This window comes from Pezoporus flaviventris, unplaced genomic scaffold, assembly GCF_033815535.1.
Source record: "Pezoporus flaviventris isolate CSIRO_AGI_PZ_B2104156 unplaced genomic scaffold, CSIRO_AGI_Pfla_v1 ptg000488l, whole genome shotgun sequence".
Lineage (NCBI taxonomy): Eukaryota > Metazoa > Chordata > Aves > Psittaciformes > Psittacidae > Pezoporus > Pezoporus flaviventris.
In genome coordinates, this window is record NW_026893035.1 from 1 (window position 1) to 72,089 (window position 72,089).

The 72,089-nt window shown below is 53.9% G+C and overlaps 2 protein-coding genes and 2 pseudogenes across 2 annotated transcripts; 1 reads left to right on the top strand and 3 right to left on the bottom strand.

Moving 5' to 3' along the window:
- Positions 1-1,316: 1,316 nt before the first annotated feature.
- Positions 1,317-43,007, bottom strand: LOC133263844 (protein-glutamine gamma-glutamyltransferase K-like; the record flags this gene model as incomplete). Its single annotated transcript, XM_061443708.1, has 13 exons — positions 42,791-43,007; positions 38,081-38,260; positions 35,545-35,817; positions 32,596-32,714; positions 21,184-21,358; positions 18,659-18,797; positions 17,498-17,601; positions 16,548-16,636; positions 13,537-13,789; positions 12,295-12,594; positions 8,894-9,054; positions 5,129-5,223; positions 1,317-1,446 (listed from the first exon to the last, which is right to left on the bottom strand). Coding segments are annotated over exons 1-13 (2,235 nt in total), but the record flags the coding sequence as incomplete, so codon positions are not given.
- An 86-nt stretch (positions 43,008-43,093) lies between these two features.
- LOC133263838 (shematrin-like protein 2) lies at positions 43,094-45,485 on the top strand (annotated as a pseudogene).
- Positions 45,486-54,272: 8,787 nt separating this feature from the next.
- LOC133263842 (shematrin-like protein 1) lies at positions 54,273-55,990 on the bottom strand (annotated as a pseudogene).
- A 71-nt stretch (positions 55,991-56,061) lies between these two features.
- LOC133263839 (geranylgeranyl transferase type-2 subunit alpha-like) lies at positions 56,062-64,927 on the bottom strand. The gene is made up of 7 exons (XM_061443706.1): positions 64,738-64,927; positions 63,621-63,672; positions 63,435-63,523; positions 58,943-59,031; positions 57,757-57,873; positions 56,125-56,238; positions 56,062-56,067 (listed from the first exon to the last, which is right to left on the bottom strand). Exons 1-7 carry the CDS (start codon positions 64,925-64,927, stop codon positions 56,062-56,064), a joined length of 657 nt encoding a protein of 218 aa, XP_061299690.1.
- Positions 64,928-72,089: the final 7,162 nt, after the last annotated feature.

Sequence of the window (72,089 nt, forward strand, 5' to 3'; positions counted from 1 at the left end):
TCCCCCCCGCCTTTATGTGACGTCAACGCGCGGCTCCGCGAAGCCACGCCCCCTCCTCGCCCCCGCCCCTCCCTCGTTTTCCCGCCCTCTGCCGGGGTGACGTCAGCGCCGCCACGCCCCCCCCTTTCCTCCCGCCTTTCTTTCCCCGCCCTTTTGTGACGTCATCGCTCGACCCGGCCTTTTTCCCCGCCCGGATTTTCCCCGCGCGCGGTGACGTCAGCGAGGCCGCGCCCCCCCTTTTCCCCGCCCTCCCGTAGTGACGTCACTTCCCCCCGCCCCACCCCTCCCGTTGGCTCGCCGGCGGGCGGGTGACGTCACGCGGGTGTCGCTTTCATCACAGAGCTTTAATGGATGACGTCACGAGAACGTTCCCACGGGGGGGGTGGGGGAATGGGATTAAAAACACAGAGGGGGAGGGGTTGACAGCGGCCCCATTGATCCCTATGGGACCGTGACCCAGTGACCCCCATCGCCCCCCATCACCCCCCAGTGACCCCATTGATCCCATTGACCCCCATTGACCCCCATTAACACCCCATGACCCCCATTGATTACATTAACCCCCATTGACTCCCATTGAGCCCCATTGACCCCCATTGAGCCGCCATTGACTCCATTGCCCCCCATTAACCCCCATTAACCCCCATTGACTCCCATTGATTCCATTGACCCCCATTGACTCCCATTGGTTCCATTGACCCCCATTGACTCCCATTGGTTCCACTGCCCCCCATTGACTCCCATTGACCCCCATTGACCCCCATTGACTCCCATTGGTTCCATTGACCCCCATTGACTCCCATTGGTTCCATTGACCCCCATTGACTCCCATTGGTTCCACTGCCCCCCATTGACTCCCATTGGACCCCCATTGACCCCCATTGACTCCCATTGTTCCATTGACCCCATTGACCCCCATTGATTCCCACTGCCCCCATTGACTCCCATTGATTCCATGACCCCCATTGACTCCCATTGGTTCCATTGACCCCCATTGACTCCCATTGGTTCCATTGACCCCATTGACCCCCATTGACCCCCCATTGATTCTATTAACCCCCACTGACCCCCCATTGACTCCCATTGGTTCCATTGACTCCCATTGACCCCCATTGATCCCCATTGATTCCATTGACCCCCATTGATTCCCATTGACCCCCATTGCCCCCCATTGCCCCCCATTGCCCCCCATCCCCCCCTCACCCCCCCGTACTCCCCTCCCCCTCCCCCCCTCCCCCTCCTCCCCCTCCTCCCCTCCTCCCCCCCCCTCCCCCTCCCCCTCCCCCCTCCGAAGCCCCGCCCCCCGCCTCGCGCACGTCCAATGGGAGCCTCCCGTGCAGCGGCGCCAGCTCCGCGCTCTCCAACGTGGCCACGAGGAGGCGGGGCCCGGCGCGGAGCGGGAGCACGGCCTGGGTAAGGCGGACCGACTGCCCCGCCCCCACCGTCCTATGGGGGGATGGGAGCCGTGGGGCAGCCTATGGGGGGTCTATGGGGTCTCTATGGGGGTCTATGGGGGGATATGGGGGGGATATGGGGGGTCTATGGGGTCTATGGGGTCTATGGGGGGATATGGGGGGTCTATGGGGGTCTATGGGGGTCTATGGGGGGTCTATGGGGGTCTATGGGGTGTCTATGGGGGTCTATGGGGGTCTATGGGGTGTCTATGGGGGTCTATGGGGGGATATGGGGGTCTATGGGGCTCTATGGGGTGTCTATGGGGCTCTATGGGGGGATATGGGGGTCTATGGGGGCTCTATGGGGGTCTATGGGGGGTCTATGGGTGTCTCTGGGGGTCTATGGGGGGTCTATGGGGGTCTATGGGGGTCTATGGGGGGTCTATGGGGGTCTATGGGGGGCTATGGGGTCTCTATGGGGGTCTATGGGGGTCTATGGGGGGTCTATGGGTGTCTCTGGGGGTCTATGGGGGGTCTATGGGTGTCTCTGGGGGTCTATGGGGGTCTATGGGGGGTCTATGGGGGTCTATGGGGGCTATGGGGTCTCTATGGGGGTCTATGGGGGGATATGGGGGTCTATGGGGTGTCTATGGGGTCTCTATGGGGTCTCTATGGGGGTCTATGGGGGTCTATGGGGGGTCTATGGGGGGTCTATGGGGGTCTATGGGGGGATATTGGGGGGGATATGGGGGTCTATGGGGGTCTATGGGGGTCTATGGGGGTCTATGGGGGGTCTATGGGGGTCTATGGGGTCTCTATAGGGCTCTATGGGGCTCCATGGGGTCTCTATGGGGGGCTATGGGGCGTCTATGGGGTCTCTATGGCGTGTCTATGGGGGGTCTATGGGGGGATAGGGGGGTCTATGGGGGGTCTATGGGGGGTCTATGGGGTCTCTATGGGGGTCTATGGGGCTCTATGGGGTCTCTATGGGGGTCTATGGGGGGGATATGGGGTCCTATGGGGGGATATGGGGGGTCTATGGGGGGTCTATGGGGGTCTATGGGGGTCTATGGGGGCTCTATGGGGGTCTATGGGGTCTCTATGGGGGTCTATGGGGGGTCTGTGGGGGTCTATGGGGGTCTATGGGGGGTCTATGGGGGTCTATGGGGGTCTATGGGGTTTCTATGGGGGTCTATGGGGGGCTATGGGGGTCTATGGGGTGTCTATGGGGGTCTATGGGGGGATATGGGGGTCTATGGGGCTCTATGGGGTGTCTATGGGGTGTCTATGGGGGTCTATGGGGGGATATGGGGGTCTATGGGGCTCTATGGGGGGATATGGGGGTCTATGGGGTCTCTATGGGGGTCTATGGGGGGATATGGGGGGTCTATGGGGGTCTATGGGGGTCTATGGGGGTCTATGGGGGGTCTATGGGGGTCTATGGGGGTCTATGGGGGGGCTATGGGGGGTCTATGGGGGTCTATGGGGGGTCTATGGGGGGTCTATGGGGCTCTATGGGGGTCTATGGGGGGGATATGGGGGCTCTATGGGGGGTCTATGGGGGTCTATGGGGGTCTATGGGGGCTCTATGGGGGTCTATGGGGTCTCTATGGGGGTCTATGGGGGGATATGGGGGGTCTATGGGGGTCTATGGGGGGTCTATGGGGTCTCTATGGGGGTCTATGGGGGTCTATGGGGGGTCTATGGGGGTCTATGGGGTCTCTATGGGGGTCTATGGGGGTCTATGGGGGGTCTATGGGGGGTCTATGGGGCTCTATGGGGGTCTATGGGGGGGATATGGGGGCTCTATGGGGGGTCTATGGGGGTCTATGGGGGTCTATGGGGGCTCTATGGGGTCTATGGGGTCTCTATGGGGGTCTATGGGGGGTCTATGGGGGGTCTATGGGGGTCTATGGGGGTCTATGGGGGTCTATGGGGTCTCTATGGGGTCTATGGGGTCTATGGGGGTCTATGGGGTCTTATGGGGGTCTATGGGGTCTATGGGGGGTCTATGGGGGTCCTATGGGGTCTATGGGGGTCTATGGGGAGTCTATGGGGGGTCTATGGGGGTCTATGGGGCTCTATGGGGTCTATGGGGGGGCTATGGGGCTCTATGGGGTGTCTATGGGGCTCTATGGGGTGTCTATGGGGTCTCTATGGGGTCTCTATGGGGGTCTATGGGGCTCTATGGGGGGTCTATGGGGTGTCTATGGGGGTCTATGGGTCTCTATGGGGGTCTATGGGTCTCTATGGGGGTCTAAGGGGTCTCTATGGGGGTCTATGGAGGCTCTCTATGGGGCTATGGAGCCCTCTCTATGGGGCTCTATGGGGTGTCTATGGGGGTCTATGAGGTGTCTATGGGGGTCTATGGGGGGTCTATGGGGTGTCTATTGGGCTCTATGGGGTCTCTATGGGGTCTATGGGGGGATATGGGCGTCTATGGGGGGTATGGGGGGTCTCTGGGTTCTCTATGGGGTGTCTATGGGGTCTCTGTGGGGGTCTATGGGGGTCTCTATGGGTGTCTATGAAGACTCTATGGGGATCTATGGGGCTATATAGGGCGCTATGGGGCACTATGGGGTGTCTCTAGGGCGCTATGGGGTCTCTATAGGGCAGTATGGGGTCCCATAGAGCCAGAATCACTCCCCCCCCCCCCCATTCCCAACCCAATCCCCATAGCTCCCCCCATAGATCCGCCCCCATCTCTGCCCCATAGCTCCCCCCCATAGATCCCCCCATACCTCCCCCCTTACATCCCCCCTATATCTCCTGCCCCATAGCTCCCCCCCCATGGCTCCCCTCTTAGCTCCCCATAGCTCCCCCCCCATAGCTCCGCCCCATAGCTCCCCCCAGCCCCATAGCGATCCGCTCCATAGCTCTGCCCCATAGCTCCCCCCCAGCCCCATAGCTCCCCCCCATAGCTCCCCCCCATAGCTCCCCCACAGGCCCATAGCGCTCCACCCCATAGCTGTGCCCCATAGCTCCCCCCCATAGCTCCGCCCCATAGCTCCCCCCCATAGCTCCGCCCCATAGCGCCCCCCAGGCCCCATAGCGCTCCGCCCCATAGCTCCGCCCCATAGCTCCGCCCCATAGCTCCACCCCATAGCCCCCCCCATAGATCCCCCATAGCTCCGCCCCATAGCTCCGCCCATGCTCCCCCCCATAGCTCCCCCTCATCTCCAGCCCCATAGCTCCCCCCCATAGCTCCGCCCCATAGCGGCCCCCCAGCCCCATAGCGCTCCGCCCCATAGCCCCCCCCAGCCCCATAGCGCTCCGCCCCATAGCTCCCCCCCAGCCCCATAGCTCCCCCCATAGCTCCCCCCCATAGCTCCCCCCCAGCCCATAGCGCTCCGCCCCATAGCTCCACCCTAGCTCCGCCCCATAGCTCCACCCCATAGCTCCGCCCATAGCTCCGCCCCATAGCTCCGCCCCATAGCTCCCCCCAGCCCCCATAGCTCCGCCCATAGCTCCCCCCCTAGCTCCGCCCCATAGCTCCCCCCCCCATAGCTCCGCCCATAGCTCCGCCCCATAGCTCCGCCCCACTAGCTCCCCCCCAGCCCCATAGCTCCGCCCATAGCTCCCCCCCATAGCCCCCCCCATAGCTCCGCCCCATAGCTCCGCCCCATAGCGCCCCCCAGCCCCATAGCGCTCCGCCCCATAGCTCCCCCCCAGCCCCATAGCTCCCCCCCATAGCTCCCCCCAGCCCCATAGCTCCGCCCCATAGCCCCCCTCACCCCAGCTGCAGCGGTTTGGGGCACGCCAGCCCCGCCCCCTCCATGCGCAGCGCGGTTCCCGTCAGCGCCCGCGGCAGCGGGTTCCGGAAAAGGGCCTGGACCGGAGCCTCCCTGACCCACAACGGCCTCGGCCAGGAGCTGGGGTCAGGGGTCAGGGGTCAGGGGTCAGGGGGAATCAGGGGGAGGGGAGAGGGGAGGGGGAGAGGGGGGAGGGGGTCAGGGGAGGGGGAGGGGGGAGGGGAGAGGGGGAGGGGGAGGGGATCAGAGGGGGAGGGAGGGGGAGGGGGAGGGGGAGAGGGGGAGGGGGTGGGAGGAGGGGAGAGGGGGGGGAAGGGATCAGGGGGAAGGGGGGGAGGGGGAGGGGTCAGAGGGGAGGGGGGGGAGGGGGGGAGAGAGAGGTCAGGGGGGAGGGGAGAGGGGTCAAGGGGGGGAGGGGAGGGGAGAGGGGTCAAGGGGGGAAGGGATCAGAGGGGGAGCGAGGGGGAGGGGAGGGGGGGAGAGGGGTCAGGGGGGGAGGGGAGGAGGGGGAGGGGTCAGTGGAGGGGGGGAGGGGATCAGAGGGGAGAGGGGAGGGGTCGGGGGGGGGAGGGGGAGGGGAAAGAGGTCAGGGGGGGAGGGGAGGGTGGAGAGGGGTCAGGGGAGGGGGAGGGGTCAGGGGGGAGGGGGAGGGAGGGGGAGAGGGGGGGAGAGGGGGGAGCGGGGAGGGGATCAGAGGGGGAGGGGTCAGGGGGGAGGGGAGGGGGGAGGGAGGGGTCAAAGGGTGGAGGGGAGAGGGGAGGGGTCAGAGGGGGGGGAGGGGGAGGGGAGAGAGGTCGGGGGGGGAGGGAATCGGGGGTGGAGGGGGGAGGGGAGAGGGGTCAAGGGGGGGAGGGGAGGGGGGAGGGGTCAAGGGATGGGGGGGAGGGGAGGGGTCAGGGGGGAGGGGAAAGAGGGAAGGGGGGGAGGGGAGAGGGGGCAGAGGGGTCAGCGGGAGGGGGGGAGGGGGAGTGGGGAGGGGATCGGGGGGGAGGGGGAGGGGTCGGGGGGAGGGGAGGGATCAGGGGAGGTGGGGGAGGGGAGGGGGGAGGGGTCGGGGGGGGAGGGGATCAGGGAAGAGGGGAGCCACAGCAGGGGGGGTGGGAGCTGTGGGGGGTGGGACCCATAGGGAATGGGGGGGGATGGGAAATGGGACCCATAGGGAGTGGGGGGGGAGCCATAGGGAATGGGACCCATAGGGAATGGGGGGGGATGGGAAATGGGACCCATAGGGAATGGGGGGGGATGGGAAATGGGACCCATAGGGAGTGGGGGGGGATGGGAAATGGGACCCATAGGGAATGGGGGGGGATGGGAAATGGGACCCATAGGGAGTGGGGGGGGATGGGAAATGGGACCCATAGGGAATGGGGGGGGATGGGGAATGGGACCCATAGGGAGTGGGGGGGGAGCCATAGGGAATGGGAGCTGTGGGGGATGGGGATGGATAGGGAATGGGACCCATAGGAAATGGGGTGGAAGCTATAGGGAGTGGGGTGGGAGTTGTGGGGCTGGGACCCATAGGGAATGGGGATGGATGGGGAATGGGACCCATAGGGAATGGGATCAGTGGGGATGGGGTGGATGGGGCTCGGCTGTATGGGGCAGGGCGCTATGGGGCAGGCTCTATCTATGGGGCAGGGCTCTATGGGTTAGGGCTGTATGGGTCCAGTCTCTATGGGGCAGGTCTCTATGGGTCCGGCCTCTATGGGTCTGGCTCTATGGGTCTGGTGCTATGGGGCAGGGTCTATGGGTCTGGTCTCCATGGGGCAGGGTTCTATGGGGCAGGTATCTATGGGTCCAGTCTCTATGGGTCCGGGCTCTATGGTTCCAGGCTCTATGGGTCTGGTCTCTATGGGGCTGGGCTCTATGGGTCCGGGCTCTATGGGGCAGGCTCTATGGGTCTGGGTGCTATGGGGCAGAATCTATGGGTCAGTGCTCTATGAGGCAGGATTCTATGGGTCCGGGCTCTATGGGGCAGGTCTCTTTGGGGCAGGATCTATGGGTCCAGGTGCTATGGGGCAGAATCTATGGGGCAGGGTTCTATGGGTCAGTGCTCTATGGGTCCGGTTTTTATGGTTCTGGGCACTATGGGTCTGCTCTCTATGGGTCCACCCTCTATGGGTCAGCTGTCTATGGGTCTGGCGCTATGGGTCTGGGCTCTATGGGGCAGGCTCTATGGGCCAGGCGCTATGGGGCAGGCACTATGGGGCTCTATGGGTCAGGTCTCTATGGGTCCGGCACTATGGGGCTGGCTCTATGGGTCTGGTCTCTATGGGGCAGGCACTGTGGGTCCAGGTGCTATGGGGCAGGTCCCTATGGGGCAGGCTCTATGGGTCCAGGTGCTATGGGGCAGAATCTATGGGGCAGTGCTCTATGGGGCAGGCTCTATGGGTGTGGTCTCTATGGGTCCGGGTGCTATGGGGCAGAATCTATGGGTCTGGGCTCTATGGGGCAGGTCTCTATGGGGCAGGCTCAATGGGTCCACTCTCTATGGGGCAGGCTCTATGGGTTCGTATGGGTCGCTATGGGTCCCTATGGTCTCTTTATGGTTCTCTATGGGCCCCTATGGCTCCCTATGTGTCCCTATGTGTCTCTATGGGTCTCTATGGGTCTCTATGGGTCCCTATGGGTCTCTATGGGTCTCTATGTGTCTCTATGTGTCCCTATGGGTCCCTATGGGTCCCTATGTGTCTCTATGGGTCTCTATGTGTCTCTATGTGTCCCTATGGGTCCCTATGGGTCCCTATGTGTCCCTATGTGTCTCTATGTGTCTCTATGTGTCCCTATGTGTCTCTATGTGTCTCTATGTGTCCCTATGGGTCCCTATGGGTCCCTATGGGTCCCTATGGGTCCCTATGGGTCTCTATGTGTCTCTATGTGTCTCTATGGGTCCCTATGTGTCTCTATGGGTCTCTATGGGTCTCTATGGGTCCCTATGGGTCCCTATGGGTCCCTATGTGTCCCTATGTGTCCCTATGTGTCTCTATGTGTCTCTATGTGTCTCTATGTGTCTCTATGTGTCCCTATGTGTCCCTATGGGTCTCTATGGGTCTCTATGGGTCTCTATGTGTCTCTATGGGTCTCTATGTGTCCCTATGGGTCCCTATGGGTCCCTATGTGTCTCTATGGGTCTCTATGGGTCCCTATGGGTCTCTATGGGTCCCTATGGGTCCCTATGTGTCTCTATGGGTCTCTATGGGTCCCTATGGGTCCCTATGGGTCCCTATGTGTCTCTATGGGTCTCTATGGGTCCCTATGGGTCCCTATGGGTCCCTATGTGTCTCTATGGGTCCCTATGGGTCCCTATGTGTCCCTATGGGTCCCTATGGGTCCCTATGGGTCTCTATGGGTCTCTATGGGTCTCTATGGGTCCCTATGGGTCCCTATGTGTCCCTATGGGTCCCTATGTGTCTCTATGGGTCCCTATGGGTCTCTATGGGTCTCTATGTGTCTCTATGTGTCTCTATGTGTCTCTATGTGTCTCTATGGGTCTCTATGGGTCTCTATGGGTCCCTATGTGTCCCTATGTGTCTCTATGGGTCTCTATGGGTCTCTATGGGTCCCTATGTGTCCCTATGTGTCTCTATGGGTCCCTATGTGTCCCTATGGGTCCCTATGGGTCCCTATGGGTCTCTATGGGTCTCTATGGGTCTCTATGGGTCCCTATGTGTCCCTATGTGTCTCTATGTGTCCCTATGTGTCCCTATGGGTCTCTATGGGTCCCTATGGGTCTCTATGGGTCAGTACCGTGAGGCCCAGCTCCGGGACGTGCAGCCGCACCCTCAGCTCCTTGGCCAGGACCTGCCCGGTCTCGTCCACGGCGCCGGCGGCCGTGAGGTGCAGCCCCTGCCCCGCCCCCACGTGCCCCGAGTACTCCCCATAGGGCACGGCCATGGAGATCAGCTCCTCTGGGGGGCGGCAGTGGGGCAGCCCCATTGGCATCCATTGATTTCCATTGAGCCCCATTGACACCCATTGAAACCCATTGACATCCATTGACTTCCATTGAGCCCCATTGAAACCCATTGACTTCCATTGACTTCCATTGAGCCCCATTGACACCCATTGACACCCATTGACTTCCATTGACTTCCATTGAGCCCCATTGACACCCATTGAAACCCACCGACACCCATTGAGCCCCATTGACACCCATTGACTTCCATTGAGCCCCATTGAAAACCATTGATCCCCATTGACTTCCATTGAGCCCCACTGACACCCATTGACACCCATTGAAACCCATTGACACCCATTGACATCCATTGACTTCCATTGACACCCATTGAGCCCCATTGACACCCATTGACTTCCATTGACTCCCATTGAGCCCCATTGACCCCATTGATACCCATTGAGCCCCATTGAAACCCATTGAGCCCCATTGACACCCACTGAAACCCATTGACACCCATTGAAAACCATTGACTCCCATTGACACCCATTGACACCCATTGACTTCCATTGACACCCATTGAGCCCCATTGACACCCATTGAGCCCCATTGACACCCATTGACTCCCATTGAGCCCCGTTGACACCCATTGAATTCCATTGAGCCCCATTGACACCCATTGATCCCCATTGACCCCCATTGACTCCCATTGACACCCATTGAAACCCATTGAGCCCCATTGACACCCATTGACTCCCATTGACATCCATTGACTTCCATTGACACCCATTGAGCCCCATTGACACCCATTGACTTCCATTGACTCCCATTGAGCCCCATTGACACCCATTGAAACCCACCGACACCCATTGAGCCCCATTGACACCCATTGACTTCCATTGAGCCCCATTGAAAACCATTGATCCCCATTGACACCCATCGAAACCCATTGACACCCATTGAAAACCATTGACTCCCATTGACACCCATTGACTTCCATTGACACCCATTGAGCCCCATTGAGCCCCATTGACACCCATTGACTCCCATTGAGCCCCGTTGACACCCATTGAATTCCATTGAGCCCCATTGACACCCATTGATCCCCATTGACCCCCATTGACTCCCATTGACACCCATTGAAACCCATTGACCCCCATTGAGCCCCATTGACACCCATTGACACCCATTGAGCCCCATTGACACCCATTGACACCCATTGATCCCCATTGACTTCCATTGAGCCCCACTGACACCCATTGACACCCATTGAAACCCATTGACACCCATTGACATCCATTGACTTCCATTGACACCCATTGAGCCCCATTGACACCCATTGACTTCCATTGACTCCCATTGAGCCCCATTGAGCTCATTGATACCCATTGAGCCCCACTGAAACCCATTGAGCCCCATTGACACCCATTGAAACCTATTGACACCCATTGAAAACCATTGACTCCCATTGACACCCATTGATACCCATTGACTTCCATTGACACCCATTGAGCCCCATTGACACCCATTGAGCCCCATTGACACCCATTGACTCCCATTGAGCCCCGTTGACACCCATTGAATTCCATTGAGCCCCATTGACACCCATTGATCCCCATTGACCCCCATTGACTCCCATTGACACCCATTGAAACCCATTGAGCCCCATTGACACCCATTGACTCCCATTGACATCCATTGACTTCCATTGACACCCATTGAAACCCATTGACACCCATTGACTTCCATTGACTCCCATTGAGCCCCATTGAGCCCCATTGAAACCCATTGAGCCCCATTGACACCCATCGAAACCCATTGACACCCATTGAAAACCATTGACTCCCATTGACACCCATTGACTTCCATTGACACCCATTGAGCCCCATTGACACCCATTGAGCCCCATTGAGCCCCATTGACACCCATTGACTCCCATTGAGCCCCGTTGACACCCATTGAATTCCATTGAGCCCCATTGACACCCATTGATCCCCATTGACCCCCATTGACTCCCATTGACACCCATTGAAACCCATTGACCCCCATTGAGCCCCATTGACACCCATTGACACCCATTGAGCCCCATTGACACCCATTGACACCCATTGATCCCCATTGACTTCCATTGAGCCCCACTGACACCCATTGACACCCATTGAAACCCATTGACACCCATTGACATCCATTGACTTCCATTGACACCCATTGAGCCCCATTGACACCCATTGACTTCCATTGACTCCCATTGAGCCCCATTGAGCCCATTGATACCCATTGAGCCCCACTGAAACCCATTGAGCCCCATTGACACCCATTGAAACCCATTGACACCCATTGAAAACCATTGACTCCCATTGACACCCATTGACACCCATTGACTTCCATTGACACCCATTGAGCCCCATTGACACCCATTGAGCCCCATTGACACCCATTGACTCCCATTGAGCCCCGTTGACACCCATTGAATTCCATTGAGCCCCATTGACACCCATTGATCCCCATTGACCCCCATTGACTCCCATTGACACCCATTGAAACCCATTGACCCCCATTGAGCCCCATTGACACCCATTGAAAACCATTGACTCCCATTGACTTCCATTGAGCCCCATTGACACCTATTGACCCCATTGATCCCACTGACTCCCATTGACACCCACTGAGCCCCATTGACACCCATTGAACCCCATTGAGCCCCATTGAAAACCATTGACTCCCATTGACTTCCATTGAGCCCCATTGACACCCATTGATCCCCATTGACACCCATTGACTTCCATTGATCCCCATTGACACCCATTGACTTCCATTGAGCCCCACTGACACCCATTGAAAACCATTGACTCCCATTGACCCCCATTGACTCCCATTGACCCCTATTGATCCCATTGCCTCCCATTGACTCCCATTGATCCCATTGACTTCTATTGCCTCCCATTGCCCCCATTGGCTCCCACTGACTCCCATTGACTCCCATTGCCCCCATTGGCTCCCATTGACTCCCACTGACTCCCGTTGAGCCCCATTGACTCCCATTGCCCCCATTGCCTCCCATTGACTCCCATTGAGCCCCATTGACTCCCATCACCCCCCCATTGCCCCCATTGACCCCCATTGCCCCCATTGATCCCATTGACCCCCATTGATTCCCATTGACCCCCATTGACTCCCATTGACCCCCATTGACTCCCATTGACCCCCATTGACTCCCCTTGACCCCATCACCCCCCATTGCCCCCCCCCTTACCCTGCTGGGGTGGGATGACGCGCTGGTGCTGCTCGTTCCGGAAGGCGGCCGCGGTCACGCCGGTGTAGGTGACGCCGGCGAGCGCCAGGCGGAGCCGTAGGGTCCGAGGCTCCGCCCCCTCGTTGCGGGCCCGCGCCCGCAGCTCCAGCGTAGCCCCGGCCACCGCCTCCTCGGCCGTGACCCACAGCGACACCTCCCCCCCGCTGCCGGCCCCACTGCCAGCCCCATCGGGGCCGGCGCGGTGGGGCCGGGAGCCGTGCGCGGTGGCGGTGGAGACGGCACGGCGTTCCTCGGCTGAGCCTGGGGGGGAAAGGGGGTCGATGGGGGGCAGTGGGGGGGAATGGGAGTCATTGGGGTCAATGGAAGTCAATGGGGTTATTGGGGTCAATGGGAGTCATTGGGGTCAATGGAAGTCAATGGGGTTATTGGGGTCAATGGGAGTCATTGGGATCAATGGATGTCGAGGGTCAATGGGAGTCAATGGGGCAATGGGAGTCATTCTGGTCAATGGGGGTCATTGGGAGTCAATGGGAGTCATTGGGGGTCAATGGGAGTCAATGGGGGTCAATGGGAGTCAATGGGGGTCAATGGGAGGCAGTGGGAGTCAATGGGGGTCAATGGGATCAATTGCAGTCAATGGGGGCAGTGGGAGTCAATGGGGGTCAGTGGGAGTCAATGGCAGTCATTGCGGTCAATGGATGTCAGGGGGCAATGGGAGTCATTGGGGACAATGAGATTCATTGGGGTCAATGGGAGTCAATGGGGGTCATTGGGGTCAATGGGAGTCATTGGGGGTCAATGGGAGTCAATGGGGGTCAATGGGAGTCAATGGGGGTCAATGGGAGGCAGTGGGAGTAAAGGGGTCAATGGGAGTCAATGGGGGTCAATGGGAATCATCGGTATCAATGGGGGTCAATGAGGTCAATGTGGGGCAATTGGAGTCATTGGGGTCAATACCGGCTATGGGGATCAATGGGAGCCAATGGGGGTCAACGGGATTCAATGGGGGTCATGGGATCCTATGGGGAGCCAAGGGTGTCAATGGGGGTCAACAGGGGCCAAAGGCAGTCAATGGGGGTCAATGGGAGTCATTGGGGTCAAAGGGAGTCAATGGGGTCAATAGCAGTCAGTGGGTCTCAATAGGGGTCAACAGGAGTCAATGTGGGTCAATGGGAGTCATTGGGGTCAATGGAAGTCAATGGGGGTCAATGGGGGTCAACGGGAGCCAATGGGCGTCAACGCACGCCGTTTGAGCCAACCCCATTGGCTGCTGCCCCCCCTCCCCTCTCCCCCCTCTCCCCATTGGCCGCCGCCCCCTCTCCCCCTCTCCCCATTGGCTACCCTCGGGGTGCTTGTAGAGGTGGGTGATGTCGAGGCGCGCCCCCGAGCCCGGCCCCACGGTGCTGATGCGGCGCCCGATGGCGCCTTCCTCCACGTGCACCACGGTGAAGGTGCCGTTGGGCTGGCGCTGCCAGTACACCTTGTCGCTGTTCACCTAATTAAGTGGGCCCTAATTAGCGCTAATTAGCATTAATTAGCGTTAATTGGATCTCATTAGCATTAACGATGGGTAATTCGCGCGAAGGAATGAGCGTTAACAGGGTCCCCGTAGACCTTGTTGCTATCAACATAGGGTCGATAGAGATAATTGGTGTTAATGAGGGGTCAGTAGCCTTAATTAGCGTTAATTAGCTCTCACCAAATTAAGTGGACGCTAATTAGCATCAATTATGGCTAATTAACGTTAATTAGCTCTCATTAGCGTTAACGATGGGTAATTCGCGCGAAGGAATGAGCGTTAACAGGGTCCCCATAGACCTTGTTGCTATCAACCTAGGGTCGATAGAGATAATTGGTGTTAATGAGGGGTCAGTAGCCTTAATTAGCGTTAAGTAGCTCTCGCCTAATTAAGTGGGTGCTAATTAGCATCAATTATGGCTAATTAACGTTAATTAGCTCTCATTAGCGTTAACGATGGGTAATTCGCGCGAAGGAATGAGCGTTAACAGGGTCCCCGTAGACCTTGTTGCTATCAACATAGGGTCGATAGACATAATTAGTGTTAATGAGGGGTCAGTAGCCTTAATTAACGTTAATTAGCTCTCACCAAATTAAGTGGGAGCTAATTAGCGCTAATTAGCGTTAATTAGCTCTCATTAGCATTAACGATGGGTAATTCGCGCTAAGGAATGAGCGTTAACAGGGTCCCCGTAGACCTTGTTGCTATCAACCTAAGGTCGATAGAGATAATTGGTGTTAATGAGGGGTCAATAGCCTTAATTAGCGTTAATTAGCTCGTATCTAATTAAATGGGCGCTAATTAGCATCAATTATGACTAATTAACGTTAAATTAGCTCTCATTAGCGTTAACGATGGGTAATTAGCGTGAAGGAATGAGCGTTAACAGGGTCCCCATAGACCTTGTTGCTATCAACCTAGGATCGATAGAGATAATTGGTGTTAATGAGCAATCAATAGCCTTAATTAGCGTTAATTAGCTCTCACCTAATTAAGTGATCGCTAATTAGCATCAATTATGGCTAATTAGCATTAATTAGCTCTCATTAGCATTAACGATGGGTAATTAGCATGAAGGAATGAGCGTTAACATGGTCCCCATAGACCTTGTTGCTATCAACCTAGGGTCGATAGAGATAATTGGTGTTAATGAGGGGTCAGTAGCCTTAATTAGCGTTAATTAGCTCTCATCAAATTAAGTGGTAGCTAATTAGCGCTAATTAGCGTTAATTAGCTCTCATTAGCATTAACGATGGGTAATTAGCGTGAAGGAATGAGCGTTAACAGGGTCCCCATAGACCTTGTTGCTATCAACCTAGGATCGATAGAGATAATTGGTGTTAATGAGCGGTCAATAGCCTTAATTAGCGTTAAGTAGCTCTCACCTAATTAAGTGGACGCTAATTATCCCTAATTAGCGCTAATTATGGCTAATTAGCGTTAATTAGCTCTCGTTTTCGTTAACGATGGGTAATTAGCGCTAAGGAATGAGCGTTAATGCGGTCCCCATAGACCTTATCATAGGTTAGTTGGCGATAATTAGCGTTAATTAGCGTTAATTGGCTATTAGTTAATGATAGCAAACCTTTTGACCTTATTAATGGGCGCTATTTAGACTTAATTAGCGCTAATTATCCTTAATTGGTTCTCATTAGCGTTAATTATGGGTCATTAGCGCTAAGAAATGGAAGTTAATAGGGTCCCCATAGACGTTGTTGCTATTAACGTAGGGTCGTTAGCGATAATTAGCGTTAATTGGCGTTAATTAGCTGCTAGTAAATCTTTTGACCTAATTAACAGGTGCTATTTAGACTTAATTAGCGTTAATTATCGCCCATTAGCATAATTAAGCTCTAATTAATGAGGGTTAATGACATCCGATGACTTAATTAATTGGGCGCTAATTATCCCAAATAGCGTTAATTGGTGTTAATTACCGTTAATTATGGACAATTGGCGCTAATAAATGACCGTTAATAGGATCCCCCTCTAACATTAATTCCCCCTCATTAGCATTAATTACCCTCATTAGCATTAATAACCCATTATAACCATTATACTCCCTCATTAGCATTAATTCCCCCTCATTAGCATTGATTACCCTTCATTTGCATTAATTAGCACTAGTTCCCCCCTCATTAGCATCAGTTACCCCTCATTAGCACTGACTATTCCTCATTAGCATCAATTAATAACCCATTATAACCATCATACCCCCTCATTAGCATTAATTCCCCCTCATTAGCATTACCTCCTCATTAGCATAAAGTAGCGCTAATTACCTCCTCATTAGCATCTATTAATAACCCATTATAACCATTATACCCCTCAATAGCATTAATTCCCCCTCATTTGCACTGATTACCCCTCATTAGCATTAATTAGCGCTAGTTCCCCCCTCATTAGCACTGATTATTCCGCATTAGCATCAATTAATAACCCATTATAACCCTATTTTAACCCATTATCACCATTATAGCCCCTCATTAGCATTAATTACCCCTCATTAGCATTAATTACCCCCATTAGCCTCAATCACCCTTCATTAGCATTTATTACCCCTCATTAGCATCAATTTATAACCCCTTTATAACCCATTATAACCCCTTTATAACCCATTATAACCCCATTATAACCATCATACCCCCTCATTAGCATGAATTCCCCCCTCATTAGCATTAATTCCCCCCTCATTAGCATTAATAACCCCCTCATTAGCATAAATTAGCCATACCTCAGCGAACACGAAGGGGGTGTCGTACTTGAGGAAGACCTCCCCATTCTTCACCGCCTCCACGGAGCAGGGCCCGCAGCAGAACAGCCCTAAAGGCACCAGTATAAACCAGTATAAACCAGTATAAACCAGTATAAACCAGTATGGACCAGTATGGACCCGTAGAACCCAATATACCCCAATAGAACCCATTCTAACCAGAATAAACCAGTAGGGACCAGTATAGATATAGACCAGTATAAACCAGTATGGACCAGTATGGACCAGTATGGACCAGTATAACCCAATATACCCCTATAGAACCCATTCTAACCAGAATAAACCAGTAGGGACCAGTATAGGTATAGACCAGTATAAACCAGTATGGACCAGTATGGACCAGTATAAACCAGTATAAACCAGTATGGACCAGTATAAACCAGTATAAACCAGTATAAACCAGTATAAACCAGTATAAACCAGTATGGACCAGTATGGACCAGTATGGACCAGTATGGACCAGTGGAACCCAATATACCCCTATAGAACCCATTCTAACCAGAATAAACCAGTAGGGACCAGTATAGGTATAGACCAGTATAAACCAGTATGGACCAGTATGGACCAGTATAACCCAATATACCCACTAGAACCCATTCTAACCAGAATAAACCAGTATAAACCAGTATGGACCAGTATAACCCATTAAACCCCATTATACTCCCATTATACCCCATTAAACCCCATTATACCCCCCTATAACCCATTATAACCAGTATAACCAGTATAAACCAGTATGGACCAGTATAAACCAGTATGGACCAGTATAACCCATTAAACCCCATTATATTCCCATTATACTCCCATTATACCCCATTAAACCCCATTATACCCCCCTATAACCCATTATAACCAGTATAACCAGTATAAACCAGTATAACCAGTATAAACCAGTATAAACCAGTATATACCACTGCTGGTCTCCTGGGGGGTGGCATCCACCACTTGCCACCCATCGTGGCCTGCGGGGAGGTCGGGCCTCTTCATCCAGCAGTCGTTCCACACGTGGAAGTTCCTGCAGGACCAGTATAAACCAGTATAAACCAGTATGGACCAGTATGGACCAGTATGGACCAGTATAAACCAGTATGGACCAGTATGGACCAGTAGCAACCGGTACGGACCAGTATGATCAGCGTAAACCACGCTAAAGCACTCTAAACCACTCTAAACCACCCCAAAACCCCAAACCAGTATAAACCAGTATAAACCAGTATAAACCAGTACCACCCCAAATCACTTCTCATTCACTCCATTGCCTTCCTAACCCCCATAAACCCCCTAAATCCCCCCAAAAACACCCCAAAACCCCCAAACCAGTATAAACCAGTATAAACCAGTATACACCAGTATAAACCAGTACCACCCCAAATCATTTCTCATTCACTCCATGGCCTTCCTAACCCCCATAAACCCCCTAAATCCCCCCAAAAACACCCCAAAACCCCCAAACCAGTATAAACCAGTATAAACCAGTATAAACCAGTATAACCCAGTACCACCCCAAATCACTTCTCATTCACTCCATGGCCTTCCTAACCCCCATAAACCCCCTAAATCCCCCAAAAACACCCAAAAAACCCCAAACCAGTATAAACCAGTATAAACCAGTATAAACCAGTATAAACCAGTACCACCCCAAATCACTTCTCATTCACTCCATGGCCTTCCTAACCCCCATAAACCCCCTAAATCCCCCCAAAAACACCCAAAAAACCCCAAACCAGTATAAACCAGTATAAACCAGTATAAACCAGTATAAACCAGTATAACCCAATACCACCCCAAATCACTTCTCATTCACTCCATGGCCTTCCTGACCCCCATAAACCCCATAAATCCCCCTAAAAACCCCCCCGAACCCCCAAACCAGTATAAACCAGTATAAACCAGTATAAACCAGTATAACCCAGTACCACCCCAAATCACTTCTCATTCACTCCATGGCCTTCCTAACCCCCATAAACCCCATAAATCCCCCTAAAAACACCCCAAAACCCCCCCAAACCCCCAAACCAGTATAAACCAGTATAAACCAGTATAAACCAGTATAAACCAGTATAACCCAGTACCAAACGGAGTCGGTGTTGAGGCGCTCCATGGGCTTCATGCTCTCGTCCAGGTAGATGTCGGTGGTGAGGGAGACGTCGGTGTCGTGCGCCGAGTTGTAGTTGGTCACCGTCCGCGTCGGCAGCCCCAGGCACCGCAGCACTGCCGGGACCAGTATAAACCAGTATAAACCAGTATAAACCAGTATAAACCAGTATAAACCAGTATAAACCAGTATAACCCAGTATAACCCATTAAACCCCATTGTAACGCATCGCAACCCAATTCCAACCCAATATAGCCCAATAGACCAGTATAAACCAGTATAAACCAGTATAAACCAGTATAAACCAGTATAACCCAGTATAACCCATTATAAACCAGTATAACCCATTAAAACCCATTAAACCCCATTGTAACGCATCGCAACCCCGTATAACCCGTTCCAACCCAATATAGGCCAATACACGCCCATAGACCAGTATAACCCAGTATAAACCAGTATAAACCAGTATAACCCAGTATAAACCAGTATAAACCAGTATAAACCAGTATAAACCAGTATAACCCTGTATAAGCCATTCCAACCCAATATTACCAGTACAGCCCCTATAGACCAGTATAACCAGTATAAACCAGTATAAACCAGTACAAAACAGCCCATCCCAGACCCCAAACCAACCCAAACCAGTCCATCCCAGTCCATCCCAGTCCATCCCAGTCCAAACCAGTCCAAACCAGTCCAAACCAGTCCATCCCAGTCCCGAAACCAACCCAAACCAGTCCAAACCAGTATAAACCAGTCCATCCCAGTCCATTCCAGTCCAAACCAGTCCAAACCAACCCAAACCAACCCAAACCAACCCAAACCAGTCCAAACCAGTCCAAACCAGTCCAAACCAGTATAAACCAGTCCATCCCAGTCCCAAAACCAACCCAAACCAACCCAAACCAACCCAAACCAACTCAAACCAGTCCAAACCAGTCCAAACCAGTCCAAACCAGTATAAACCAGTATAAACCAGTATAAACCAGTCCATCCCAGTCCCGAAACCAACCCAAACCAGTCCAAACCAGTCCAAACCAGTCCAAACCAGTCCATCCCAGTCCATCCCAGTCCATTCCAGTCCAAACCAGTCCAAACCAACCCAAACCAACCCAAACCAACCCAAACCAGTCCATCCCAGTATAAACCAGTATAAACCAGTATAAACCAGTCCAAACCAGTCCAAACCAGTATAAACCAGTATAAACCAGTATAAACCAGTCCCGAAACTAACCCAAACCAGTCCCAAAACCAACCCAAACCAACCCAAACCAACCCATCCCAGTCCATCCCAGTATAAACCAGTATAAACCAGTCCAAACCAGTCCAAACCAGTATAAACCAGTCCAAACCAGTATAAACCAGTATAAACCAGTCCAAACCAGTATAAACCAGTATAACCCAGTCCAAACCAGTATAAACCAGTCCAAACCAGTACAAACCAGTCCAAACCAGTATAAACCAGTACAAACCAGTACAAACCAGTCCAAACCAGTATAAACCAGTATAACCCAGTCCAAACCAGTATAAACCAGTATAACCCAGTCCAAACCAGTATAAACCAGTATAAACCAGTATAAACCAGTATAAACCAGTATAACCCAGTATAACCCAGTATAAACCAGTCCAAACCAGTATAAACCAGTATAAACCAGTATAACCCAGTATAAACCAGTATAACCCAGTATAACCCAGTATAACCCAGTATAACCCAGTATAACCCAGTATAACCCAGTACAACCCAGTATAACCCAGTATAAACCAGTATAAACCAGTATAACCCAGTATAAACCAGTATAAACCAGTATAACCCAGTATAACCCAGTATAAACCAGTATAAACCAGTATAAACCAGTACAAACCAGTATAAACCAGTATAACCCAGTATAACCCAGTATAAACCAGTATAACCCAGTATAACCCAGTATAAACCAGTATAACCCAGTCCAACCCAGTATAAACCAGTATAAACCAGTATAACCCAGTATAACCCAGTATAAACCAGTATAAACCAGTACAAACCAGTATAAACCAGTATAAACCAGTATAAACCAGTATAAACCAGTACAAACCAGTATAAACCAGTATAAACCAGTATAAACCAGTATAAACCAGTATAACCCAGTATAAACCAGTATAACCCAGTCCAACCCAGTATAAACCAGTATAAACCAGTATAACCCAGTATAACCCAGTATAAACCAGTATAAACCAGTACAAACCAGTATAAACCAGTATAAACCAGTATAAACCAGTATAAACCAGTACAAACCAGTATAAACCAGTATAAACCAGTATAACCCAGTATAAACCAGTACAAACCAGTATAACCCAGTATAACCCAGTATAACCCAGTATAAACCAGTCCAAACCAGTATAAACCAGTATAAACCAGTATAAACCAGTATAACCCAGTCTAAACCAGTCCAAACCAGTATAACCCAGTATAACCCAGTATAAACCAGTGTAAACCAGTATAAACCAGTACAAACCAGTACTCACCAGTGGTGACGACCCCCGCGAACACCCAGCACTGCCCGTAGCGCACGGGCGCCCCGGTGCTGAGGAAACCCCGTAGGATCTGCACCGAGCCCGCCCATGCCGACGGGTTGGTGCCCTGCTCGTAGCGCCCCGTCCAGTTCCCCACCAGCACCCCGTTGTCGTCCAGAGAGTTCACCTATGGGTGCCAGGGGTGCCGCTATGGGTGCTAGTGGGTGCTATAGGGTGCTATTGGGTGCTACAGAGTGCTATGGGTGATATCGGATGCTATGGGGAGTAATGGATGCTATGGGATGGGAATGAGGGCTATAGGGTGCTAGGGGTGCTATTGGGTGCTATGGGGTGAGAATGGGTGCTGTGGGTGCTATTGGGTGCTATAGGGTGCTATGGGTGCTATAGGGTGCTATAGGGTGCTATAGGGTGCTATGGGTGATATCGGATGCTATGGGTAGTAATGAATGCTATAGGATGGGAACGAGTGCTATAGGGTGCTATGGGTGCTATTGGGTGCTATGGGGTGGGAATGGGTGCTATGGGTGCTATTGGGTGCTATTGGGTGCTATGGGTGCTATTAGGTGCTATTGGGTGCTAGAGAGTGCTATGGGTGATATCGGATGCTATGGGGAGTAATGGATGCTATGGGATGGGAATGAGGGCTATAGGGTGCTATGGGTGCTATTGGGTGCTATGGGGTGGGAATGGGTGCTATGGGTGCTATTGGGTGCTATGGGGTGCTATGGGTGCCATTGGGTGCTATTGGGTGCTAGAGAGTGCTATGGGTGATATCGGATGCTATGGGGAGTAATGGATGCTATGGGATGGGAATGAGGGCTATAGGGTGCTATGGGTGCTATTGGGTGCTATGGGGTGGGAATGGGTGCTATGGGTGCTATTGGGTGCTATTGGGTGCTATGGGTGCTATTAGGTGCTATTGGGTGCTATAGAGTGCTATGGGTGATATCGGATGCTATGGGGAGTAATGGATGCTATGGGATGGGAATGAGGGCTATAGGGTGCTATGGGTGCTATTGGGTGCTATGGGGTGGGAATGGGTGCTTTGGGTGCTATTGGGTGCTATGGGTGCTATAGGGTGCTATTGGGTGCTAGAGAGTGCTATGGGTGATATCGGATGCTATGGGGAGTAATGGATGCTATGGGATGGGAATGAGTGCTATAGGGTGCTAGGGGTGCTATAGGGTGCTATGGGGTGGGAATGGGTGCTATAGGGTGCTATAGGGTGCTATAGGGTGCTATAGGGTGCTATGGGTGCTATAGAGTGCTATGGGTAGTAATGGATGCTATAGGATGCTAATGAGTGCGGGTTGGTGCCCTGCTCGTAGCGCCCCGTCCAGTTCCCCACCAGCACCCCGTTGTCGTCCAGAGAGTTCACCTATGGGTGCCAGGGGTGCCGCTATGGGTGCTAGTGGGTGCTATAGGGTGCTATTGGGTGCTAGAGAGTGCTATGGGTGATATCGGATGCTATGGGGAGTAATGGATGCTATGGGATGGGAATGAGGGCTATAGGGTGCTATGGGTGCTATTGGGTGCTATGGGGTGGGAATGGGTGCTATGGGTGCTATTGGGTGCTATAGGTTGCTATGGGTGCTACAGACTGCTATGGGTGCTATAGAGTGCTATGGGTAGTAATGGATGCTATGGGATGGGAATGAGGGCTATAGGGTGCTATGGGTGCTATAGGGTGCTATGGGGTGGGAATGGGTGCTATGGGTGCTATAGGGTGCTATTGGGTGCTATAGGGTGCTATAGGGTGCTATAGGGTGCTATGGGTGCTATAGAGTGCTATGGGTAGTAATGGATGCTATAGGATGCTAATGAGTGCGGGTTGGTGCCCTGCTCGTAGCGCCCCGTCCAGTTCCCCACCAGCACCCCGTTGTCGTCCAGAGAGTTCACCTATGGGTGCCAGGGGTGCCGCTATGGGTGCTAGTGGGTGCTATAGGGTGCTATTGGGTGCTAGAGAGTGCTATGGCTGATATCGGATGCTATGGGGAGTAATGGATGCTATGGGATGGGAATGAGTGCTATAGGGTGCTATGGGTGCTATTGGGTGCTATGGGGTGGGAATGGGTGCTATGGGTGCTATTGGGTGCTATGGGGTGCTATGGGGTGCTATAGGGTGCTATGGGTGCTATAGAGTGCTATGGGTAGTAATGGATGCTATAGGATGCTAATGAGTGCGGGTTGGTGCCCTGCTCGTAGCGCCCCGTCCAGTTCCCCACCAGCACCCCGTTGTCGTCCAGAGAGTTCACCTATGGGTGCCAGGGGTGCCGCTATGGGTGCTAGTGGGTGCTACAGGGTGCTATTGGGTGCTATTGGGTGCTATGGGTGATATCGGATGCTATGGGGAGTAATGGATGCTATGGGATGGGAATGAGGGCTATAGGGTGCTATGGGTGCTCTATGGTGCTATACGATGGTAATGGGTGCTATGGGTGCTATTGGGTGCTATAGGGTGCTATGGGTGCTAGAGAGTGCTATAGAGTGCTATAGGATGCTATGGGTGATATCGGATGCTATGGGGAGTAATGGATGCTATGGGATGGGAATGAGGGCTATAGGGTGCTATGGGTGCTATAGGGTGCTATGGGGTGGGAATTTGTGCTATGGGTGCTATTGGGTGCTATAGGGTGCTATAGGGTGCTATTGGGTGCTATAGGGTGCTATGGGTGCTATAGAGTGCTATGGGTAGTAATGGATGCTATAGGATGGGAATGAGTGCTATAGGGTGCTATGGGTGCTATAGGGTGCTATGGGGTGGGAATGGGTGCTATGGGTGCTATTGGGTGCTATAGGGTGCTATGGGGTGCTATAGGGTGCTATGGGTGCTATAGAGTGCTATGGGTAGTAATGGATGCTATAGGATGCTAATGAGTGCGGGTTGGTGCCCTGCTCGTAGCGCCCCGTCCAGTTCCCCACCAGCACCCCGTTGTCGTCCAGAGAGTTCACCTATGGGTGCCAGGGGTGCCGCTATGGGTGCTAGTGGGTGCTATAGGGTGCTATTGGGTGCTATTGGGTGCTATGGGTGATATCGGATGCTATGGGGAGTAATGGATGCTATGGGATGGGAATGAGTGCTATAGGGTGCTATGGGTGCTATTGGGTGCTATGGGGTGGGAATGGGTGCTATGGGTGCTATTGGGTGCTATTGGGTGCTATGGGTGCCATTGGGTTCTATTGGGTGCTATAGAGTGCTATGGCTGATATCGGATGCTATGGGGAGTAATGGATGCTATGGGATGGGAATGAGTGCTATAGGGTGCTATGGGTGCTATAGGGTGCTATTGGGTGCTATGGGTGCTATAGGGTGCTATGGGTGCTATAGGGTGCTATGGGGTGCTATAGGGTGCTATGGGTGCTATAGGGTGCTATGGGGAGTAATGGATGCTATAGGATGCTAATGAGTGCTACAGAATGCTAGGGGTGCTATAGGGTGCTATGGGGTGGGAATGGGTGCTATGGGTGCTAGTGGGTGCTATTGGGTGCTATGGGTGCTATGGGTGCTATTGGGTGCTATAGGGTGCTATGGGTGCTATAGAGTGCTATGGGTAGTAATGGATGCTATAGGATGGGAATGAGTGCTGTAGAATGCTAGGAGTGCTATAGGGTGCTATGGGGTGGGAATGGGTGCTATGGGTGCTAGTGGGTGCTACTGGGTGCTATTGGGTGCTATAGGGTGCTATAGAGTGCTATGGGTGCTATAGGATGCTATGGGTAGTAAAGTATGCTATAGGATGGGAACAAGTGCTATAGGGTGCTATGGGGTGATAATGGGTGCTATAAGGTGGTAATGGGTGCTCTAGGGTGCTATGGGTGCTATAGGGTGCTATGGGGTGGTAATGGGTGCTATAGAGTGCTATGGGTACTATAGAGTGCTATGGGTGCTATAGGATGGTAATGAGTGCTATGGGTGCTCTAGGGTGCTCTAGGATGGGAATGGGTGACAGTGGGTGCTATAGGGTGCTATGGGTGCTAGTGGGTGCTATTGGGTGCTATAGGGTGCTATGGGTGCTATAGAGTGCTATGGGTGCTCTAGGGTGCTATAGGATGGGAATGGGTGACAGTGGGTGCTGTAGGGTGCTATGGGTGCTCTAGGGTGCTATAGGATGGGAATGGGTGACAGTGGGTGCTATAGGGTGCTATGGGTGCTATGGGGTGCTACGGGGTGCTATAGACTGCTATGGGTGCTATGGGGTGCTATAGAGTGCTATGGGTGCTATGGATGCTATAGGGTGCTATGGGTGCTATCGGGTGCTATGGGTGCTATAGAGTGCTATAGGGTGCTACGGGTGCTATAGGGTGCTATGGGTGCTATAGGGTGCTATAGGGTGCTATAAGATGCTATGGGTGCTATAGGGTGCTATAGGGTGCTATAGGATGCTATGGGTGCTATAGAGTGCTATGGGTGCTATAGGTTGCTATGGGAGCTATGGGGTGCTTTGGGAGCTCTAGGATGGGAATGGGTGACAGTGGGTGCTATAGGGTGCTATGGGGTAGTAATGGGTGCTATAGGGTGCTATAGGGTGCTATGGGTGCTATAGGGTGCTATAGGGTGCTATAAGATGCTATGGGTGCTATAGGGTGCTATAGGGTGCTATAGGATGCTATGGGTGCTATAGAGTGCTATGGGTGCTATAGGTTGCTATGGGAGCTATGGGGTGCTTTGGGAGCTCTAGGATGGGAATGGGTGACAGTGCGTGCTATAGGGTGCTATGGGGTGGTAATGGGTGCTATGGGGCGCTATGGGTGCTATAGGGTGCTATGGGGTGGCAATGGGTGCTATAGGGTGCTATGGGTGCTATAAGGTGCTACAGGTGCTATAGGGTGGTAATGGGTGCTATGGGTACTAATGGGTGGTAATGGGTGCTATGGGGTGGGAATGGGTGCTATAGACTGCTATGGGTGCTGTAAGGTGCTACAGGTGCTATAGAGTGGTAATGGGTGCTATGGGGTGGGAATGGGTGCTATAGACTGCTATGGGTGCTATGGGTGCTGTGGGGCGGTAATGGGTGCTATAGGGTGGGAAAGGGGCCAATGGGTGCTAATGGGGGCCAATGGGGCCAATGGGGACCAATGGGTGCTATAGGGTGCTAATGGGTGACAATGGGGGATAATGGGGGACAATGGGTGCCCAACCCCATGGAGACCCCATCCCGCCCCATAGGACCCCATCCCGCCCCATAGAAACCCATGCAGCCCCATAGAAACCCATGCAGCCCCATAGGACCCCATCCAGCCCCATAGGACCCCATCCAGCCCCATAGGAACCCATCCCGCCCCATAGGACCCCATCCAGCCCCATAGGCCCACCCCATAGGACCCCATCCCGCCCCATAGGACCCAATCCAGCCCCATAGGATCCCATCATTAAGACTCCATTCTGCCCCATAGGAGCCCACCCTGCCCCATAGGATCCCATCCAGCCCCATAGGATCCCATCATTAAGACCCCATCCAGCCCCATAGGAGCCCATCCAGCCCCATAGGACCCCATCCCGCCCCATAGGATCCCATCATTAAGACCCCATCCTGCCCCATAGGAACCCATCCAGCCCCATAGGACCCAATCCAGCCCCATAGGAACCCATCATTAAGACCCCATGCAGCCCCACAGGACCCCATTCCGCCCCATAGGATCCCATCATTAAGACCCCATCCTGCCCCATAGGAACCCATCCAGCCCCATAGGACCCAATCCTGCCCCATAGGACCCCACCCTGCCCCATAGGACCCCATCCAGCCCCATAGGAACCCATCCAGCCCCATAGGACCCAATCCAGCCCCATAGGAACCCATCATTAAGACCCCATCCTGCCCCATAGGAGCCCATCCAGCCCCATAGGACCCAATCCTGCCCCATAGGACCCCACCCTGCCCCATAGGACCCCATCCAGCCCCATAGGACCCAATCCAGCCCCATAGGAACCCATCATTAAGACCCCATCCTGCCCCATAGGAGCCCACCCTGCCCCATAGGCCCGCCCCATAGGAACCCATCATTAAGACCCCATCCTGCCCCATAGGAACCCACCCTGCCCCATAGGCCCGCCCCATAGGGACCCATCCCGCCCCATAGGAGCCCTCCCTGCCCCATAGGACCCAATCCAGCCCCATAGGATCCCATCATTAAGACCCCATCCTGCCCCATAGGAACCCATCCCACCCCATAGGACCCCATCCCGCCCCATAGGATCCCATCATTAAGACCCAATCCCGCCCCATAGGACCCCATGCAGCCCCATAGGACCCCATCCAGCCCCATAGGAGCCCACCCCGCCCCATAGGCCCGCCCCATAGGACCCCATTGAAGCCCCATAGGACCCCATCCCGCCCCATAGGAACCCATCATTAAGACCCCATCCTGCCCCATAGGAACCCATCCAGCCCCATAGGACCCAATCCAGCCCCATAGGATCCCATCATTAAGACCCAATCCCGCCCCATAGGACCCCATGCAGCCCCATAGGAGCCCACCCTGCCCCATAGGCCCGCCCCATAGGGACCCATCCAGCCCCATAGGAGCCCTCCCTGCCCCATAGGACCCCATCCAGCCCCATAGGAGCCCACCCCGCCCCATAGGCCCGCCCTATAGGACCCATTGCAGCCCCATAGGACCCCATTCAGCCCCATAGGATCCCATCATTAAGACCCAATCCCGCCCCATAGGACCCCATGCAGCCCCATAGGAGCCCACCCCGCCCCATAGGATCCCATCATTAAGACCCAATCCCGCCCCATAGGACCCCATCCAGCCCCATAGGCCCACCCCATAGGACCCCATCCCGCCCCATAGGACCCCATTCAGCCCCATAGGATCCCATCATTAAGACCCCATCCTGCCCCATAGGAGCCCATCCAGCCCCATAGGACCCCATCCCGCCCCATAGGATCCCATCATTAAGACCCAATCCCGCCCCATAGGACCCCATGCAGCCCCATAGGACCCCATCCAGCCCCATAGGAGCCCACCCCGCCCCATAGGCCCGCCCCATAGGACCCCATTGAAGCCCCATAGGACCCCATCCAGCCCCATAGGAACCCATCATTAAGACCCCATCCAGCCCCATAGGAGCCCACCCCGCCCCATAGGACCCCATCCCGCCCCATAGGATCCCATCATTAAGACCCAATCCCGCCCCATAGGACCCTATGCAGCCCCATAGGACCCCATCCAGCCCCATAGGACCCCACCCCGCCCCATAGCCCCGCCCCATAGGGACCCACCATGGCCGACACCACCCTGGCCACCATCACTGGGTCCCCCCGGGCGCTGTGGGGCATCCCTCGGCGGTCCAGGATGAAGAGGCAGGCGTCGAGCACCCCCTGCTCGAACTGGGGCAGAGACACGGCAATGGGGCGGACCCATAGCAATGGGGTGGACCCATAGCAATGGGGTGGACCCATAGCAATGGGGTGGACCCATAGCAATGGGGTGGACCCATAGCAATGGGGTGGACCCATAGCAATGGGGCAGAGACACGGCAATGGGGCGGACCCATAGCAATGGGGCGGACCCATAGCAATGGGGCAGACCCATAGCAATGGGGCAGAGACACGGCAATGGGGCGGACCCATAGCAATGGGGCGGACCCATAGCAATGGGGTGGACCCATAGCAATGGGGTGGAGCCATAGCAATGGGGTGGACCCATAGCAATGGGGCAGACCCATAGCAATGGGGTGGACCCATAGCAATGGGGTGGACCCATAGCAATGGGGCAGAGACACAGCAATGGGGTGGACCCATAGCAATGGGGTGGACCCATAGCAATGGGGTGGACCCATAGCAATGGGGAAGAGACACAGCAATGGGGTGGACCCATAGCAATGGGGCAGAGACACAGCAATGGGGTGGACCCATAGCAATGGGGCGGACCCATAGCAATGGGACAGAGACACGGCAATGGGGTGGACCCATAGCAATGGGGCGGACCCATAGCAATGGGACAGAGACACGGCAATGGGGTGGACCCATAGCAATGGGGCGGACCCATAGCAATGGGGCAGAGACACGGCAATGGGGCAGACCCATAGCAATGGGGCAGAGACACGGCAATGGGGTGGACCCATAGCAATGGGGCAGAGACACAGCAATGGGGCAGACCCATAGCAATGGGGTGGACCCATAGCAATGGGGCAGAGACACGGCAATGGGGCGGACCCATAGCAATGGGGCAGAGACACGGCAATGGGGCAGACCCATAGCAATGGGGTGGACCCATAGCAATGGGGCAGAGACACAGCAATGGGGCAGACCCATAGCAATGGGGCGGACCCATAGCAATGGGGTGGAGCCATAGCAATGGGGCAGAGACACAGCAATGGGACGGACCCATAGCAATGGGGCAGAGACACGGCAATGGGGCGGACCCATAGCAATGGGGCGGACCCATAGCAATGGGGTGGACCCATAGCAATGGGGCAGAGACACAGCAATGGGGTGGACCCATAGCAATGGGGTGGACCCATAGCAATGGGGAAGAGACACGGCAATGGGGCAGACCCATAGCAATGGGGTGGACCCATAGCAATGGGGCAGAGACACGGCAATGGGGCGGACCCATAGCAATGGGGTGGACCCATAGCAATGGGGCAGAGACACGGCAATGGGGCAGACCCATAGCAATGGGGCAGAGACAAGGCAATGGGGTGGACCCATAGCAATGGGGCAGAGACACAGCAATGGGGTGGACCCATAGCAATGGGGCAGAGACACGGCAATGGGGTGGACCCATAGCAATGGGGTGGACCCATAGCAATGGGGCGGACCCATAGCAATGGGGCAGAGACACGGCAATGGGGTGGACCCATAGCAATGGGGCAGAGACACGGCAATGGGGCGGACCCATAGCAATGGGGTGGACCCATAGCAATGGGGCAGACCCATAGCAATGGGGTGGACCCACAGCAATGGGGTGGACCCATAGCAATGGGGTGGACCCATAGCAATGGGGCAGAGACACGGCAATGGGGCGGACCCATAGCAATGGGGCAGAGACACGGCAATGGGGCGGACCCATAGCAATGGGGCGGACCCATAGCAATGGGGTGGACCCATAGCAATGGGGCGGACCCATAGCAATGGGGCAGAGATACAGCAATGGGGTAGACCCACATCAATGGGGTCAGACCCACATCAATGGGATCAGACCCACATCAATGGGGCAGACCCATGGCAATGGGGTAGACCCACATCAATGGGGTCAGACCCACATCAATGGGATCAGACCCACATCAATGGGATCAGACCCACATCAATGGGGCAGACCCACATCAATGGTGTAGACCCACATCAATGGGGCTGACAGACATCAATGGGGCCAGACCCACAACAATGGGATCAGACCCACATCAATGGGATCAGACCCACATCAATGGGGCAGACCCACATCAATGGGATCAGACCCACATCAATGGGGCCGGACCCAAATCAATGGGGCAGATCCACATCAATGGGGCAGACCCACATCAATGGGATCAGACCCACATCAATGGGGCCGGACCCAAATCAATGGGGTAGACCCACATCAATGGGGCAGACCCACATCAATGGGGTCAGACCCACATCAATGGGGCCGGACCCACATCAATGGGGCAGACCCACATCAATGGGGCCAGACCCACCCCAATTTTGGGTCAAAACCCAACGATTTTGGGTCCTTTTGACCATTTATGGAGTCTCCAACCCCATTATGACGTTTTCAACCCTAATTTTGGGTCAAAACCCAACGATTTTGGGTCCTTTTGACCATTTATGGAGTCTCCAACCCCATTATGATGTTTTCCACCTCGATTTTGGGTCAAAACCCAACGATTTTGGGTCCTTTTGACCACTTACAGCATCTCCATCACTCGTAGACCCCGTACCACATCAATATGGGGTGTCCCCTTCCAACCCCCATTTCCACCTCGATTTTGGGTCAAAACCCAACGATTTTGGGTCCTTTTGACCATTTATGGAGTCTCCAACCCCATTATGATGTTTTCCACCTCGATTTTGGGTCAAAACCCAACGATTTTGGGTCAAAACTCAACGATTTTGGCTCTTTTTGACCATTTATGGAGTCTCCAACCCCATTATGACATTTTCCACCTCGATTTTGGGTCAAAACCCAACGATTTTGGGTCCTTTTGACCATTTATGGAGTCTCCAACCCCATTATGACGTTTTCAACCCTAATTTTGGGTCAAAACCCAACGATTTTGGGTCCTTTTGACCACTTACAGCATCTCCATCACTCGTAGACCCCATACCACATCAATATGGGGTGTCCCCTTCCAACCCCCATTTCCACCTCGATTTTGGGTCAAAACCCAACGATTTTGGGTCCTTTTGACCATTTATGGAGTCTCCAACCCCATTATGACGTTTTCAACCCTAATTTTGGGTCAAAACCCAACGATTTTGGGTCCTTTTGACCATTTATGGAGTCTCCAACCCCATTATGACGTTTTCAACCCTAATTTTGGGTCAAAACCCAACGATTTTGGGTCCTTTTGACCATTTATGGAGTCTCCAACCCCATTATGATGTTTTCCACCTCGATTTTGGGTCAAAACCCAACGATTTTGGCTCTTTTTGACCACTTACAGCATCTCCATCACTCGTAGACCCCGTACCACATCAATATGGGGTGTCCCCTTCCAACCCCCATTTCCACCTCGATTTTGGGTCAAAACCCAACGATTTTGGGTCCTTTTGACCATTTATGGAGTCTCCAACCCCATTATGATGTTTTCCACCTCGATTTTGGGTCAAAACCCAACGATTTTGGGTCAAAACCCAACGATTTTGGCTCTTTTTGACCACTTACAGCATCTCCATCACTCGTAGACCCCGTACCACATCAATATGGGGTGTCCCCTTCCAACCCCCATTTCCACCTCGATTTTGGGTCAAAACCCAACGATTTTGGGTCCTTTTGACCATTTATGGAGTCTCCAACCCCATTATGATGTTTTCCACCTCGATTTTGGGTCAAAACCCAACGATTTTGGGTCAAAACCCAACGATTTTGGGTCCTTTTGACCATTTATGGAGTCTCCAACCCCATTATGATGTTTTCCACCTCAATTTTTGGGTCAAAACCCAACGATTTTGGGTCCTTTTGACCATTTATGGAGTCTCCAACCCCATTATGACATTTTCCACCTCGATTTTGGGTCAAAACCCAACGATTTTGGGTCCTTTTGACCACTTACAGCATCTCCATCACTCGTAGACCCCGTACCACATCAATATGGGGTTGTCCCCTTCCCACCCCCATTTCCACCCCCATTTCGGGTCGAAACGGCACGTTTTTGGGTGCGTTCGGCTCGTCTCGGTGTGCCCGCGGCGTTGAGGGCGTTTTTTGGGTGGAAAAAGGGCGTTTTTGGGTGTTTTTGGTGGGTTTTTTTTTTACCTGCCCGTAGTTCCAGGAGCGCTCGACGATCTGGTCCTCGGTGCCGTAGAAGATGCGCCCGCTCTCGTTGAGGACGTACTCGGCCAGGTCCGACGTGGGCTCCATGAACACCGAGTCCTCTGGGGGGGGGGGGGACGGACCCATAGGGGGCTCATTGAGACCCATAGGGAACCATAGGGACACATAGGGAACCATAGAGACACATAGAGACCCATAGGGAACCATAGGGACCCATAGGGAACCATAGAGACCCCATAGAGACCCCATAGGGTCTCATAGGGACCTATATCAACAGACAGAGACCCCATAGGGACCCATAGAGACCCATAGGGACCCATAGGGACACATAGAGACCTAGAGGGACTCCATAGAGACCCATAGGGACCACAAGAGATCCACAGAGACCCACAGAGACCCCATAGAGACCCATAGAGACCCCATAGGGACCCATAGAGACCCATAGACACCCCATAGAGACCCATAGGGACCCATAGAGACCCATAGACACCCCATAGAGACCCATAGACACCCCATAGAGACCCATAGACACCCATAGAGACCTATAGAGACCTATAGAGACCCATAGAAAGCCCATAGAGAGTCATAGAGACCCCAAAGCCTCCTTTTTGCTCCAAACTGCCCTTTTTCACCCCAAAAATGCCCTTTTCCCCAAAAAATGCCCCTTTTTTGCCCAAATCTGCCCTTTTTTCCCTCCAAAAATGCCCCTTTTTTCCCCAAATCTGCCTTTTTTTCACCCAAAAAGCCCTTTTTACCCAAATCTGCCCTTTTTTCCCTCCAAAAATGCCCTCTTTTTGCCCAAATCTGCCCTTTTTTCACCCAAAAACACCTTTTCACCCAAAAAATGTCCTTTTTCCGCCCAAAATGCCCCTTTTTTGCCCAAATCTGCCCCTTTTTCCCCAAAAATGCCTCTTTTTTTCCCAAATCTGCCCTTTTCCCCCCCAAAATGCCCCTTTTTTGCCCAAAAATGCCCTTTTTCCCCCAAAAATGCCCCTTTTTTTGCCCAAATCTGCCCTTTTTTCACCCAAAAACCCCTTTTCCCCAAATAAATGCCCCTTTTCCCCCCAAAATGCCCCTTTTTTTTCCCAAATCTGCCCTTTTTTTCACCCAAAAAGACCTTTTTTGCCCAAAAATGGCCCTTTTTTGCCCAAAAACGCCCTTTTTTCACCCAAAAAGCCCTTTTTCCCAAAAAAATGCCTTTTTTCCCAAATCTGCCCTTTTTTCACCCAAAAAGACCTTTTTTCCCCAAAAATGGCCCTTTTTTGCCCAAAAACGCCCTTTTTTCACCCAAAAAGCCTTTTTTTTGCCCAAAAACGCCCTTTTTTCCCCAAAAAATGCCCTTTTTTTGCCCAAATCTGCCCTTTTTCCCCGAAAAATGACCCTGTTTTGCCCAATTCTGCCCTTTTTTCACCCAAAAACCCTTTTTCACCCCAAAATGCCCCTTTTTTTGCCCAAATCCGCCCTTTTTTCACCCAAAAAGCTTTTTTTTGCACAAATGTGCCTTTTTTTCACCCCAAAAAGCCCTTTTTTCCCCAAAAATGCCCTTTTTTTTCACCCAAAAAGCCCTTTTTTGCCCCAAAAAGCCCTTTTTTGCCCATAAATGCCCTTTTTCCCAAAAAAATGCCCCTTTTTTTGCCCAAATCTGCCCTTTTATCACCCAAAAACCCCTTTTCCCCAAATAAATGCCCCTTTTCCCCCCCAAAATGCCCCTTTTTTTGCCCAAATCTGCCCTTTTTTCACCCAAAAAGCTTTTTTTTGCCCAAATGTGCCTTTTTTTCACCCAAAAAGCCCTTTTCCCCCAAAAATGCCCCTTTTTTTTGCCCAAATCCGCCCTTTTTTCACCCAAAAAGCCCTTTTTCCCCAAAAAAAGCCCCTTTTTTTTGCCCAAATCCGCCCTTTTTTCACCCAAAAAGTCCTTTTTTTCCCCAAAAATGCCCTTTTCCCCCAAAAATGCCCCTTTTTTTGCCCAAATCTGCCCTTTTTTCCCCCAAAAAGCCTTTTTTTGCCCAAAAATGCCCTTTTTTCCCTCCAAAAACACCTTTTGCCCAAATCTGCTCTTTTTTCACCCAAAAAGCCCTTTTTTCCCCAAAAACGCCCTTTTTTTCACCCAAAAAGCCCTTTTCCCCAAAAAATGCCCTTTTTCTTCCCAAATCTGCCCTTTTTTCACCCAAAAAGACCTTTTTTCCCCAAAAACGCCCTTTTTTTCACCCAAAAAGCCCTTTTCCCCCAAAAATGCCCTTTTTCTTCCCAAATCCGCCCTTTTTTCACCCAAAAACACCTTTTTTGCCCCAAAAATGGCCCTTTTTTGCCCAAAACCGCCCTTTTTTCACCCAAAAAGCCTTTTTTTGCCCAAAAATGCCCTTTTTTACCCAAAAATGCCCTTTTTTACCCAAAAATGCCCTTTCTTTTCACCCAAAAAGCCTTTTTTGCCAAAAAAAGCCCTTTCCTTTTTTGCCCAAAAAAGCCCTTTTTCCCCCCAAAATGCCCCTTTTTTTTCCCAAATCCTCCCTTTTCTTGCCCAAAAATGCCTTTTTTTCACCCAAAAAGCCTTTTTTCACCCAAAAACGCCCTTTTTTTCACCCAAAAAGCCTTTTTTTGCCCAAAAATGCCCTTTTTTACCCAAAAATGCCCTTTTTTACCCAAAAATGCCCTTTTTTACCCAAAAATGCCCTTTTTTTTCACCCAAAAAGCCCTTTTTTGCCAAAAAAAGCCCTTTCCTTTTTTGCCCAAAAAAGCCCTTTTTCCCCCCAAAATGCCACTTTTTTTTCCCAAATCCTCCCTTTTCTTGCCCAAAAATGCCTTTTTTTCACCCAAAAAGCCTTTTTTCACCCAAAAACGCCCTTTTTTTCACCCAAAAAGCCTTTTTTTGCCCAAAAATGCCCTTTTTTTGCCCAAAAATGCCCTTTTTCGCCCCAAGAAGCGGTCTCTCACCGGGGCACCAGGGGTTGAAGAGGATGATGACGTCATTGCGCTCGTCGAAGGGCGCCGCGTACTCCCCGCCCTCCTGGGTGCGCGTGCGCACGCTCAGCCGGTAGCGGCCAATGGGGGCGTGGGGCGGGGCCGTGACGCGGAGGCGGAGGGCGTGGCCTCCGCTTGGCTCCGCCCCCTCCTCCTCCTCCTCCTCCTCCGCCGTCCAACCGGTGGCCGAGCTCTCGCCCAATGGGATGAGGACGTGAGTGCCCTTGGCCACCTGGGGGGTGGGGCCTGCGGCGTGACGTCATGGCGGCGGGAAAAAAAAAAAAGGGGGGGGAGGGGACGGAGGGAGGAAAAGGCGGGAAAAACGTCAAAAAAAAGCGGGGAAAAAACGCGGGAAAACGACAAAAAAAGGCGGGGGAACGACAGAAAGGGCGGGGAAATGACAAAAGGGGCGGGGAAATGACAGAAAGGGCGGGGAAATGTCAAAAGGGCGGGGAAAAGATGGGGAGAAGGCGGGAAAGCATTAAAAGAGCGGGAAAATGATGAGGAAAAGGCGGGAAAATGTTAAAAAGGCGGGGAAATGGTGAGGAGAAGGCGGGAAAGCATTAAAAGAGCGGGAAAATGATGGGGAAAAGGCGGGAAAATGTTAAAAAGGAGGGGAAATGGTGAGGAGAAGGCGGGGAAGCATTAAAAGAGCGGGAAAATGATGGGGAAAAGGCGGGAAAATGTTAAAAAGGAGGGGAAATGGTGAGGAGAAGGCGGGGAAGCATTAAAAGAGCGGGAAAATGATGGGGAAAAGGCGGGAAAATGTTAAAAAGGCGGGGAATGATGCAAAAAAGGAGGGAAAAAAGGTAAAAAAAAGAAGCGGGAAAACAGAAAAAAAAAGGCGGGAAAACGTCAAAAAGGGCGGGGAAAACGAAGAAAAGGGCGGGGAAAAGACGGGAAAAAGGTGGGAAAGCATTAAAAGAGCGGTAAAATGATGGGAAACAGGCGGGAAAAAGCTAAGAAAGGGCGGGAAAATTATGGAAAACAGGCGGGAAAAAGCTAAGAAAGGGCGGGAAAATGATGGGAAACAGGCGGGAAAAAGCAAAGAAAGGGCGGGAATGTGATGGGAAAAAGGCGGGAAAAGGTTGCAAGGGCAGGAAAACGATGGGAAAAAGGCGGGAAATCATTAAAAAGAGTGGGGAAATGACGCGAAAATGGCGGGAAAAATTTAAAAGGGTGTGGAAAAGGTGAGAAAAAGGTAAGAAAGGGCGGGAACGTGCTGGGAAAAGGCGGGAAAACGTTGAAAGGGCAGGGAAATGATGGGAAACAGGCGGGAAAAGGTTAAAAGGGTGGGAAAACGACATCAAAAAGGCGGGAAAACATTACAAGGGCGGGAAAACGATGGGAAAAAGGCGGGAAAACATTAAAAGGGCGGGAAAATGATGGGTAACAGGCGTGAAAAAGCTAAGAAAGGGCGGGAACATGATGGGAAAAAGGCGGGAAAACATTAAAAGGGTGGGAAAAATATGGGAAACAGGCAGGAAAAAGCTAAGAAAGGGCGGGAAAAAGATGGGAAACAGGCAGGAAAAGGTTAAAAGGGTGGGAAAAGGATGGGAAACAGGCGGGAAAAAGCTAAGAAAGGGCGGGAAAACGATGGGAAACAGGCGGGAAAAAGCTAAAAGTGCAGGAAACTTATGGGAAAAAGGCGGGAAAAGGTTGAAAGGGCGGGAAAACAATGGGAAACGGGTGGGACAAAGCAAAAAATGCAGGAAACTTATGGGAAAAAGGCGGGAAAAAGTTTAAAAGGTGGGAAAAAGCTAAGAAAGGGTGGGAACATGATGGAAAAAAGGCGGGAAAACGTTAAAAGGGCGGGAAAAATATGGGAAACAGGCAGGAAAAAGCTAAGAAAGGGCGGGAAACCGATGGGAAACAGGCGGGAAAAAGCTAAGAAAGGGTGGGAAAAATATGGGAAACCGGCGGGAAAAGGTTAAAAGGGTGGGAAAATGATGGGAAACAGGCGGGAAAACGTTAAAAGGGCGGGAAAATGATGGGAAAAAGGCGGGAAAACGTTAAAAGGGCGGGAAAATAAGGGAAACAGGCAGGGAAAAGCTAAGAAAGGGCGGGAAACCGATGGGAAACAGGCGGGAAAAAGCTAAGAAAGGGTGGGAAAAATATGGGAAACCGGCGGGAAAAGGTTAAAAGGGTGGGAAAATGATGGGAAACAGGCGGGAAAACGTTAAAAGGGCGGGAAAATGATGGGAAACAGGCGGGAAAACGTTAAAAGGGCGGGAAAATAAGGGAAACAGGCAGGGAAAAGCTAAGAAAGGGCGGGAAACCGATGGGAAACAGGCGGGAAAAAGCAAAAAAGTGCAGGAAACTTATGGGAAAAAAGGCGGGAAACCGCTGGGAAAAAGGCGGGAAACCGTGAAAAAGGCGGGGAAATGACGCAAAAAAGGCGGGAAAACGCGAAAAGAGCATGGAAATGCCGGGAAATGCCGGGAAATGCCGGGAAATGCCGGGAAAAAGGCATTTCCCCCCCTCCCCCCCCCTCTTTTCCCCCCCATACCCAAGGTGAGCTCCAGGCAGAGGCCGTCGCGGTCGCGGTCGAGGGGGCGGGGCAGGAGGAGGCGCACGGCGAAGCCCTGCCCCCGCCGCAGCACCGGCACCGGCGCCCGGAAGTCGGCCGTGTGGTGGGCGGCGGCGTCCCGCGGGCAGCCAATGGCGAGGCCCCGCGGCACCAGCTGCCCTGAGGGGATTGGAGGGGGAGGAGGGGTCAGCGGGGTCAGAGGGGTCAGAGGGGGGGGGAATGGATGGGGGGGAAGGGACCCAGAATGGATGGAAATGGACCCGAAATGGACAGAAATGGACCCAAAATGGATGAAAAATGGATGGGAATGGACCCAAAATGGACAAAAATGGACCCAAAATGGACAGAAATGGATGAAAAATGGACATGAATGGACCCAAAATGGATGGAAATGGACAAAAAATGGATGGGAATGGACCCGAAATGGACATAAAAGGACCTAAAATGGATGGGAATGGACCCAAAATGGATGGGAATGGACCCAAAATGGACAAAAATGGACCCAAAATGGATGGAAATGGACCCAAAATGGACGTAAATGGATGAAAAATGGATGGGAATGGACCCAAAATGGACATAAATGGACCCAAAATGGATGGGAATGGACCCAAAATGGACATAAATGTACCGAAAATGGACATAAATGGACGAAAAATGGACATAAATGTGCCCAAAATGGACTGAAATGGACCTAAAAGGGGGTCCCGCGGGCAGCCAATGGCGAGGCCCCGCGGCACCAGCTGCCCTGAGGGGATTGGAGGGGGAGGAGGGGTCAGCGGGGTCAGAGGGGTCAGAGGGGGGGGGAATGGATGGGGGGGAAGGGACCCAGAATGGATGGAAATGGACCCGAAATGGACAGAAATGGATGAAAAATGGACATGAATGGACCCAAAATGGATGGGAATGGACCCAAAATGGACAAAAATGGACCCAAAATGGATGAAAATGGACCCAAAATGGACATGAATGGAGCCAAAATGGACAAAAATGGACCCAAAATGGATGAAAATGGACCCAAAATGGACAGAAATGGATGAAAAATGGACATGAATGGAGCCAAAATGGATGGAAATGGACGAAAAATGGATGGGAATGGACCCGAAATGGACAGAAATGGACCCAAAATGGATGAAAAATGGATGGAAATGGACCCAAAATGGACAGAAATGGACCCAAAATGGACGAAAAATGGATGAAAAATGGACCCAAAATGGATGGAAATGGACCCAAAATGGACATAAATGGATGAAAAATGGATGGGAATGGACCCAAAACGGATAAGAATGGACCCAAAATGGACATAAATGGACCCAAAATGGATGAAAATGGACCCAAAATGGACAAAAATGGACCCAAAATGGATGGGAATGGACCCAAAATAGACATAAATGGACCCAAAATGGACGAAAAATGGACGAAAAATGGACATAAATGGACCCAAAATGGACATAAATGGACCCTAAATGGACAAAAATGGATGAAAAATGGATGGGAATGGACCCAAAATAGACATAAATGGACCCTAAATGGACATAAAATGACCTAAAATGGATGGAAATGGACCCAAAATGGATGGAAATGGACAAAAAATGGACATAAATGGATGAAAAATGGATGGGAATGGACCCAAAATGGACATAAATGGACCCTAAATGGACATAAAATGACCTAAAATGGATGGAAATGGACAAAAAATGGATGGAAATGGACCCAAAATGGACAAAAATGGACCCAAAATAGACGAAAATGGACCCAAAATGGACATAAATGGACCCAAAATGGATGAAAAATGGATGAAAATGGACCCAAAATGGACAGAAATGGATGAAAAATGGACATGAATGGACCCAAAATGGATGGAAATGGACAAAAAATGGATGGGAATGGACCCAAAATGGACATAAATGGACCCAAAATGGATGAAAAATGGATGGAAATGGACCCAAAATGGACAGAAATGGACAAAAAATGGATGAGAATGGACCCAAAATGGATGAGAATGGACCCAAAATGGATGAGAATGGACCCAAAATGGACATAAATGGACCCAAAATGGACATAAATGGACAAAAAATCGATGAGAATGGACCCAAAATGGACATAAATGGACAAAAAATGGACATAAATGGACCCAAAATGAACATAAATGGACAAAAAATGGACATAAATGGACATAAATGGACCCAAAATGGATGAAAATTGACCCAAAATGGATGGAAACGGACAAAAAAATGGATGGGAATGAACCCAAAATGGACATAAATGGTCGGAAAATGGACATAAATGGACCCAAAATGGATGGGAATGGACCTAAAATGGACATAAATGGACCCAAAATGGATGAAAATTGACCCAAAATGGCCATAAATGGACCCAAAATGGAGGGGAATGGACCCAAAACGGACAAAAATGGACTCAAAATGGATCAAAATGGACCTAAAATCGCATAAATGGGCCCAAAATGGGCAAAAATGGTCCAAGAAGAATGTAAATGGGGCTAAAAAGGGGGAATTTGGGTCCAAAAGAGGGAATTTGGGGCCAAAAAAGGGGAATTTGGGGCAAAAAGTGGGAATTTGGAGCCAAAAAGGTGAAATATGGGGCCAAAAATGGGAATTTGGGGGAAAAAAATGGAATTTTGGTGCCAAAAAGGCAGGAATTTGGTGCCAAAAAAAGGGAATTTGGGGCCATAAAGTGGGAATTTAGGGCCATAAAGAGGGAATTTGGGGCCAAAAAGTGGGAATTTGGGGTGAAAAAGGAGGAATTTGGGGCAAAAAAGTGGGAATTTGGGGTGAAAAAGGAGGAATTTGGGGCAAAAAAGTGGGAATTTTGGGTCCAAAAAGGGGAATTTGGAGATAAAAAGGGGAAATTTGGGGCCAAAAAAAGGAATTTGGGGCCAAAACGGAGGAATTTGGGGTCAAAAAGGGGAATTTGGGGCAAGAGGGTAATTTGGGGCCAAAAAGTGGGAATTTGGGTCCAAAAAGTGGGAATTTGGGGCCCAAAAGGGGAAATTTGGAGCCAAAAAGGGGGAATTTGGGTCCAAATAGGGGGAATTTGGGGCAAAAAAGAGGGAATTCAGGTTAAAAGGTAGGAATTAGGGGCAAAAAAGAGGAATTTGGGGAAAAAAGGGGGAATTTGGGGCCCAAAGAGGGAATTTGGGTCCAAAGGGGGAATTTTGGGCCCAAAAGGGGGAATTTTGGGCAAAAAAAGTGGGAATTTGGGGAAAAAGGGGGAATTTGGGGCCAAAAAGGAGGAATTTGTGTCCAGAAATGGGAATTTGGGGCAAAAAAGGGGGAATTTGGGGCCAAAAAAGGGGTAATTTGGGGCCAAAAAGTGGGTATTTGGAGCCCAAAAGGGGAAATATGGGGCCAGAAAGGGGAATTGGGGGGGGGGGAATGGAATTTTGGGGCCAAAAACTAGAAATTTGGCTTCAAAAAATGGGAAATTTGGGCCAAAAAGGTGGGAATTTGGGTCAGAAAGAGGGAGTTTGGGGTCAAAAAGGGGGAATTTGGGGCTAAGAAGGGGGAATTTGGGGCTAAAAAGGAGAAATTTGTGTCCAGAAATGGGAATTTGGGGCAAAAAAAAGTGGAAATTTGGTCCAAAAAGGGGAAATCTGGGGCCAAAAATGGGAATTTTGGGTCAAGAAAGTGGGAATTTGGGGCTAAAAAGGAGAAATTTGGGCAAAAAAGGGGAAATTTGGGGCCAGAAGTGGGAATTTGGGTCCAAAAAGTGGGAATTTTGGGCAAAAAAGTGGAAATTTGGGGTCAAAAAGGGGGAATTTGGGGCCAAAAAGGAGAAATTTGTGTCCAGAAATGGGAATTTGGGGCAAAATAAATGGTGGGAATTTGGGGCAAAAAGGGAGGAATTTGGGACAAAAAAAAAAGTGGGAATTTGGGGAAAAAGGGGAAATTTGGGGCCAAAATGGGAATTTTGGGCCAAGAAAGCGGGAATTTGGGGCCAAAAGGAGAAATTTGGCTCCAAAACATGGGAAATTTGGGCCAAAAAAGTGGGAATTTGGGTCAGAAAGAGGGAATTTGGGTCAAAAATGGAGAATTTGGGACAAAAAGTGGGAATTTGGGGCTAAAAAGGGAGAATTTGGGGCAAAAAAGTGGGAATTTGGGGAAAAAGTGGGAATTTGGGGCCAAAAAGGAGAAATTTGGCTGCAAAAATGGGAATTTTGAGAAAAAAAAGTGGGAATTTGGGTCAGAAAGGGGAAATTTGAGGCCAAAAAGGGGGAAATTGGGGTCAAAAAGAGGGAATTTGGGGCCAAAAAGGGTGAATTTGGGGCAAAAAAAGGTGGAAATTTCGGTGGGAAAGGAGGAATTTGGGCCAAAAATGGGAATTTTGAGCAAAAAAGTGGGAATTTGGTCCAAAAAGGGGAAATTTGGGTCCAAAAATGTGAATTTTGTGTCAAGAAAGCGGGAATTTCGGCTAAAAAGTGAGAATTTGGGGCTAAAAGTGAGAATTTGGGGCTAAAAAGTGAGAATTTGGGGCTTAAAATTGGGAATTTGGGGCTAGAAAGTGAGAATTCATGTCTAAAAGTGGGACTTGGGATGGGTATTATGGGATGCCCCCCCCCCCCCCCCCCCCCCCGAAAAGGTCCCGCAGGCTTCACTACTCCCAACGCCCCCCTCCTAGGCCCCAACAGCTCCCTATGGCCCTGAGGCTTGACTACTCCCAACGCGCACTGACCAGGCCGCGGGGCCTGCAGGCCGCGCCGAGCCGGGGCCTCGCGTGAGTCGGGCTCCCAGGGCCCCGCGGAGGAGCGGCCGCAGCAGGGCCCGCAGCAGCGGCACAGGCGGCGCCAGAGGCTGCCCCGGGGCCTGGGCCCCGCCTCCGGGGCCTCCCGAGCTCGGAGGCTGGCGGCGGCCCAGCGGCCTGGGTCCCGCCGGGGGTCGGAGGCCGCCATTGAGCTGAGGGAGGGAAGGGAACAGACAGAGGTAAAGGGGGGAAATGGGGTCTCTATGGGGGGATATGGGGGGTCTGTGGGGGTCTATGAGGGTCTATGGGGTCTCTATGGGTCTCTATGGGGGGGCTATGGGGGGATATGGGGTCTCTATGGGGGTCTATGGGGGGTCTGTGGGGTGTCTATGGGGGTCTGTGGGGGGGATATGGGGTTCTATGGGGGGTCTGTGGGGCTCTATGGGGGTCTATGGGGGGGTATGCTGTGGGGGTCTATGGGGTCTGTGGGGGTCTATGGGGGGGCTATGGGGGTCTGTGGGGCTCTATGGGGTCTCTATGGGGGGTCTATGGGGCTCTATGGGGGTCTGTGGGGGGGGCTATGGGGGTCTATGGGGTCTCTGTGGGGGGGATATGGGGGTCTATGGGGGGGTCTGTGGGGATCTATAGGGGGTCTGGGGGGTCTATGGGGGGGCTATGGGGGTCTGCGGGGCTCTATGGGGTCTCTGTGGGGGTCTGTGGGGGGGGCTGTGGGGGTCTATGGGGGTCTATGAGGGTCTATGGGGTCTCTGTGGGGGGTCTATGGGGGGATATGGGGGTCTATGGGGGGTCTGTGGGGTCTATGGGGTTTCTGTGGGGGTCTATGGGGGGTCTATAGGGATCTATGGGGGGATATGGGGGTCTGCGGGGCTCTATGGGGTCTCTATGGGGGTCTATGGGGTTTCTATGGGGGTCTATGGGGGCTCTATGGGGTTTCTATGGGGTGTCTATGGGGGTCTATGGGGGTCTATGGGGGCTCTATGGGGTTTCTATGGGGTGTCTATGGGGGTCTATGGGGTGTCTGTGGGGGTCTGTGGCGTCTCTATGGGAGTCTATGGGGGGCTATGGGAGGCTATGGGGGGGATATGGGGTCTCTATGGGGGGCTGTGGGGGGATATGGGGGTCTATGGGGTGTCTGTGGGGGTCTATGAGGGTCTATGGGGTCTCTGTGGGGGGTCTATGGGGGTCTATGGGGTGCTATGGGGGGGATATGGGGGTCTATGGGGGGGATATGAGGGTCTATGGGGGGGATATGGGGGTCTATGGGGTCTCTATGGGGGGCTGTGGGGGGATATGGGGCTCTATGGGGGGTCTATGGCGGTCTATGGGGGTCTGTGGGGCTCTATGGGGGTCTATGGGGGGATATGGGGTCTATGGGGGTCCATGGGGTCTCTATGGGGGTGTATGGGGATCTGTGGGGGTCTATGGGGGGGGCTGTAGGGGTTTACGGGGTCTCTATGGGGGTCTATGGGGCTCTGTGGGGGTCTGTGGAGGTCTATGGGATCTCTGTGGGGGTCTATGGGGTCTCTATGGGGTCTATGGGGTCTCTATGGGGGTCTATGGGGGGTCTGTGGAGGTCTATGGGGTCTCTATGGGGGTCTATGGGGCTCTGTGGGGGTCTATGGGGGGGCTATAGGGGTCCATGGGGGCTCTATGGGGTTTCTGGGGGGGGCTATAGGGGGTTTATGGGGGATCTGTGGGGGTCTATGGGGGTCTATGGGGGGTCTGTGGGGCCTGTTGGGGTTCTGTGGGGCTCTATGGGGTCTCTATGGCGGCTCTGTGGGGTCTTATGGGGATCTGTGGGGGTCTTTATGGGGGTCTTTGGGGCTCTATGGGGGGGATATGGAGGTCTGTGGGGTTTCTATGGGGTCTGTTGGGGTTCTATGGGGCTCTGTAGGGGTCTCTGTGGGGGTCTAAGGGGGTCTATGGGGTCTCTGTGTGGCTCTGTGGGGTCTTATGGGGGTCTGTTGGGTCTCTATGGGGGTTTATGGGGGTCTATGGGGGGTCTGTGGGGTTTCTATGGGGCTCTATGGGGTGCTATGGGGCCTCTGTGGGGCTCTGTGGGGGGATATGGGGGCTCTATGGGGGTCTTTGCGGTTTCTATGGGGCTCTATGGGGGGTCTATGGGTCTTGGCCTATGGGGGTCTTTGGGGTCTCTGTGGGGCTCTGTGGGGTTTCTATGGGGTCTCTATGGGGGTCTGTGGGGCTCTATGGACGTCTATGGGGTTTCTGTGGGGATCTATGGGGTGCTATGGGGCCTCTGTGGAGCTCTCTGGGGCCTCTGTGGGGCTCTTTGGGGCTCTGTGGGGTATCTATGGGCTCTCTATGGGGGTCTATGGGGTTTCTATGGGGGTCTGTGGGGCTCTGTGGGGTGCTATGGGGCCTCTGTGGGGCTCTATGGGGCTCTATGGGGGCTCTGTGGGGTTTCCGTGGGGCTCTGTGGGGCTCTATGGGGGTCTTTGGGGTCTCTGTGGGGGTCTGTGGGGTTTCTGTGGGGGTCTATGGGGGTTCTATGGGGCTCTATGGGGGGTCTATGGGGCTCTATGGGGTTTCTATGGGGGGGATATGGGTGTCTATGGGGTCTCTATGGACGTCTATGGGGATCTATGTGGGTCTATGGGGTCTTTGTGGGGGTCTTTGGGTTCTCTATGGGGCTCTATGGGGTGTCTATGGGGTCTCTGTGGGGGTCTTTGGGGCTCTATGGGGCTCTATGGGGTGCTATGGGGCCTCTGTGGTGGTCTGTGGGGCTCTATGGGGCTCTGGTGGCTCTATGGGGGTCAGTGGGGGGTCTGTGGGGTCTCTATGGGGCTCTATGGGGTCTCTAGTGGGGTCTATGGGGTGTCTATGGGGCTCTATGGGGTGTCTATGGGGCTCTATGGGGTGTCTATGGGGCTCTGTGTGGCTGTATGACGCCATAAAGGCCAATATGACCCAATCAGAGACCAGTATGGACCAGTATGGACCCATAAGCACCAATCAGAGACCAGTATGGACCCATAAGCAGCAATAGGAGACCAGTATGGACCAGTATAGACCAGTATGGACCCATATGGACCCATAAGCACCAATCAGAGACCAGTATGGACCCATAAGCAGCAATAGGAGACCAGTATGGACCAGTATGGACCCATATGGACCCATAAGCACCAATCAGAGACCAGTATGGACCAGTATGGACCCATAAACACCAATAGGAGACCAGTATGGACCAGTATAGACCCATAGGCACCAATCAGAGACCAGTATGGACCAGTATGGACCCATAAGCACCAATAGGAGACCAGTATGGACCAGTATAGACCAGTATGGACCCATAAGCACCAATCAGAGACCAGTATGGACCCATATGGACCAGTATAGACCAGTATGGACCCATATGGACCAGTATAGACCAGTATGGACCCATAAGCACCAATCAGAGACCAGTATGGACCTATATGGACCAGTATAGACCAGTATGGACCCATAAGCACCAATCAGAGACCAGTATGGACCCATATAGACCAGTATGGACCAGTATGGACCCATATGGACCAGTATAGACCAGTATGGACCCATATAGACCAGTATAGACCAGTATGGACCCATATAGACCAGTATAGACCAGTATGGACCCATATAGACCAGTATAGACCAGTATGGACCCATATAGACCAGTATAGACCAGTATGGACCCATATAGACCAGTATAGACCAGTATGGACCCATATGGACCAGTATAGACCAGTATGGACCCATATGGACCAGTATAGACCAGTATGGACCCATATAGACCAGTATGGACCAGTATGGACCCATATGGACCAGTATAGACCAGTATGGACCCATATAGACCAGTATAGACCAGTATGGACCCATATAGACCAGTATAGACCAGTATGGACCCATATAGACCAGTATAGACCAGTATGGACCCATAAGCACCAACAGGAGACCAGTATGGACCAGTATGGACCAGTATGGACCAGTATAGACCAGTATGGACCCATATAGACCAGTATAGACCAGTATGGACCCATATAGACCAGTATAGACCAGTATGGACCCATATAGACCAGTATAGACCAGTATGGACCCATAAGCACCAACAGGAGACCAGTATGGACCAGTATGGACCAGTATGGACCAGTATAGACCAGTATGGACCCATATGGACCAGTATAGACCAGTATGGCCCCCATTGCCCCCTATTCCCCCCCCCCATCGCCTCCCAGTCCCCGCCCGGCCGGCGCCGCCGCTCCCAGTACAACCAGTTCCCCCAGTCCTCCCAGCCCCATAGCGCCCCATAGAGACCCCATAGAGCCCCATAGAGACCCCATAGAGCCCCCATAGCGCCCCATAGAGACCCCATAGCGCCCCATTGCTCCCAGTACCTCCCAGTTGCTCCCAGTTGCTCCCAGTAGCCGCGGGTCTAGGGCAGAGCGATGGGGGGGGGGGGGGGGCGGGGCCAGCGGTGACCACGCCCCCTTCCTCCTTAGGCCACGCCCCCCTTGGTTGCTCCACACCTGCGGGCCCCACCTTGGCTCACTATGTGGCAACTGGGGGGGGGGGAATGGGGTGGGGTAATGGATCACTATGTGGCAATGGGGGGAATGAATGGGGATGGATCACTATGTGGCAATGGGGGGGGAATGGGGTGGGGTAATGGATCACTATGTGGCAATGGGGGGGAATGAATGGGGATGGATCATTATGTGGCAATGGGGGGGGGAATGGGGGGGTAATGGATCACTATGTGGCAATGGGGGGGAATGAATGGGGATGGATCACTATGTGGCAACGGGGGGATAAGGGGTGGGGTAATGGCTCACTATGTGGCAGGGGGTCCTTCGCTCACTATGTGGCAATGGGGGGGAATGGGGGGGGGGTAATGGATCACTATGTGGCAATGGGGGGGAATGAATGGGGGGTGGATCACTATGTGGCAATGGGGGGATAAGGGGTGGGGTAATGGCTCACTATGTGGCAGGGGGTCCTTAGCTCACTATGTGGCAATGGGGGGGGGAATGGGGTGGGGGAATGGATCACTATGTGGCAATGGGGGGAATGAATGGGGATGGATCACTATGTGGCAACGGGGGGGATAAGGGGTGGGGTAATGGCTCACTATGTGGCAGGGGGTCCTTAGCTCACTATGTGGCAATGGGGGGGGGAATGGATCACTATGTGGCAATGGGGGGAATGAATGGGGATGGATCACTATGTGGCAATGGGGGGATAAGGGGTGGGGTAATGGCTCACTATGTGGCAGGGGGTCTGTAGATCACTATGTGGCAATGGGGGGATAAGGGGTGGGACAATGGATCACTATGTGGCAATGGGGGGAATGGGGGGGGTAATGGATCACTATGTGGCAATGGGGGGATAAGGGGTGGGGTAATGGATCACTATGTGGCAGGGGTTCCTAGCTCACTATGTGGCAATGGGGGGGGAATGGGGGGGGGGGGTAATGGATCACTATGTGGCAATGGGGGGGAATGAATGGGGATGGATCACTATGTGGCAACGGGGGGATAAGGCGTGGGGTTATGGCTCACTATGTGGCAGGGGGTCCTTAGCTCACTATGTGGCAATGGGGGGGGGAATGGATCACTATGTGGCAATGGGGGGGGTATGAATGGGGATGGATCGCTATGTGGCAACGGGGGGATAAGGCGTGGGGTAATGGCTCACTATGTGGCAGGGGGTCCGTAGATCACTATGTGGCAATGGGGGGGGAATGGGGTGGGTCAATGGATCACTATGTGGCAATGGGGGGGAATGAATGGGGATGGATCACTATGTGGCAACGGGGGGGTGAGGTCGGGCTACGGCTCACTATGTGGCAGGGGGGGTAATGAATGATCTAGTGGATCACTATGTGGCAGAAGGGGTCCTATGCTTTAAGTAAATGGCTCACTATGTGGCAGCGGGGGTAATGACTGGGCTGTGGCTCACTATGTGGCAGGGGAGGCGTAAGGGGCGCGGCCTGGCTCACTATGTGGCAACGGGGCTATGGGGTGGCGCAATGGCTCAGCATGTGTCAGAGGCTGCAATAGCTCACTATGTGGCAGGGGGGAGCCTATGGGGTGTGGCAATGGCTCACTATATGGCGGGGGGGCAATAGCTCACTATGTGGCAGGGGTGTCCGATGCTTTAGCTCAATGGCTCACTATATGGCGGGGGGGCAACAGCTCACTATGTGGCAGGGGTGTCTGATGCTTTAGCTCAATGGCTCACTATGTGGCAGGGGGGTCCTATGCTTAAGGTGAATGGCTCACTATGTGGCAGGGGTGTTCTATGCTTTAGCTCACTATGTGGCAGGGGGGTCCTATGCTTAAGGTGATGGCTCACTATGTGGCAGGGGGGTCCTATGCTTAAGGTGAATGGCTCACTATGTGGCAGGGGTGTTCTATGCTTTAGCTCACTATGTGGCAGGGGGGTCCTATGCTTAAGGTGATGGCTCACTATGTGGCAGGGGGGTCCTATGCTTAAGGTGATGGCTCACTATGTGGCAGGGGGGTCCTATGCTTAAGGTGATGGCTCACTATGTGGCAGGGGGGTCTGATGCTATAGGTGATGGCTCACTATGTGGCAGGGGGGTCCTATGCTTAAGGTGAATGGCTCACTATGTGGCAGGGGGTGCTATGCTTAAGGTGAATGGCTCACTATGTGGCAGGGGTGTTCTATGCTTTAGCTCACTATGTGGCAGGGGTGTCCTATGCTATAGGTGAATGGCTCACTATGTGGCAGGGGGGTCCTATGCTTAAGGTGATGGCTCACTATGTGGCAGGGGGGTCTGATGCTATAGGTGATGGCTCACTATGTGGCAGGGGGGTCCTATGCTTAAGATGAATGGCTCACTATGTGGCAGGGGGGTCCTATGCTATAGGTGAATGGCTCACTATGTGGCAGGGGGGTCCTATGCTTAAGGTGATGGCTCACTATGTGGCAGGGGGGTCTGATGCTATAGGTGATGGCTCACTATGTGGCAGGGGGGTCCTATGCTTAAGATGAATGGCTCACTATGTGGCAGGGGGGTCCTATGCTATAGGTGAATGGCTCACTATGTGGCAGGGGGGTCCTATGCTTAAGGTGATGGCTCACTATGTGGCAGGGGGGTCTGATGCTATAGGTGATGGCTCACTATGTGGCAGGGGGGTCCTATGCTTAAGGTGAACGGCTCACTATGTGGCAGGGGTGTTCTATGCTTTAGGTGATTGGCTCACTATATGGCAGGGGTGTTCTATGCTTTAGGTGATTGGCTCACTATGTGACAGGGGGGTCCTAATGCCTAGCCCCATGGCTCACTATGTGGCAGGGGGGTCTCAATGCCTAGCCCCATGGCTCACTATGTGGCAAGGGGGTCCTAATGCCTAGCCCCATGGCTCACTATGTGGCAGGGGGGTCTCAATGCCTAGCCCCATGGCTCACTATGTGGCAGGGGGGTCTCAATGCCTAGCCCCATGGCTCACTATGTGGCAAGGGGGTCCTAATGCATAGCCCCATGGCTCACTATGTGGCAGAGGGGTCCTAATGCCTAGCCCCATGGCTCACTATGTGGCAAGGGGGTCCTAATGCCTAGCCCCATGGCTCACTATGTGGCAAGGGGGTCCTAATGCCTAGCCCCATGGCTCACTATGTGGCAGGGGGGTCTCAATGCCTAGCCCCATGGCTCACTATGTGGCAGAGGGGTCTCAATGCCTAGCCCCATGGCTCACTATGTGGCAGAGGGGTCTCAATGCCTAGCCCCATGGCTCACTATGTGGCAGAGGGGTCCTAATGCCTAGCCCCATGCCTCACTATGTGGCAGAGGGGTCTCAATGCCTAGCCCCATGGCTCACTATGTGGCAAGGGGGTCCTAATGCCTAGCCCCATGGCTCACTATGTGGCAAGGGGGTCCTAATGCCTAGCCCCATGGCTCACTATGTGGCAAGGGGGTCCTAATGCCTAGCCCCATGGCTCACTATGTGGCAGAGGGGTCCTAATGCCTAGCCCCATGGCTCACTATGTGGCAAGGGGGTCTCAATGCCTAGCCCCATGGCTCACTATGTGGCAAGGGGGTCTCAATGCCTAGCCCCATGGCTCACTATGTGGCACCCCCCCCCCCCCAAGGCAGCAAACCCGGGTCAAGGGCGGCTCCCTATTTAGCAAGGGGGCCGGGGAATGGGGCTTGGCCCTGGCTCCCTATTAAGCAGCGGCGGCACTCCCAGGGCGGCTCCCTATTTGGCAAGAGAGGGCAGGGCCGGGCAAGCCCCATTGCGGGCAATGGCTCACTATTTGGCAAGGGAGGGCACGGCGGGGCGAGCCCCATTGCGGGCTATGGCTCACTATTTGGCAAGGGAGGGCACGGCGGGGCGAGCCCCATTGCGGGCAATGGCTCACTATTTGGCAGTGGGGCAGATGGCGCAATCCAGCCCCATAGGTCCCGCCCCACGGTGTTGAAATGGATGCGTCCGGATGATGCAAGAGGGAAGGGGAGGGGGGAATGGGATGAACTGGGAGCACTGGGATGAACTGGGATCCATTGGGATGAATGGGACCCATTGGGATGAATGGGAACTGGGAGCACTGGGATGAACTGGGATCCATTGGGATGAATGGGATCCATTGGGATGAATGGGATCCATTGGGATGAATGGGAACTGGGAGCACTGGGATCCATTGGGATGAATGGGATCCATTGGGATGAATGGGAACTGGGAGCACTGGGATGAACTGGGATCCATTGGATGAATGGGACCCATTGGGATGAATGGGAACTGGGAGCACTGGGATGAACTGGGATCCATTGGGATGAATGGGATCCATTGGGATGAATGGGAACTGGGAGCACTGGGATGCACTGGGATCCATTGGGATGAATGGGACCCATTGGGATGAATGGGACCCATTGGGATGAATGGGAACTGGGAGCACTGGGATCCATTGGGATGAATGGGATCCATTGGGATGAATGGGAACTGGGAGCACTGGGATCCATTGGGATGAATGGGATCCATTGGGATGAATGGGAACTGGGAGCACTGGGATGAACTGGGATCCATTGGGACGCACTGGGACCCATTGAGCCCCATTGAACCCCATTGAGACCCATTGAGACCCATTTGGACCCATTGGGACCCACTGAGACCCATAGGGACCCATTGAGCCCCATTGAGCCCCATTGCGACCCACTGAGACCCATTTGGACCCACTCAGACCCATGTGGACCCATTGGGACCCACTGAGACCCATAGGGACCCATTGAGCCCCATTGAGCCTCATTGCGACCCACTGAGACCCATTGCGACCCACTGAGACCCATTGCGACCCATTGAGACCCACTGAGACCCATAGAGACCCATTGAGACCCATTGAACCCCACTGAGATGCATTGGGCCCCATTGCGACCCACTGAGCCCCACTGAGCCCCATTGCAACCCATTGAGCCCCATTGCGACCCATTGAGCCCCACTGCGACCCATTGCAACCCATTGAGCCCCATTGAGCCCCATTGCGACCCACTGAGCCCCATTGCGACCCATTGAGATGCATTAAACCCCATTGAGCCCCATAGAGACCCATTGAGCCCCATTGCAACCCACTGAGCTTCACTGGGCCCCATTGCGACCCACTGAGCCCCATTGCGACCCACTGAGACCCATAGGGACCCATATGGACCCATTGAGCCCCATTGCGACCCATTGAGCCCCATTGCGACCCATTGAGCCCCATTGCGACCCATTGAGCCCCATTGAGATGCACTGGGCCCCATTGAGATGCATCGGGCCCCATTGAGACCCATAGAGACCCATTGAGCCCCATTGAGCCCCATAGAGCCCCATTGAACCCCATTGAGCCCCATTGAGATGCATTGGGCCCCATTGGCCACCACTTTAATTCGCTGCGGCCCCTTTAAGACAAGGGGAGGGGGCGTGGCCAAAGGGTGGAGGGGGCGTGGCCAAGCTCAGCCCCAGCTGACGTCAACGGCGGGCAGGAGGAGCCCCACGTGGTGGGCGGCGCCGGGGGCGGAGGCGAGCGGGGTGCCGGCCAATCGGAGGCGAGCGAGGCGCGGGCAGGCGGCCAATGGCGAGAGGGCGGAGGCGTGGCCGAGGGCTGGGGGGGGGGGGGGGGTAAAGGGGCGGGGTCAGCGGGGAAAGGACACGCCCCCTTCGGAGGGCGCCATTGAGGGCCATTGGAACCCCATTAAAGCCCATTATAACCCCATAGCGCCCCATAGAGCCCCATAGCTGCCTCATAGAGCCCCCATAGTGCCCCATAGCACCACATAGCGCCCCATATCCGCCCCATAGCACCCCATAACACCACATAGCGCCCTATAACCACCCCATAGCGCCCCATAGCCACCCCATAGCGCCCCCTAGCCCCCCCATAGCGCCCCATATCTGCCCCAGAGCGCCCCATAACACCACATAGCACCCCATAACCACCCCATAGCGCCCCCTAGCCCCCCCATAGCGCCCCATAACCATCCCATAGTGCCTCATATCCGCCCCCTAGCACCCCATAGCGCCCCATAGCGCCCCATAACCACCCCATAGCGCCCCATATCCGCCCCCCCATAGCGCCCCATAGCGCCCCCTAGCCCCCCCATAGCGCCCCATAGCACCACATAGCGCCCCATATCCGCCCCATATCACCCCATAGCGCCCCCTAGCCCCCCCATAGCGCCCCATATCCGCCCCAGAGCGCCCCATAACACCACATAGCACCCCATAACCACCCCATAGCGCCCCATAACCACCCCAGAGCGCCCCCTAGCCCCCCCATAGCGCCCCATAACCATCCCATAGTGCCTCATATCCACCCCTTAGCACCCCATAGCGCCCCATAGCGCCCCATAACCACCCCATAGCGCCCCATATCCGCTCCCCCATAGCGCCCCATAGCACCCCATAACCACCCCATAGCGCCCCATAGCCACCTCATAGCGCCCCATATCCGCCCCATAGCACCCCATAGTCACCCCATAGCGACCCATAACCACCCCATAACCACCCCATAGCCCCCCCATAGCGCCCCATAGCCCCCCCATAGCGCCCCATAACCACCCCATAGCTGCCCCATAACCTACGGTTCCCCTCCAGCCCCAGCTCCTCCAGCCAAGGCAGGGGGGGAAGCCCTGAAGGCTCCGGAGCCGGTTGTGGGCCAGGTCCAGCACCTGCAATGGGGCCAGGGACCCATAGAGACCCATAGGGATCCATAGGGACACATAGAGACCCATAGGGACCCATAGAGACCCATAGGGATCCATAGGGACACATAGAGACCCATAGGGACCCATAGGGACCCATAGAGACACATTGAGAGCCATAGAGACCCATAGGGATCCATAGAGACCCATGGGGACTCATAGAGACCCCATAGAGACCCATAGAGACCCATAGGGACCCATAGGGACCCATAGAGAGAGACCCATAGGGACCCATAGAGACCCATAGGGACCCATAGGGACACATAGAGAGACATAGAGACCCATAGAGACCCATAGAGACCCATAGAGACCCATAGAGACCCATAGGGACCCATAGAGACCCATGGGGATCCATAGGGACTCATAGGGACCTCATAGAGACCCCATAGAGACCCCATAGAGACCCATAGAGACCCCATAGAGACCCATAGGGACCCACAGAGACCCCATAGAAACCCCATAGAGACCCCATAGACCCCCATAGAAACCCCACAGAGACCCATAGAGAGCCCATAGCTCCCCACAGACCCCCAGAGAGACCCCATAGAGCCCCATAGCCCCTCACAGACTCCCCATAGCACCCCCATAGAGCCCCCATATCCCCCCATAGCCCCCCATAGAGTCCCATAGACCCCCCCATAGATCCCTATAGATCCCCATAGACACCACACAGCCCCCCCATAGACCCCCAAAGACCCCCATAGACACCCCATAGATCCCCATATCCCCCCATAGCGCCCCACAGATCCCCACCTTGAGGCGCCACAGGGTCCCCATGGATGCTGGGAGCCCCCCATATCCCCCCCCATATCCCCCCCCATAGACCCCCATATCGCCCCATAGACCCCCCATAGACACCCCAGAGCGCCCCATAGACCCCCATAGTGCCCCATAGCCACCCCATAGACCCCCCACAGCACCCCACAGCCATGCCATAGCACCCCATAGCGCCCCATAGCCCCCCATAGACACCCCACAGACCTCCATAGAGCCTAATATCCCTCCCATAGACCCCTGTAGAGCCCCCACAGACCCCCCATAGCACCCCATAGACCCCCATAGCCACCCTATAGCCTCCCCATAGACCCCCATAGTGCCCCATAGCCACCCCATATCCCCCCCATAGACACCCTATAGACCCCCATATCGCCCCATAGCGCCCCACCTTGAGGTGCTGCAGGGCCCCCATGGATACCGGGAGCCCCCCATAGACACCCCATAGACCCCTATAGCGCCCCATAGACACCCCATATCCCCCCACAGACACCCCATAGCACCCCACAGCCACCCCACAGCGCCCCATAGAGCCCCATAGAACCCCCATATACCCCCATAGACACGCCATATCCCCCCATATCCCCCCATAGCGCCCCACAGACCCCCCATAGCCACCCCATATCCCCTCCAGACCCCCCATAGCCACCCCATAGCACCCCATAGACCCCTATAGAGCCCTATAACCCCCCATATCCCCCAATATACCCCCATAGACACCCCATAGCACCCCACAGCCACCCCATAGAGCCCCAGAGCCCCATAGCCCCCCATAGCCACTCTATAGGCACCCCATAGACCTCCATAGCACCCCACAGCCACCCCATAGAGCTCCATAGTGCCCCATAGCCACCCCATATCCCCCCATAGCGCCCCATAGCCCCCCATAGCCAACCCATGGACACCCCATAGACCCCCATAGTGCCCCATAGCCACCCCATATCCCCCCAATAGGCCCCCCATAGCACCCCACAGCCACCCCATAGTGCCCCATAGAGCCCCATAGCCACCCTATATCCCTCCATAGACCCCCCATAGCACCCCATAGCCACCCCATAGACCCCTATAGAACCCCATAGCCACCCCATATCCCCCCATAGCGCCCCATAGACCCCCCATAGCCACCCCATATCCCCCCATAGACACCCCATAGACCCCTATAGAGCCCCATAGACCCCCATAGCCACCCCATAGCGCCCCATAGACACCCCATATCCCCCCATAGCGCCCCATAGACCCCTATAGAGCCCCATAGACCCCCATAGCCACCGCATAGCACCCCATAGACCCCCCCCTAGACCTCTATAGAGCCCCATAGACCCCCATAGCCACCCCATAGCACCCCATAGATCCCCACCTTGAGGCGCCGCAGGGCCCCCATGGCTGCCGGGAGCCCCCCGAGGCCGTTGTGGGCCAGGTCCAGGTGGGGCACCAGGGTCAGGTGCTCCAGCAGCGGAAGTGACGTCAGCGCCTGCAGGGGGCGGAGCCAACTCAAGCCACGCCCCCCCCCCCCCGCCTCTTTATCCCCTTCACCCCCTCTTTTAAAGCCCCTCCCACCCCAAGCTCCGCCCCTTTAAGCCCTCCCACCCCATAAGCCCCTCCCATACACTAAGCCCCGCCCCTTTAGGCCCCTCCCAACCCCAAGCTCCGCCCCTTTAAGCTCTACCCATGCATTAAGCCCCACCCCCTTTAAGCCCCTCCCATCTCTAAGCCCCGCCCACCCCAAGCTCCGCCCCCTTTAAGCTCTATCCATGCATTAAGCCCTGCCCCCTTTAAGCCCCTCCCACCCCAAGCTCCGCCCCTTTAAGCTCTCTCCATGCATTAAGCACCGCCCCCTTTAAGCCCCTCCCACCTCTAAGCCCAGCCCACCCCAAGCTCCGCCCCTTTAAGCTCTATCCACGCATTGAGCCCCGCCCCCTTTAAGCCCCTCCCACCCCAAGCTCCGCCCCATTTAAGCCCCTCCCACCCTTTAAGCCCCTCCCACCCCAAGCTCCGCCCCTTAAAGCTCTCTCCATGCATTAAGCACCGCCCCCTTTAAGCCCCTCCCACCTCTAAGCCCCGCCCACCCCAAGCTCCGCCCCATTTAAGCTCTACCCATGCATTAAGCCCTGCCCCCTTTAAGCCCCTCCCACCCCAAGCTCCGCCCCTTAAAGCTCCATTCATACACTAAGCCCCGCCCCCTTTAAGCCCCCACCTCAAGCTCCGCCCCATTTAAGCCCCTCCCACCCTTTAAGCCCCGCCCACCTTAAGCTCTATCCATGCATTAAGCACCGCCCCCTTTAAGCCCCTCCCACCCCAAGCCCCTCCCCTCTAAGCCACTCCCCATCTAAGCCCCTCCCACCCTTTAAGCCCCTCCCCTTCAAATCCCCTCCCACCTAAGCCCCGCCCCTTTAAAATCCAACTCCCTTTAAGCCCCTCCCACCCCTTCAAGCCCCTCCCCTTTTAACCCCCTCCCACCCAAGGTCCGCCCCCTTTAAGCCACTCCCACCCCAAGCCCCGCCCCTTGAAGCCCCTCCCACCCTTTAAGCCCCTCCCCTTCAAATCCCCCCCACCTAAGCCCCACCCCCCTTTAACCCCTCTCCCTTTAGGCCCCTCCCACCCCAAACCCCGCCCCTTAAAGCCCCTCCCACCCCTTCAAACCCCTCCCACCCTTTAAGCCCCTCCCACCCCTTCAAGCCCCTCCCCTTTCAACCCCTTCCCACCCCAAGCCCCGCCCCTTGAAGCCCCTCCCACCCTTTAAGCCCCTCCCCTTCAAATCCCCCCACCTAAGCCCCGCCCCCTTTAAACCCCTCTCCCTTTAAGCCCCTCCCACCCCTTCAAGCCCCTCCCACCCCTTTAAGCCCCTCCCACCCCTTCAAGCCCCTCCCACCCCTTTAAGCCCCTCCCCTTCACCCCCATCCCATGCCTTAAGCCCGGTCCCCTTTAACCCCTTTAAGCCCCTCCCACTCCCCCCCTTTAAGCCCCTCCCACCCCCTTAAGCCCCGCCCACCTTCCCTCGGAGGCGGAGCTCCCCGTCAGGCCCCGCCCCCCTGCGCAGCAGCGCCGCCGCCACCTCCAATCGGGACGCGGCATCGCTGACGAAGCCCCGCCTCAGCGGGTCCGCTGCCTTATAAGGGCAATGGGGGGGGCGGAGCCACGTCAGGCCACGCCCCCCCTCCTCCTCCTCCCGTTAGAGACTATGGGGGGGGTAATGGGGGCCATAGGGCTCTATGGACCGGGGTGGACTGGGTTATACTGGTCTATACTGGTCCATACTGGTCCATACTGGTCCATACTGGTCTATACTGGTCCATACTGGTCCATACTGGTCCATACTGGTCTATACTGGTCTATACTGGTCCATACTGGTCTATACTGGTCTATACTGGTCCATACTGGTCCATACTGGTCCATACTGGTCTATACTGGTCTATACTGGTCCATACTGGTCTATACGGGTCCATACTGGTCTATACTGGTCCATACTGGTTTATACTGGTCTATACTGGTCCATACTGGTTTATACTGGTTTATACTGGTCTATACTGGTCCATACTGGTCTATACTAGTCCATACTGGTCCGTACTGGTCTATACTGGTTTATACTGGTCTATACTGGTCCATACTGGTCCATACTGGTTTTATACTGGTCCATACTGGTCTATACTGGTCCATACTGGTTTATACTGGTCTATACTGGTCCATACTGGTCCATACTGGTTTATACTGGTTTATACTGGTCTATACTGGTTTATACTGGTCTATACTGGTCCATACTGGTCTATACTGGTCCATACTGGTCCATACTGGTCTATACTGGTCCATACTGGTCTATACTGGTCCATACTGGTCCATACTGGTCTATACTGGTCTATACTGGTCTATACTGGTCCATACTGGTCCATACTGGTCCATACTGGTCTATACTGGTCTATACTGGTCTATACTGGTCCATACTGGTCCATACTGGTCTATACTGGTCCATACTGGTCCATACTGGTCCATACTGGTCCATACTGGTCCATACTGGTCTATACTGGTCCATACTGGTCCATACTGGTCTATACTGGTCCATACTGGTCCATACTGGTCCATACTGGTCCATACTGGTCCATACTGGTCCATACTGGTCCATACTGGTCTATACTGGTCCATACTGGTCCATACTGGTCCATACTGGTCCATACTGGTCCCACCTGCAGCTCCTTCAGGCAGCTCCGCGCCTCCTCCTCATGCTCCAGCGGCTCCAGGGCCCAGAGCAGCAGCGCCAGGGCCAGCAGGCAGCCTATGGGGCGCCCCATAGAATCAGTGGGGCGCCCCATAGAATCAGTGGGGCGCCCCATAGAATCAGTGGGGCGCCCCATAGAATCAGTCGGGTGCCCCATAGAACCAGTGGGGCACCCCATAGAATCAGTGGGGTGCCCCATAGAATCAGTGGGGTGCCCCATAGAATCAGTGGGGTGCCCCATAGAATCAGTGGGGCGCCCCATAGAATCAGTGGGGCGCCCCATAGGATCAGTGGGGCACCCCATAGGATCAGTGGGGGGCCCCATAGGATCAGTGGGGTGCCCCATAGAATCAGTCGGGTGCCCCATAGGATCAGTGGGGTGCCCCATAGAATCAGTGGGGCGCCCCATAGAATCAGTGGGGTGCCCCATAGAATCAGTGGGGGGCCCCATAGGATCAGTGGGGTGCCCCATAGAATCAGTCGGGTGCCCCATAGGATCAGTGGGGCGCCCCATAGGATCAGTGGGGTGCCCCATAGAATCAGTGGGGCGCCCCATAGGATCAGTGGGGTGCCCCATAGGATCAGTGGGGGGCCCCATAGAATCAGTGGGGCGCCCCATAGGATCAGTGGGGTGCCCCATAGGATCAGTGGGGTGCCCCATAGAATCAGTGGGGCGCCCCATAGGATCAGTGGGGGGCCCCATAGGATCAGTGGGGTGCCCCATAGAATCAGTCGGGTGCCCCATAGGATCAGTGGGGCGCCCCATAGAATCAGTCGGGTGCCCCATAGAACCAGTGGGGCACCCCATAGAATCAGTGGGGGTGCCCCATAGAATCAGTGGGGTGCCCCATAGGATCAGTGGGGTGTCCCATAGAATCAGTGGGGTGCCCCATAGAATCAGTGGGGTGCCCCATAGGATCAGTGGGGCGCCCCATAGGATCAGTGGGGTGCGCCATAGGGGTCAGTGGGGAGCCCCATAGAATCAGTGGGGTGCCCTATAGGGGTTAGAGGGGGGCCCCATAGGAACAGTGGGGCGCCCCATAGAATCAGTGGGGCGCCCCATAGAATCAGTGGGGGGCCCCATAGGATCAGTGGGGTGCCCCATAGAATCAGAGGGGCGCCCCATAGGATCTGTGGGGTGCACCATAGGGGTCAGTGGGGAGCCCCATAGGATCAGTGGGGCGCCCCATAGAATCAGTGGGGTGCCCCATAGAATCAGTGGGGCGCCCCATAGAATCAGTGGGGCGCCCCATAGGATCAGTGGGGGGCCCCATAGGATCACTGGGGCGCCCCATAAAATCAGTGGGGCGCCCCATAGAATCAGTGGGGCGCCCCATAGGATCAGTGGGGCGCCCCATACAATCAGTGGGGTGCCCCATACAATCAGTGGGGCGCCCCATAGAATCAGTGGGGGCGCCCCATAGGGATCAGTGGGGTGCCCCATAGAATCAGTGGGGCACCCCATAGGGGTCAGTGGGGCGCCCCTTAGGGGTCAGTGAGGCGCGCCATAGGGGTCAGTGGGGAGCCCCATAGGATCAGTGGGGCACGCCATAGGAGTCAGTGGGGCGCCCCATAGGATAAGTGGGGCACGCCATAGGGGTCAATGGGGCTCCCGTAGGGATCAATGGGGCGCCCATAGGGATCAATGGGGCTCCCATAAGGATCTATGGGTCACCCATAGGGATCAATGGGGCACCCATAGGGATCTATGGGGCGCCCATAGGGATCAATGGGGCACCCATAGGGATCTATGGGGCACCCATAGGGATCAATGGGGCACCCATAGGGATCAATGGGGCTCCCATAGGGATCAATGGGGCACCCATAGGGATCAATGGGGCGCCCATAGGGATCAATGGGGCTCCCATAGGGATCTATGGGGCGCCCATAGGGATCAATGGGGCGCCCATAGGGATCAATGGGGCTCCCGTAGGGATCAATGGGGCGCCCATAGGGATCAATGGGGCTCCCGTAGGGATCAATGGGGCGCCCATAGGGATCAATGGGGCTCCCATAGGGATCTATGGGGCGCCCATAGGGATCAATGGGGCACCCATAGGGATCAATGGGGCACCCATAGGGATCTATGGGGCGCCCATAGGGATCAATGGGGCTCCCATAGGGATCTATGGGGCGCCCATAGGGATCAATGGGGCACCTATAGGGATCAATGGGGCACCCATAGGGATCTATGGGGCGCCCATAGGGATCAATGGGGCACCCATAGGGATCAATGGGGCTCCCATAGGGATCAATGGGGCACCCATAGGGATCAATGGGGCTCCCATAAGGATCTATGGGGCACCCATAGGGATCAATGGGGCACCCAGAGGGATCTATGGGGCGCCCATAGGGATCAATGGGGCACCCATAGGGAATCAATGGGGCACCCATAGGGATCTATGGGGCACCCATAGGGATCTATGGGGCGCCCATAGGAATCAATGGGGCGCCCATAGGGATCTATGGGGCACCCATAGGGATCAATGGGGCACCCATAGGAATCAATGGGGCACCCATAGGGATCAATGGGGCACCCATAGGGATCAATGGGGCTCCCATAGGGATCAATGGGGCGCCCATAGGGATCTATGGGGCGCCCATAGGGATCAATGGGGCTCCCATAGGGATCTATGGGGCTCCCATAGGGATCAATGGGGCTCCCATAGGGATCAAAGGGGCTCCCATAGGGATCAATGGGGCCCCCATAGGGATCAATGGGGCACCCATAGGAATCAATGGGGCACCCATAGGGATCAATGGGGCACCCATAGGGATCAATGGGGCTCCCATAGGGATCTACGGGGCACCCATAGGGATCAATGGGGCACCCATAGGGATCAATGGGGCGCCCATAGGGATCAATGGGGCTCCCATAGGGATCAATGGGGCGCCCATAGGGATCAATGGGGCTCCCATAGGGATCAATGGGGCTCCCATAGGGATCTATGGGGCGCCCATAGGGATCAATGGGGCTCCCGTAGGGATCAATGGGGCGCCCATAGGGATCAATGGGGCTCCCATAGGGATCAATGGGGCACCCATAGGAATCAATGGGGCACCCATAGGGATCAATGGGGCACCCATAGGGATCTATGGGGCACCCATAGGGATCAATGGGGCGCCCATAGGGATCAATGGGGCTCCCATAGGGATCTATGGGGCACCCATAGGGATCAATGGGGCACCCATAGGGATCAATGGGGCACCCATAGGGATCTATAGGGCTCCATAGGGATCAATGGGGCACCCATAGGGATCAATGGGGCACCCATAGGAATCAATGGGGCACCCATAGGGATCTATGGTGCACCCATAGGGATCAATGGGGCACCCATAGGGATCTATGGGGCACCCATAGGGATCAATGGGGCTCCCATAGGGATCAATGGGGCACCCATAGGGATCAATGGGGCTCCCATAGGGATCAATGGGGCTCCCATAGGGATCAATGGGGCACCCATAGGGATCAATGGGGCACCCATAGGGATCTATGGGGCGCCCATAGGAATCAATGGGGCACCCATAGGAATCAATGGGGCACCCATAGGGATCTATGGGGCACCCATAGGGATCAATGGGGCACCCATAAGGATCTATAGGGCACCCATAGGGATCTATAGGGCACCCATAGGGATCAATGGGGCACCCATAGGGATCAATGGGGCACCCATAGGGATCAATGGGGCGCCCATAGGGATCAATGGGGCGCCCACAGGGATCTATGGGGCTCCCATAGGGATCAATGGGGCGCCCATAGGGATCAATGGGGCGCCCATAGGGATCAATGGGGCGCCCATAGGGATCAATGGGGCACCCATAGGGATCAATGGGGCACCCATAGGGATCAATGGGGCACCCATAGGAATCAATGGGGCACCCATAGGGATCTACAGGGCACCCACAGGGATCAATGGGGCACCCATAGGAATCAATGGGGCACCCATAGGGATCTATAGGGCTCCCATAGGGATCAATGGGGCACCCATAGGGATCAATGGGGCACCCATAGGGGTCAATGGGGCGCCCATAGGGATCTATGGGGCGCCCATAGGGATCAATGGGGCACCCATAGGGATCAATGGGGCTCCCATAGGGATCAATGGGGCACCCATAGGGATCTATGGGGCACCCATAGGAATCAATGGGGCACCCATAGGGATCTATGGGGCACCCATAGGGAACAATGGGGCGCCGATAGGGATCAATGGGGCACCCATAGGGATCAATGGGGCTCCCATAGGGATCAATGGGGCATCCATAGGGATCTATAGGGCACCCATAGGGATCAATGGGGCACCCATAGGGATCTATAGGGCACCCATAGGGATCAATGGGGCGCCCATAGGGATCAATGGGGCACCCATAGGGATCTATGGGGCGCCCATAGGGATCTATGGGGCGCCCATAGGGATCAATGGGGCTCCCATAGGGATCTATGGGCGCCCCATAGGCCTCACCCCTGCTGTGGGGCTCCAGCTCCCGCAGCTCCCGGCACCATTGAGCCTGCTCCTGCAGCAGCCCCGCCTCGGCCACGCCCACTTCCGGCCTGCCATATATGGGCATGAACAAGGGGGGGGCGTGGCCTCTTCAAACCACGCCCCCTTTTTGCCTTATATGGTGTTGTAAGGGGGGGCGGGGCTTACCAGAACAGCTCCCGCGCTGCGATTGGCTGCTGCCACCAGGCCTCTTTCTCGCCTAGGGCAGAGGGGGCGGAGCTTAAAGGGGGCGGGGCTTAACGTGATTGGATGGGAAGGGGGACGGGGTGGAGCTTAAAGGAGGCGGGGCTTATGTGATTGGATGGAAGGAGGGGGCGGAGCTTAAAGGGGCGGAGCGTAAAGCGATTGGACGAAGAGGGGAAGGGGCGGGGTTTAAAGGGGGCGGGGCTTAACGCCATTGGATGAGAAGGGGTGGAGCTGGCTTAAAGGGGGCGGGGCTTAAAGTAATGGGGAGGGGGCGGGGCTTAAAGGGGGCGGGGCTTAAAGCGATTGGACGATGAGGGTAAGGGGTGGGGTTTAAAGTGAATGGACCAGCGAGAAGGGGCGGAGCTTAATGGGGCGGGGTTTAAAATGATTGGACGAGGGGGGAATGGGGCGGAGCTTAAAGGGGTGGGGCTTGAAGCGAATGGACAAAGAGGGGAAGGGGTGGAGGTTAAAGGGGGTGGGGCTTATAGTGATTGGGAAGGGGCGGAGCTTAAAGGGGGCGGAGCTGAAAGGGGGCGGAGCTTGAAGCGAATGGACAAAGAGGGGAAGGGGCGGGGTTTAAACGGGGCGGGGCTTAACGCGATTGGATGAGGGAGAAGGGGTGGAGCTTAAAGGGGGCGGGGCTTAAAACGATTGGACGAGGGGGCGGCGCTTAAAGGGGGCGGGGCTTAAAGAGATTGGACGAAGGGGGGAGGGGCGGAGCTTAAAGGGGCGGAGTTTAAAGCGATTGGATGAAGTGGGGAATGGGCGGAGCTTAAAGGGGGTGGGGCTTAAAGCGATAGGACGGGGATGGGGCGGGGCTTAAAGGGGCGGGGCTTAAAGCGATTGGATGAAGAGGGGAAGGGGCGGGGTTTAACGGGATTGGAGGGGGCGGAGCTTCAACGGGGCGGAGCTTAAAGTGATTGGACGAAGTCGGGGAATGGGCGGAGCGTAAAGGGGGCGGGGCTTAACGTGATTGGATGAAGGGGTAGGGGGTGGAGCTTAAAGTGATGGGGGCGGAGCCTAAAGGGGGCGGAGCTTAACGTGATTGGACAAGGGGGAAGGGGGCGTGGCCTCGCACCTGATTGGAGGGTGAGCTCGGCGGAGGCGGGGCCCGGCGCCCACGTGACCCGGACGTGGAGGGCGGAGGTGGGCGGGGCCGGGGGCAGGTCCAGGAGCTGCCAATGAGAGGACAGGACGTGGTCAGCCCCGCCCCCCCCCCGAAGCCCCGCCCCCTCGGGGAGGCCACGTGACCCCTTGGATGCCCCCATTGAGCCCCATTGAACCCCATTATAACCCATTAAACCCCATTGAAACCCACTGAACCCCATTATAACCCCATTGAACCCCATTGAACCCCATTATAACCCCATTAAACCCCACTGAACCCCATTAAACCCCATTGAAACCCCATTAAGCCCCATTGAACCCCATTGAACCCCATAATAACCCCATTGAACCCCACTGAACCCCATTATAACCCCATTGAACCCCATTGAACCCCATTATAACCCCATTAAACCCCATTGAAACCCCATAGAACCCCATTGAAACCCCATTGAACCCCATTGAACCCCATTAAACACGATTAAGCCCCATTGAAACCCATTGAACCCCATTATAACCCCATTGAACCCCATTGAACCCCATTATAACCCCATTAAACCCCATTGAAACCACATTGAACCCCATTGAAACCCCATTGAACCCCATTATAACCCCATTGAACCCCATTAGCTCCCAATAAACCCCTTTAAACCCCATTAACCCCCATTAAAACCCTGTTAATGCCCATTAAATCCTATGAACCCCCATTATAACCCCATTAACCCCCATTATAACCCCATTAAACCCCCATTATCCCCCATTATAACCCTGTTATAAGCCTGATATCCCCCATTAGAATCCATTATACCCATTTATAACCCCCATAAAACCCCTATTAAACCCCATAACCCCCATTATCCCCCATTAAACCCCATTGAACCCCATTAAAACCCCATTACCCCCATTATAACCCCATTACCCCCATTATAACCCCATTAACCCCCATTACCCCCATTATAACCCCATTAACCCCCATTAAACCCTATTACCCCCCATTAACCCCCACTATCCCCCATTATAACCCCATTACCCCCCATTAAACCCCATTATAACCCCATTGAACCCCGTTATAACCCCATTACCCCCATTATAACCCCATTAACCCCCATTACCCCCATTATAACCCCATTAACCCCCATTAAACCCTATTACCCCCCATTAACCCCCACTATCCCCCATTATAACCCCATTACCCCCCATTAAACCCCATTATAACCCCATTGAACCCCGTTATAACCCCATTACCCCCCATTTAACCCCATTAAAACCCCATTACCCCCATTATAACCCCATTAATCACCATTATAACCGCATTACCCCCCTTTATCCCCCATTAAACCCCATTACCCCCATTACAACCCCATTAAGCCCTATTATAACCCAATTACCCCCCTTTATCCCCATTAAAACCCCATTATAACCCCATTAAACCCCATTACCCCCATTATCCCCCATTATAACCCCATTATCCCCCATTATAACCCCATTAAGCCCCATTACAACCCCATTATAACCCCATTATCCCCCAGTAAACCCCATTACCCCCTCATTACAACACCATTAAACCCCATTACCCCCCATTAAACCCCATTAAGCCCCATTATAACCCCATTACCCCCCTTTATCCCCATTATAACCCCATTAAACCCCATTCCCCCCCATTATCCCCCATTAAACCCCATTAAAACCCCATTACAACCCCATTATAACCCCATTATCCCCCAGTAAACCCCATTACCCCCTCATTACAACACCATTAAACCCCATTACCCCCCATTATAACCCCATTACCCCCCATTATCCCCCATTACAACCCCATTAAACCCCATTATAACCCCATTACCTCCAATTTCCCCCATTAAACCCCATTACCCCCATTGTAACCCCATTAAACCCCATTATAACCCCATTATAGCCCCATTATAACCACATTACCCCCCACTAAACCCCATTGGGACCCCATTAAACCCCATTACCCCCCATTAAACTCCATTAAAACCCATTACCCCCCATTATCCCCCATTATAACCCCATTGGGACCCCATTGGGACCCCATTAAACCCCATTAAACCCCATGATAACCCAAATGAACCCCATTATAACCCCATTATCCCCCATTAAACCCCATTACCCCCCATTATCCCCCATTATAACCCCATTATAACCCCATTACCCCCCATTAACCCCCATTCTAACCCCATTAAACCCCATTCTAAACCCCATTAAACCCCATTCTAACCCCATTAAACCCCATTAACCCCCATTAAACCCATTACCCCCCATTACAACACCATTAAACCCCATTATAACCCCATTATCCCCCATTATAACCCCATTATCCCCCATTATAACCCCATGGAACCCCATTATAACCCCATTACAACCCCATTATCCCCCATTATAACCCCATTATAACCCCTTTACCCCCCATTAAACCCCATTAGGACCCCATTAAACCCCATTAAACCCCATTAAACCCCATTACCCCCCATTAAACCCCATTACCCCCCATTACAACACCATTAAACCCCATTATAACCCCATTATCCCCCATTAGAACCCCATTAACCCCCATTAAACCCCATCACAACACCATTAAACCCCATTATAACCCCATTACCCCCCATTAAACCCCATTAAACCCCATTCTAACCCCATTAAACCCCATTAAACCCCATTAGCCCCCATTACAACACCATTAAACCCCATTATAACCCCATTATCCCCCATTATAACCCCATTAACCCCCATTAAACCCCATTACCCCCATTATAACCCCATTACCCCTCATTAAACCCCATTATAACCCCATTGAACCCCATTATAACCCCATTACCCCCCATTACAACACCATTAAACCCCATTATAATCCCATTACCCCCCATTAAACCCCATTATAACCCCATTACCCTCATTATCCCCCATTATAACCCCATTAAACCCCATTACAACCCCATTATCCCCCAGTAAACCCCATTACCCCCCATTACAACACCATTAAACCCCATTATCCCCCATTATCCCCCATTATAACCCCATTAACCCCCATTATAGCCCCATTACCCCCATTATAACCCCATTACCCCCCATTAAACCCCATTATAACCCCATTGAACCCCATTATAACCCCATTACCCCCCATTACAACACCATTAAACCCCATTATAATCCCATTACCCCCCATTAAACCCCATTATAACCCCATTACCCTCATTATCCCCCATTATAACCCCATTAAACCCCATTACAACCCCATTATAACCCCATTATCCCCCAGTAAACCCCATTACCCCCCATTACAACACCATTAAACCCCATTATCCCCCATTATCCCCCATTATAACCCCATTAACCCCCATTATAGCCCCATTACCCCCATTATAACCCCATTACCCCCCATTAAACCCCATTATAACCCCATTGAACCCCATTATAACCCCATTACCCCCCATTACAACACCATTAAACCCCATTATAACCCCATTACCCCCCATTACAACACCATTAAACCCCATTATAACCCCATTACCCCCCATTAAACCCCATTAAACCCCATTAAACCCCATTATAACCCCATTAAACCCCATTACAACCCCATTAAACCCCATTAAACCCCATTGAACCCCATTAAACCCCATTACAACACCATTAAACCCCATTATAACCCCATTACCCCCCATTAAACCCCATTACCCCCCATTCTAACCCCATTACCCCCCATTAAACCCCATTACCCCCCATTAAACCCCATTCTAACCCCATTAAACCCCATTACCCCCCATTAAACCCCATTACCCCCCATTAAACCCCATTCTAACCCCATTACCCCCCATTAAACCCCATTATAACCCCATTAAACCCCCATTCCCCCCCCTTTCCCATCCCATAATACCCAGGTCCTACTGCTCCTCGCCCCCCCCTCAGCCGAACGCCAGCTCCCTTCCATCGGGGGGGCTCCATCCAAGCTCACTTCCAGCTCCGGACCTGCCTATGGGGCAGGGATGTGTGGGGCACACCCCCTAACCTCTCTATGGGGGCTATAGGGGTTGGTTATGGGGCAGGGGGACCCCCCCACTCACCACAATGGGGTTCTATGGGGTGCTAATGGGGGTTAATGGGGTCCCAAGGGGGTTCTATGGGGTGGGAATGGGGTTCTATGGGGTGGGAATGGGGTTTTATGGGGTCCCAATGGGGTTCTATGGGGTGGGAATGGGGTTTAAGGGGGTCCCAATGGGGTTTAATGGGGTCCCAATGGGGTTTAATGGGGTCCCAATGGGGTTCTATGGGGTTCTATAGGGTGCTAATCGGGGTTAATGGGGTCCCAAAGGGGTTTAATGGGGTCCCAATGGGGTTTAATGGGGTCCCAGTGGGGTTTAATGGGGGGAAAGGGGGTTCTATGGGGTGGGAATGGGGTTTAATGGGGTCCCAATGGGGTTTAATGGGGTCCCAATGGGGTTCTATGGGGTGGGAATGGGGTTTAATGGGGTCCCAATGGGGTTTAATGGGGTCCCAACAGGGTTCTATGGGGTTCTATGGGGTGCTAATGGGGGTTGATGGGGTCCCAATGGGGTTTAATGGGGTCCCAATGGGGTTCTATGGGGTTCTATGGGGTCCCAATGGGGTTTAATGGGGTCCCAATGGGGTTCTATGGGGTGGGAATGGGGTTTAATGGGGTCCCAATGGGGTTTAATGGGGTCCCAATGGGGTTCTATGGGGTGGGAATGGGGTTTAATGGGGTCCCAAGGGGGTTTAATGGGGTCCCAATGGGGTTCTATGGGGTTCTATGGGGTGCTAATGGGGGTTAATGGGGCGCTGAGAGGGTTCTATGGGGTGGGAATGGGGTTTAATGGGGTCCCAATGGGGTTTAATGGGGTCCCAATGGGGTTTAATGGGGTCCCAATGGGGTTCTATGGGGTGGGAATGGGGTTTAATGGGGTCTCAAGGGGGTTCTATGGAGTGGGAATGGGGGGCTATGGGGTGGGAATGGGGTTTTATGGGGTCCCAATGGGGTTCTATGGGGTCCCAATGGGGTTTAATGGGGTCCCAATGGGGTTCTATAGGGTGCTAAGGGGGTTCTATGGGGTCCCAATGGGGTTTAATGGGGTCCCAATGGGGTTCTATGGGGTGTTAAGGGGATTCTATGGGGTCCCAATGGGGTTCTATGGGGTCCCAATGGGGTTTAATGGGGTCCCAATGGGGTTCTATGGGGTGGGAATGGGGTTCTAAGGGGTCCCAATGGGGTTTAATGGGGTCCCAATGGGGTTCTATGGGGTTCTATGGGGTGCTAATGGGGGTTAATGGGGCGCTGAGAGGGTTCTATGGGGTGGGAATGGGGTTGAATGGGGTCCCAATGGGGTTTAATGGGGTCCCAATGGCGGTTAATGGGGTCCCAATGGGGTTCAATGGGGTCCCAATGGGGTTTAATGGGGTCCCAATGGGGTTCTATGGGGTGGGAATGGGGTTTAATGGGGTCCCAATGGGGTTTAATGGGGTTCTATGGGGTTCTATGGGGTGCTAATGGGGGTTAATGGGGTCCCAATGGGGTTTAATGGGGTCCCAATGGCGGTTAATGGGGTCCCAATGGGGTTCAATGGGGTCCCAATGGGGTTTAATGGGGTCCCAATGGGGTTCTATGGGGTGGGAATGGGGTTTAATGGGGTCCCAATGGGGTTCTATGGGGTGGGAATGGGGTTTAATGGAGTCCCAATGGGGTTCTATGGGGTGCTAAGGGGGTTCTATGGGGTCCCAATGGGGTTTAATGGGGTCCCAATGGGGTTCTATGGGGTCCCAATGGGGTTCTATGGGGTCCCAATGGGGTTCTATGGGGTGGGAATGGGGGTTAATGGGGTCCCAATGGGGTTCTATGGGGTGGGAATGGCGTTTAATGGGGTCCCAATAGGGTTTAATGGGGTCCCAATGGGGTTTAATGGGGTCCCAATGGGGTTCTATGGGGTCCCAATGGGGTTTAATGGGGTCCCAATGGGGTTCTATGGGGTGGGAATGGGGCTTAATGGGGTCTCAAGGGGGTTCTATGGAGTGGGAATGGGGGGCTATGGGGTGGGAATGGGGTTTTATGGGGTCCCAATGGGGTTCTATGGGGTCCCAATGGGGTTTAATGGGGTCCCAATGGGGTTCTATGGGGTGGGAATGGGGTTCTATGGGGTCCCAATGGGGTTCTATGGGGTGGGAATGGGGTTTAATGGGGTCCCAATGGGGTCCCAATGGGGTTCTATGGGGTGTTAAGGGGGTTCTATGGGGTCCCAATGGGGTTTAATGGGGTCCAAATGGGGTTCTATGGGGTGCTAATGGGGGTCGATGGGGTCCCAATGGGGTTTAATGGGGTCCCAATGGGGTTCTATGGGGTGCTAAGGGGGTTCTATGGGGTCCCAATGGGGTTTAATGGGGTCCCAATGGGGTTTAATGGGGTGCTAAGGGGGTTCTATGGGGTCCCAATAGGGTTTAATGGGGTCCCAATGGGGTTTAATGGGGTCCCAATGGGGTTCTATGGGGTTCTATGGGGTGCTAATGGGGGTTAATGGGGTCCCAATGGGGTTTAATGGGGTCCCAGTGGGGTTTAATGGGGTTCTATGGGGGTTCTATGGGGTGCTAATGGGGGTTAATGGGGTCCCAATGGGGTTCAATGGGGTCCCAATGGGGTTCTATGGGGTGCTAATGGGGGTTAATGGGGTCCCAATGGGGTTTAATGGGGTTCTATGGGGTTCTATGGGGTGCTAATGGGGGTTGATGGGGTCCCAATGGGGTTTAATGGGGTCCCAATGGGGTTTAATGGGGTCCCAATGGGGTTCTATGGGGTCCCAATGGGGTTTAATGGGGTTCTATGGGGTGCTAATGGGGGTTAATGGGGTCCCAATGGGGTTTAATGGGGTTCTATGGGGGTTCTATGGGGTGCTAATGGGGGTTAATGGGGTCCCAATGGGGTTCAATGGGGTCCCATTGGGGTTCTATGGGTTGCTAATGGGGGTTAATGGGGTCCCAATGGGGTTTAATGGGGTTCTATGGGGTTCTATGGGGTGCTAATGGGGGTTGATGGGGTCCCAATGGGGTTCTATGGGGTGCTAAGGGGGTTCTATGGGGTCCCAATGGGGTTTAATGGGGTCCCAATGGGGTTCTATGGGGTGCTAAGGGGGTTCTATGGGGTCCCAATGGGGTTCAATGGGCTCCCAATGGGGTTTAATGGGGTCCCAATGGGGTTCAATGGGGTCCCAATGGGGTTCTATGGGGTGCTAAGGGGGTTCTATGGGGTCCCAATGGGGTTCAATGGGCTCCCAATGGGGTTTAATGGGGTCCCAATGGGGTTTAATGGGG

Coding starts and splice junctions, on each gene's coding strand:
- LOC133263839 (XM_061443706.1), bottom strand. CDS start 64,927: ATGGGGGCATCCAAGGGGTCACGTGGCCTCCCCGAGGGGGCGGGGCTT. Junction 63,673..64,737: donor CGAGCTCACCCTCCAATCAG/GTGCGAGGCCAC, acceptor CCTCTGCCCTAG/GCGAGAAAGAGGCCTGGTGG. Junction 57,874..58,942: donor GCTGCCTGAAGGAGCTGCAG/GTGGGACCAGTA, acceptor TGCCCTTATAAG/GCAGCGGACCCGCTGAGGCG.